The following is a 60,948-nucleotide window of genomic DNA, read 5'->3' as shown; positions in this document are numbered from 1 at the left end:
GGCCAGAAGATGATGTAATATCCCTAAGACCTTTTTTTTCATACATTTATGTGAAGCACCTGATTTTGACAAAGGTCAGGACTGCTGACCCCCACGTGACTCTGTATTCATCCCTATGTGTAACAAAAGGTATATAAGCAAACCTAAAAATAAAGGATCAGATCAGTTTCCGGAAAGACTGATTCCCCCATGTCGCTTCTTTCTTGCTCCCGTTTTTCTGGCTGAATTCCCATCTGGAGCATGGATGCTATTTCACGTAATCCAAGTTATTCAGCCTCCTTTTCTCCACTGATCTTCCTACTACACTATCCATTTCTAATCTCTCTCTATATCTGTGATTAAATATGTATTTTTCCAAAGACGCCGACTCCGTCCCCACCTTCAAATCACCCTGGATCCACCGGGGCTGGACCCCGGCAAGCAGCAATGTAATGTTTCTTTCTGATGTATAAAGAACATACACTGGGGGCTTCCCTGGTGGCTCAGTGGTAAAGAATCTGTCTGCCAATGCAGGAGACACAGGTTCAATCCCTGGTCCAGGAAGATTTCGCATGGCCTTGGAGCAACTAAGCCTGTGTGCCACAACTACTGAGCCTGGATGCCTAGAACCTGTGTCTGCAACAAGAGATACCATTGAAATGAGAAGCCCGTGCAGCACAACAAAGAGTAGCCCCTGCTCACTGCAACTAGAGAAAGCATGTGCAAAGCAGCAAAGACCCAGCACAGCCAAAAATATGAGATAAAATAAAATAAAAATTATCTAAAAAAAAAAAACCAACAACATAACAAAGTTTAAATTCAGCCTTGGTCATTTGTTTAACCATCATATTTCTCTTTGTGTTCACAAGATCTCATTAATCATGTTAAAAGCTCTCCAAGTGCTAATTTCAGATGAGCAAAACAAGAAAAACAGAGCTCTTTGCTTAGTGGATATCCAGTATTTATTTTCACTGAAAAATTAATTTGGCCTTAGTATCGTTAAATAGGGTTATGACATGCTCAGAAACAAACACTAACAAAAAACCTCACTTTTCTTCTTTTAGGAAGTTAACAGCTACACAAAGAAGTTTCAGTGAGGTAGAATATAAGCTCACATAAGCAACTGTGGTTCAATTTCTAATTCAGATATCTATTCCTAAAGAAGACAGAAATATGAGGAAACAGTATGTGTTATTCCCGGGCAAGAAAGGAGTGTTGCTGTTGTTCAGTCACTATCAGTCATATCTGACTCTTTGTGACCCCATGGACTGTAGCATGCCAGGTTCCTCTGTCCTCCACTATATTCTGGAGTTTGCTCAAAGTCATATCCATTGAGCCGGTAGAAGGAACGAGGAGATATAAATATAACAACTGTTATCTACCCAACCAATTTTTAAAAGGGTTAGCAAAGATAACTAAATCCATTGTTCATTTTGAATTCTCATTTTGAACAAGTTTTCTTCTTAATCAAAAAACAGCGTAAACTGATATGAATTTCAAACACTTCTCCTCTGCAGACTAATCAGACAGGAAACAAAATAAAACCCCAGGTAGTTACTAGATTGGATAATCAAGTTTAAAATCATTAAGGATTAACCATCAATAGACTTTGTTGCTAGAAAGTACACACCTGGGTTTGTTACAGAGGAGGCTGAGCCGCCAGTTAAACATTCCAGAGAAAGAAAAAAGTAAAGAGGTTGTGTAGAGAAAGTTAAAGTGAGATCTTTGGGTCCTCCCTAAAACTTTTATCACTGAAAAGTGACTGCTTGAAAATGCAACTGGAAAATGAAAGTAAGTAGCTGCTGGGCTCACTGCAGAAGGGACTCTGGTTTTCACTTCCAATAATTCAGTGCACTGTTGGGGCACACTTTCTCCCCAGTGAGGAAAGGAGGAAGTTGCAGTGCCCAGAGCAGAGAGATCTTTGGTTCTGCAAAACTCTGAGCTTTGAGAAGTTCTCTACGGACAGAGGAGCCTGGTAGGCTACAGTCTATGGGGTTGCAAAGAGTCGGACACAACTGAGCGACTTCACTTTCACTTTCTACAGCAGCAAGTAGAGACATGAATTCATCTTTGCGTAAGGCCTCTCCTTTGTTATGTGAAAAACACCCAAAGAGCCCTTTAGTTATAGTAACTGAAGCAAGTCTTCACCTAACCCAAAGTTTTTGGGGAAAATCGTGACACTGTAATTAATTCTGAAAGCAGATATACTGAATTAGACTGAGCAGCCAAGTGAAGTGATATGTTAATAGTTGTGCATAGTTGAGTTACATTGTATTAATCTGGCATTACAATTAGAATATCTGCCTAAATGCAATCACTCAGAGTTGTCCTAGATTACAAGTGAATATTTATTAAAATGAAAGTATATTGTAGTGGTTTAAAATTAGAAAACTTTAAAATAGAATTAAGAACCAGGAATTAAGATAATGGGAGCTCCTGAAGGCAAATGGAATTAATCAAGTACATTTTTCCTCTTGATTTAATCTCATTCATATATGCAAAAATTTCTCTACAAAAATTTTGTGAAATATTGAATGATTTAGGGCTATGACTCCTTTTGAAGTTTTTGCACTTTCACAAATTAAAACTTTTAAAAGATCATAGTAGGTATTTAAATACTTGTTGACTGCTGTAGGATTTCATTTGCTAGGAAGGTTGAGTTTAAGCTCATCTAAAAAGTCTTTGAGAAATAAATGCTGTATTCAAGGTGCATTATATTTCAATGTACACACCCTCACTTGATAGACACTAACTGCAAGCGTCCATATTTCCATCCTTTAAATCAGTACAAGAAAGGAAATCTAGGCTTTTCAGTTTAGCTTCTGCATTATCAGTGAACTCCCTGGAGGCTTTCTGTAGTGGAAGACGGGGTGGGCCCATTGGAATCCCGGAGACAAGAGTCATGATGGCTTTGGTCTGCGACACTCCAAAACCTAGGAAAAATAAACAGGAAACATGGCTGGGACGGTCCACTTTGCCACAAACATTCCAGAGAAGAAATCATATTCTTACAGTGATTCCTAGGACAGGATAAAATGGAACTAAAAGATGGGGCATTTTTGTCAATATGGCAGATTGAGCAGATGCAGGAAATCCCTGTGTGCATGCTCAGTGGCCTCAGTTGTGTCCATGTCTGTGCGACCCTGTGGACTACAGCCCGCTAGGCTCCTCTGTCCATGGGATTGATTCTCCAGGCAAGAATACTGGAGTGGGGTGCCCCAGCGCCACCTGGGAAGCCCCTTAGGAAGTCCCTAGGCCTGCTCTGAACCCATACAAATGCTGAAAGCTTTTTTAACAAATTGATAAATTATAAAATAAAACAAAGTGAGACTCAAAGTCAACCTCAAAAGCAAGGAGGGACAAGAGGTATCAGGAATAAAGAGGCCAAAGTGGTACGGAGATGCTGAAGCCAATGGTCCATGAGGATAATCTGATTCAGGGATGTACCGCTGTGGATTGAAAGATAGAGGAATTCATCACTGAGACAGAATTTAGTTCCAGCACATCTAAGAAGTCCCTGAGAAACGCACTAATTAAGGTAATAGTTTATGACTCAGTACTAGTGTTTTAGATTAGGGTTGCAATGCCAGATAAAGCCTTCAGTCTGTATACAGCAAGGAGGTGGAACTAAAACTCCCAGTGTAAAGTTGGTAGTCAGTCTTACATGAAAAGCAATAGAAAAAACAAAACCAAACTAAACAAACAAACAAAGAAAAACTCTCCTAAGAGGCAAGGGAGCCTGACTTCTGCCAGGGCTGTGGCTGGAAAGGAAAGTGAAAGTAAAGTCACTCAGTAGTGTCTGACTCTTTGCAACCCCATGGACTGTAGCCCTACCAGGCTCCTCCGTTCATGGGATTTTGCGTTCATGGGATTTTCCAGGCAAGAATACTGGAGTGGGTTGCCATTTCCTTCTCCAGGAGATCATCCCGACCCAGGGATTGAACCTGGGTCTCCCGCATTGTAGGCAGATGCTTTACCATCTGAGCCACCAGGAAGTCCATGGCTGGAAAAGGAAGTAAAAGAAATCCCAAGCCTGTGCCACATATAAATGCTGGATCTATATTATGTGCTTAGTACAGAAATCATACTAAAAAATAGACCTAAAGACTTGGTCAGAACTGATGAAACTAAAGTGTTTGAAGAGGCAGACATAAAATCACTTGATGAGACACCTCACAACCTGGAGTACAACGAATTCCCCAGGAAACAACTGTCTTTGAAGATGAATTCAGAGGTAAAAGTTACAAAGCACACAAGGAAAAAGAAGCTGCATGGGAACCAGCAAATACACAACTCACAAATTTCACATCCCGAGAAAAGACGACACAAAGTTCTGAAAGAGATTTCAGAAAATATTTAAGAATAGAAGCCATAGGCCAAGAGAAGGACATATAAAGAATGGGATCATCTGGAAGAAATAACCAAAAAGAAATAATGGAAATGAAAAATATATAACCAGTGAAATGAAATTGTAGAAAATAGCTAAAGATAATATTAGTGATTTTGAAGGTAGGTCTAAGGAAATAATCCAGAATATAGCACAGGAAGATATTTGTTTTCTTAACTGGCTATTGTTCTTAGATTAAAGGTATGAGTAGTAACTTTCTTTTCCTAAAGTAACTTAGTTACAGTCAGTAACAACTGAGCATTGGGAAGGAAAATATTAGCTTGGCTAAATATATAGAATATACTTTGCTAAATGCAAATGGCTCTCCTATTCTTATCATGAATGGTGGGAGAGGGAGAACTACCTTCACGATAAGGCTATCACACTTATTAAGTCTCTCTTATATACAATGGAATGAGAGTCCCTTGGACTGCAAGGATATCCAACCAGTCCATCCTAAAGGAAATCAGTCCTGAATATTCCTTGGAAGGACTGACACTGAAGCTGAAACTCCAATACTTTGGCCACCTGATGCAAAGAGCTGACTCATTTTAAAAAACCCTGATGCTGGGAAAGATTGAGGGCAGGAGGAGAAAGGGACGACAGAGGATGAGATGGTTGGATGGCATCACCGACTCGATGGACCTGGGTTTGGGTGGACTCTGGGAATTGGTGATGGACAGGGAGGCCTGGCGTGCTGCAGTTTATGGGGTCGCAAAGAGTCGGACACGACTGAGCAACTGAACTGAAACTGAAACTGAAAAAAGAACAAAAGCTTGAAGCTTATAACAGATGGACCCAGAGGGTGTTGAACTAAATGATATTGAAATAAGTCAGACAGAAAAAGGCACTATATTATTTCACTTATCTGTGGAATCTAAAATACAAAAAATAAACAAAGACAGAAACAGAGTTATACATGCTGCATGTCAAATTTATCTCAATAAAATTGGAAGAAAAATCCTTCTTTGCATTATCACTGCTGGTATGCAAAGTGATCTTAGACATACAGCTAAATGTTTAGTTCTTTAAAAACTGGAAAAACTAGTAGTAGTTCAATATCTACTTTTATGCACCTTAGGAACATATATCAACCCATGATTTTGTGAAAAGTATTGTTTAGGACAAGGGAATAATAATAGCTAACAATATTGGGTGGGCCAAACAGTTCCTTCTAGTTATGGAAAACCCAGAACGAACTTTGTGGCCAATCCATTAATACCGGTGGCATACAAATATGACCAAAAATCATCGAAGTGGAAAAGCAAATGGGAAGCATTGTCTTTGAAGGATAAAGAGAGCTGGCTGAAAACCCGTGAGAATGAGGGACATAATACATAATAGGTGCTTAGGGCTTGGGAGGACTTGCCAGGAAGAGGCAGAAAGGCTCTGAAAGGAAGGGTCTGCCAAGAAAAAACCTAAAACTTTTCCTGGACTTGACCCAGGTTCTCAGGAAGGGCCAAGCTCTTGCAGAAGTGGAGTGAATGGTGGCATTTGTCATTTGTGATGGGATAAGACTTCGGAGACTGTGGAGAGGTTTCTCTACTCAGATTCACTGTATTTCCCTCAAACTTTACATTGTCATGTTCTTCAAACCTCTATCCATTCCAGCTTACTTGTGTTAATAAACTTTTAAATTGCAGATACTCTTGGGAGAGCTGTCAGTCATTCACAGTTTAGTATGATCTATATTCAAGCTGATTTCTTCCAAATACTTAGGCTGAAATCAGCTATAGTGTGGTAGTAGAATTTCAAGGAGCAGAGGCAAGGGAAGGGAGGGAGTGTTGATGGTTTAGAAGAAAAGGGGTAAAAAATGGTGTGTGCGCAGGGTAGGAAGGTGAGTAAAGTGCTAATATGGAGACGAGAGGTTTGCAGAAGGGTGCCAAGACCTTCCAACTGGGTTTACTTCACCGTTTTATAGGACTGGCTCTGAAAGTTAGCATTAGGGATAAAACCTTGCTTACAACTGATTAAAGGTGTTCTTGTTGAACCCTTGGAGAAAGTGATGACAGTCTCTCATCACTTTCTCTGAAACGCTCCCAGTGTTGCGTGTTCAGTTGCCCAGTCGTGTTCAACTCTTTGCGACCCCATGGAATGTAGCCTGCCAGGCTCCTCTGTCCAGGGGATTTTTTTCCAGGCAAGAATACTGGAGCGGGATTGCCATTTCCTACTCCAGGGGATCTTCCCAACCCAGGATCGAACCCAAGTCTTTTGCATCTCCTGCATTGGCAGGTGGATTCTTTATCACTGTGTCACCTGGGAAGCCCCCAAACCCTCCCGAGTAGCAGACAAAGAAGGAAACTTACCTAGTTTGACCACAAAGTTGATAAATCTCTGAATACAAAACTAGAAAGAAACAAATAAATCTACAGTCAGTATTACTGAACCGCGGTAACAATTTAAAGAATTTGGAGGTCAAATTACAGAAACCTCAAACCAAAGGTCCACACATCTTAGTTTTGTGTAGGTCTGACAGAATGGAGAAAAACAGCCAAGTGAGGATGGTTGAGATCCATCTAGGATAAGGTAGAATCTTTCCATATATATAAGCTTTATGAATCGAGCCCATGAAGAAAAGAAGCTCCAATGAAGGAACGGTTCAATACAGAGTTACGGTGGGGAAGATAACCTCTACCCATCCAGGCTACATAGACAAGCTTACCAGCTAGTGTAGTTGTTTCCAAATTGGGGTGCTCTAACTTCTGGATTACTTTCCAAGACACCTTGGGGACACTTGGCCAAGGTTGATTTATGGAAATCAATTTCTAGATACTCAAATTCCATAAGTGCTATTTCTAAAATTGATCAGAGAGAGGATTCACACATAATGGAGGTGTAGATCATCCTTTTCTATTTCCCCTTCCACAATCCTTCTCCTACTTTTGAAAAAATAAAGACATACCTCCTATATCACTGCCTTGGGACACTTCTTGGAATCAAATAAAGCAGATCGAATGTTGGTATTGGCATCCACAAAGAGAGCTGACAGAGTGATTCCTCTAATTAATGAATAACAAGTCCTCTTAAAAATCATAGGGTTTTCAATTTTTTCCTTTCAACATTGCTTTTAATGTTGTGATTCACACTGTCAGCTGAAAATCATTAAATGATCAAGCATTCTGTGATTTGTGGCATATGACTCAAAAACTGCTCAAAGGACTGAGGGACACTGCTTATACTAAAGTTTCTTCCATTCTTATCTACTAATATATATGATCATGCCTTCACAGAACTTATTTCTAAAAAAACAAAAACCAGAAGTAGTATTGATGCCGAACTGTAACTCATTCTAGCATTAAAGGATATTCATCCACAAATTCATGAAACAATCCTTAAAAAGAAGAGATCCCCATCCATCTCACTATTTTCAATAGAGATGCATTTTCAATAACATTTGCTTTTTATGTTGTTTTACTCAATTGTATGTGTGTGCATGCATGCTTAGTCATTCAGTCCTGTCTGACTCTGTGATCCCATGGACTGTAGGTTGGCAGGTGCCTCTGTCCATGGGAATTTTTCCAGGCAAGAATACTAAAGTGGGTTTCCATTTCCTACTAAATGGGATTTTCCCCACCCAGGGATTGAACCAGTCTCTCTTGCATCTCCTGCATTGCAAGGTGGATTCTTTACCACTGTGGCACCTGGGAAGCCCTTAATCAACTGTATACAAGCAATAAAAAATTCAATGCAGAATAAAATTTGAATACCAAGAACATATATGCATATGTTCTTTTTTTCCTGGCACACAAACTACGGCACATTACATTCAAAAGTCTCTACTTTGCTTCTCTTCTAAGCTTTTATTTCCTATTCAGTATCACACTATCCAACCTTGTCTTAGCTTGGTGCTCAGTGGAAATAATTTAATCAAACCATTCATTAATAATGTTGCTGCTGCTAAGTCGCTTCAGTCGTGTCCGACTCCGTGCGACCCCATAGATGGCAGCCCACTGGGCTCCGCCATCCCTGGGATTCCCCAGGCAAGAACACTGGAGTGGGTTGCCATTTCCTTCTCCAATGCATGAAAGTGAAAAGTGAAAGTGAAGTCACTTAGTCATGTCCGACTCTTAGCGACCCCATGGACTGTAGCCTACCAGGCTCCTTGTCCATGAGATTTTCCAGGCAAGAGTACTGGAGTGGGATGCCACTGCCTTAGCTACTCATAATAACATTAAATATATATAAAAATAAAAAACCCCAAAAGTCTCTACTTTGTTGCTTTTTTTTACACTTAATATATCATAGAGATCTCTTAATGGATCTATTTACAGCCCTTTAAAAGTTATAAAGGGCTGTAAATAGATCCATTAAATAATTCAAACATAGCGGTGGGACCTTTCCCTTTAGGCTGTGCCCAGCTGTCTTTTGGGCTTCCCAGGTGGCTCAGTGGTAAAGAAGCCACCTGCCCATGCAGGAGACATGGGTTTGATCCCTGGGTCGGAAAGATCCCCTGGAGAAAGAAACGGCAACCTACTCCAGTATTCTTACCTGGAAAACCCTATGGACAGAGAAGTCCATGGGGTCATAAAAGAGCTGGACACAACCTAGTGACTAAACAACAACAACGTCTTTAGCCACCTCCTTGGGTGGATATTTGAGCTGTTTTCATCTTTCTATTATAAACAATGTTATAAGGAACATCTTTGTATATGCATCATTTCACTTTGTAAATATAATGGATGGCATTTAAATCTACGAGAACGAGTAAGTTTAGCCCTAACTTTTTACTTGTTTGTTTCTTCACTTGACTACAAACTCCTTTAGGGCAGAGACCAGCTTTACTGAAATCATCAGTTCAGCCCTTGGTATATTAACAAATAAGTAAACGAGACCCACTCACACTGGCTTTCTGTAAGAAAAAATAGAATGTGATGAACTAAACTCCTTCCCAATAATGTTTTACGAGAGGTGATTTATTTGAGTAGGGCTAAAAGAAAAAATGGGATGGAGATGGAAGCTGAGTCAACCCATAAAAGAAACCGCTAAAAGGAAGGGTCCATCTCGCATCCATTTCACGGTTTACACAATTCTATGATCTTCCCACCATTCAGCTCAGAACAGGTTGGAATTTTCAGAAACACTTTTTTTCTGGGAAACTTAGGAAGAAGAAAATTATAAATAAAAAGAGAGGGCATGAGTCTGCACAATTCAGACTTCATGTCTTAGTTTAAAACCAACATCCTTCCAATGCTTAATCTAGGTGACATAGCCTCCTAAGTCCTTACGGTGTTCCTGCTTTCAGCCTCACCTGGTCTGAGGCTGAACAAAGATGAATATTAAATAAGCTGTTTTAAACTTTAAGTAGGAAGTAGATTTAGGCTGGCTCAATGTTCAGGGCTAAAGGCTAAGGATGTATTAAAAAAATTTTTTTAAATTTAAATTTGGCAGCGTTGGGTCTGAGTTGCAGCATGCAGGTTTTCTTTCCATCTTTGGACCTTCCCCCGTGGCATGGGCTCAGCAGTTGCAGCACAAAAGGTTTAGCTGCTCCGTGGCATGTGGGATCTTAGTTCCCCAACTAGGGATCTAACCCATGCCCCCTGTGTTGTGAGGTAGATTCCTAAGGAATGGACCACCAGGGAAGTCCCAGGAGGGCTGTATTTAATCACTCTTGGCAACTGCTTCCTCCTGTTCTCTTCTTGGTTAGAGCTGAGGTCACCCCCTCTAACCTTCAGGATGCTTTGTGGCTTCTGCTTTGTAATTCCTGATTTGCCCTGATGGTGGCCAGTTCAATTCAGTCACTCAGTCATGTCCAACTCTTTGCAACCCCATGGACTGCAGCAGGCCAGGCTTCCCTGTCCATCACCAACTCTCGGAGCTCGCTTACACTCATGTCCATCAGGTCAGTGATGCCATCCAACCATCTCATCTTCTGGCCTTCCCTTCTCCTCCTGCCTTTAATTTTGCCCAGCATCAGGGTCTTTCCCAATGAGTCCATTATTAGGACAGGATGGTGGCCTGTCCTATTCAAAAGATCCCTTATCTGAGCTTACTGGAACCAACCACCTGCTCTGATCTTGCTTATGCCTTTCACTCCCACTCTTTTTTTTTGGCTACTCCTCTTGGTCACTTTTATGATCCTGAAAGTTCCTGGACCTCTTAGGGCTTCCAGAAGTCACTCTATTGTGCTGACTCTTTCTTTCCACTTTATTCTGTTTACCTAAAGTATACACACTACCAGCTGTTGCGACTGGTTCTAGCTTTTGGCGAAGCTCTTCCTTCTCTAGACCATGAGGCTGTCCTCCCTGCAACATTGACAGCCCCCACCATTTCCCCCAGGGGTCTTCCCTGAGACACACCAGTTCCTGATGCTTTCCTCTTCCTGTTTCAAAGTTGGTGTCTTCCTTTTGGATCACCTACTCAGCTCTTGTTTCCTTCCTGGTGGATAAAGTTCTCAGCAACATTTCCAGGGCAAAGGAGACTGACCTGCTCTGATTTTGGATAAAGTCTCCTGTTTTGGGGTCACCAGCTTCATAGCTTCTTTATATACTCTGGTGACTCAAGTGTGGAATTCTCAAGAGGATGGCATGTGGTCACTTACCCAGAAACCCATCACTATTATTTCACAGTCATAAAAACACTTTGAATGTAGATTAAAAATAAGATCACTTCTAGGAGGAACAGAAAGGAGTCATTCCTGTATGGGGCCTGTCCTGATTAGACATGTAGGGAGCGTGGACAATGGGGGCAGATTTGGTTTTAAACAAAAATAAAGACAGAAAATACAGAAAGAAGCAGCTGGGCAATTTTAAAGAGGGAAGGCATGGTAGGAATGCTGATGAGAGAAAATAAGAATTCTCAAGTGGGAAAGAAAAAAGGCTGTGACTTCTAAGGAGGGAAAAAGAAAGCTAACCTGATGGTTCAGAGCTGAAGAGAAGTCTTTTCGTTCAAAAGCCTCCAACATCTGCTTTGTCTTTTTTCCCAGGTAGTTATAGGTACTAGAAAGAGAAAACAGCACACACTGTAGGATCAGTAACTCAGCAGGAAGACCCAGCTCTACAAACCCCTCTGAAGCTTAAAAGGGAAAAATATACCAAGCCTTCCAGAAATCTATTTTTGGGCCCTAATCTATTAAAGGATCAGGTGTCTTTAGTTCTGAATTTTCCAGCAATACTAAGCAGTGCAGAGAAGGCAGTGAACACTAAAGGGAACGAAGAAAAGGGAGGAAAAATACAAAAAAGGTAGAGTTGGAAAAAAGTGAAAGACAGAGGTATATTTGGCAAAGAGTGAATGAGGGCAACACCTGACCCAGGGCACACACAGAGGTGCAATGCTAGATACGAACTGTGGATAAAATGCAATGTCTAAAGTACATTCTAGAAACCTTAAGCTGAGGAACAGGGTGAATGGAGCACCACAGTAAAAGCGGAAAATCCTAGCAGATTACCTCAATTCTTTGTCAAGTTACATGCTACCTAGAGACTTGTTTCTAATTATAATATTAATACTGATTATAATAATAATATGAGAGACCTCTCATTGACTAGTATATTTCACTGCCTGACATAAACCATGTCTGATCCTCTCAAAACCCTGTGAGGGAGATGTGGTCTCCATTTTGCCGTGAAGATGCTATGCCTCAAAGAAAGGCTACAGAGTTGTCAAGAAGGTTTTCCATCCCTTTGTACCGCCTTCTATTGCATTTCAACAAAAACAGAGGTGAGAGTTATCTGATCTGATAAGATGTTCTTGCCATCTTAAAAAAGAAACTCTAACTCTACCAATAGTATCTTAGACTAATCACTAGATTCTTAGAGAAACCAGCAAGGCAGGAGTTTCTTGAAATTCAGAACAAGGATGTTTTCCCAGTTTCTTGTACAGTAACTCAGGATCAGAGAAGGGTTTTATCTTGTACCGGGAACAGCATATTGTCGGTACTTCAAATATGTAGTCCCTGGAGTCCATACAAGGGATTCCAAGAATGTGAAATTCATATTTTCTCCCAGTAATAAAATAGGGAAGAATAAAATATAATTGCTGAGGTAAGTTACTTGCAGATGTGAAACACCGGAGTTCACAATATGTTACATGAATGTCTCAGGGGTCTTGGAATGTTGATCATGATTAAGAAGAAATGAAGTATAACCAAATGTACTTTGCCTTCAGATTATGTTGACAGAATAAAAATGCCTAGTATGAAGGTCAGAAAAAAAAAAAAAGTCTAAAAAGAACTTCCATGGTCAGCAGATCCAGGCATTCAGGTTTCCTAAATAGAAATGGCCTGTGTGACAATGGTTGTTTCAGGCATCCTGGCTCGATGAAAGAGCCATTAAGATTATCCAACTCAACTACTCTTTATCAAAGCCATGCTCACCAAGATATGCTATGAGCTATCACTTTTCTTCCCCTGTACTTTTCCCACCGGGGGGAAAAATACACTTTCAGTATAATATAGATAGTTCAACCTGCTTGCAGGCACATTTCTAATGAATTAGGTTAACATGTGCAGTGGACATGCTCAATCGAACGTCCCAGAGCCTTTTGCTGAATAGACATCAGGCCATATGATTCTCCCCTCCCAGTTGCAACTGATTGGGCTTTACATGGACATCTGGCTTGGCAGTGCTATCTAGTGACAGCCTGAAATCCCCCAATCAGGCACCATCACTGGCCACGTGCATGCGGAAGCAGAGAAAGCCTGTCTGGAGAGAAGGGAGGTAGAGAGATGACCAAAGACCAAAGATGGAGAACAGTCTGCAGTTGAGAGCTTTGCAGTTTGGGGTTCTCATCTTCTCTGACACCTCACTGCATTCCCTCCCCTTGGGGTGTATGAAATTTCCCAGCATTTTACAACTTATCTTCTTTCACATAAGCTAGTTGGAATAGTTTTCTGTTATTTGTAACCAAGTAATTTCTGACAAAGAAGTTCTATGCACGCTTTCAGCTTGTGTGCCTCACCTCTAACGGCAACAGCTGCTTCTTAAAACAATGGCTGAGCCACTAACAAAGTGTTAAGTGAAAGTTAGTCCTTCAGTCATGTCCGCCTCTTTAGACCCCATGGACTGTAGCCCACCAGGTTCCTCTTTCCAAGGAATTCTTCAGGCAAGAATACTGGAGTGGGTTGCCATTCCCTTCTCCAGGGGATCTTCCCAACCCAGGAATCAAATCCAGGTCGCCTGCATTAGAGGAGGAGGAGGTAAGAACTTGCTGTTCCCGGTACGAGATAAAAACTTCTCTGATCCTGAGTTACTGTATGAGAAACTGGGAAAACACCCTTGTTCTGAATTTCAAGAACCTCCTGCCTTGCTGGTTACTCTTAAGAATCCAGTGATTAGTCTAAGATACTGTTGGTAGAGTTAGAGCTTCTTTACCAGCTGAGCTACCAGGGAAGCCCACCAAAGTGCTAAGCCCTACTTAATTCATTTTCACTGAGAATGTGGCAAAGGAGGGCAACTTCTCTTAGAAAAGGTTTACATGCAAGAAATACAACTACTCAGGTGACGAATGGCTCTGGGGGGGATTTTACAGTTATGATCATTGGGGAAAACGAGTCCTGCTTACCTGCCCACTGCTCCAGTTGCTCCCATCACCAGAGCACTTAACAGTTGCTGATCAGAAGCAAAGATTTTCTTCCATTATGTTTTGACAGATAAAAACATATACTTTGTAAAATATAAACATCATTGAACATACTCTACATAATTACATTCAACTTCTGCTTAATGACAGGTTTTTTTTACTATATATTCTTATAACTTTTATCAATAAATTTGCGCAGTGCAGTGTGTGCAAGGAATAGTCACATAAAGCAGTTTTCTCCCCATTACCCTAGTTCCCCATGCTAGAGAGTGACATCCATATTGCTGTTAGCCAATAGTACAAATACTGTTCAGTAACCTATTGAGTTATTTCATTATAACGGACAGAATTCTAAGATGGCCTACCTGATCTCTGTTTGTTACTGTTACCCTCTGAATATGTCCCTTTCCTTGAGCGTGGGTGGGACCAATAACTTGCTTCTAACAAATTATGGCAAAAGCCTCATCATGAGGCTATGATAGACTTTTTTCAGTTTTATTGAGGTATAAATAGCAAATAAAAATTTAAAATTATAAAAAAAAAAACAGAAACAAAAAACATAATTACTATGATGAAAAAGGAGAAGAGTTGCTACTATATAAGCAGCTACATCAATTGTTTGGGAGGAAAACTAACCAGCTGGGACATGCCAGGAGGTGACTTACCTCATCCACCCCAAAAAGGAAAGCAAACTGTCGCTGGCGATTCTGATCCACACACTGCCCGAAGTCTAAGAGATCTGTGTCACTGAATTTCAGCCCTTGGAAGCTGGGGATCTTATCCTGAATCCCATCCAACAACTCCTCAGCACGAACTGCTCAAGACAGTAAACATCTTTTCACCTGCACATCCTGGGAAGTATCAGATGACATCCCATCTAGCCCCATACATCTGTACAGAGCTGCCAGGAGCTGCTCTCAGCTGCAACTGGCTGCAGACTGAACATAGTCACTTGCTCTTGCCTCCTCGTCTGTCTGTACTTGTCAAATTATAGATCTAAATCTTCTGTTCCTTGAACAATAGATGGATATTTATAAAGTGCAACTTAAGTGTTTTCTTTTAAGGAAGTTAAGAGAAGCAGGATTTTAAAAATAGCTTCCTAAGAAATTTCATCTAACTGTAACAGTCTTCACGCTGGAGAAGTAAGATAATGACGACAGAAAAGCTAGAAGAAAAATGAGAAGAGATCAGAGTATCTTCCTGTGTGCCAGGCACTGAGTATGTGGCAGGGTACAAAGCCAACTGTCCTAGCGGTGTTTGCAGGCTGTATCTTCCCATATAAGAAGGAGGGATGTGTGACACAGACCCAAGGTGTCTGCTAGAAGTGCCTAGGGGTCAACTTGTCTTTCATACTTAAAATATTCCATTATAAGGTAGTGTCGAAGACTGATAAGGACGGACATTTTTCTTCCCCCCAGCTATGCTGGGTATTGCGGCATCCAGACTCTAGTTGCGGATGGGCTTAGTTGCCTAGTAGCATGTTGGATCTTAATTCCCTAAACAGGGACCGAACCCACGTCCCCTGCTTTAGAGGGCAGATTCTCAACCACTGGACCACCAGGGCAATCCCAGGCTGACTTATTTTTGATGAGTGATTTACTTTGGAGCAGTTGGAACTATCTTAGTCAATAGTCTTATGATTTTGTGACATGGGGTGGGGTGGGATGGGATGGAGTGTGGGAGTGTGTTAGTGAAGTAGGGTACAATGTGAGGGGTAAAGGGAAAGAAACGTGGAAAGAAGTGGTACTTACTCTTCACCCCGGTCAAGGCAGGAATGTGATAGTAGTAAAATGGCAATGCAGGGGCGGCAGCAGCCACCTCTTTCAGGAAATTAATTAGGACATCTGAAAGAACAGCAGGAAAAGTCATGGTGTGAACAGGTGTAAAACACTGCCTTTCCCCAGGGAAAAATGAGCCACCGAGTGACAAGCAACCATCTGTTTTGGAGGCTGAAAATTCTTGACCACACTTACTATCTCTGAGATTGCTACTGCAATTCACTTCATGCAAAGTTTTGTTTCCCTCTCTCAGAAGGGCCAAAATAAGAGGCTCACCTTCCTACTGTACTAAAATTCTAACAAAAAACTGGTGCAAATCTTCCCACGTACTAAGTCATGAAATACTCTTATAAAAACCAGGAGCCCATCAAACAGGATCCTCTTCCTCTTACCCAGCAGGGTAAGTGTGGTCAGTGAATAGCAAAGACTTTGCATTAAGATCAGAATAAAGTTGTAGTTGAGAAAATCCTACAAGGAAAAGATAAAACAACATCTGCTCAAAATGGGAAGACATGAAAGTAATGACACATTTTAACCAGAGTTTGGTACTTTTCCCCTTTGGAGAGAAATTTATATTTTTCCGAAGAGAGTTCAGTTTGGTTTACTGAAGACCTGGGGTTTCTTACATCATCCAATTTAAACCTTAACAGGAACTTCACTGCTGTTTATATAGGTATTTATGATAAACAAATCCAGCAAGACTGCTTACATTTGGATGCCAGTGAATAGTGGGAGAAGAAATCCAATGTACTTCATCTGAATGCTGTGGTGATGTTTTCTATCTATGATAAATATTTCTGACAAAATTATGTATTTTTTTTGTCTTTTGTATACAGTATTTATGCAAGAAAAATGAAAAACCATGTTAAAAAACTTTTAAAATATTCATACTAAGTTTTCAAATTGTAGTATTTAAATTATTTGTCTATATTAACAACTATTTTCTCGCTACCAATAAATATTTATTTAACTGCATGCAAATAACATCTTGTGCTTTTAATCCTTTTTAATTTGTATTGTATTTTTGCTAATCAAAAGAATTAAAAGGACTCAGTACACTTGGAAACCACAAATAGTTTCCATAGAGAAAATAAGAACTTGATATTTTGAAAGCAATGGATATTTCTGTGAAATCTTTTTTCCAGTTCATCACTTACTCACGTGAATAGTAGTACATGTAGTCTCAAAATGCCCATCACTTATATTCCTCTTTTTTTTTTTTTTTTTTGGAGAAAAATGGTCTCATGCTTTGCCATGTAATCTGACACTCTACACAACTGATTGGACAAGAAGTGGACATCTGACCCATACACAGGCACCTGTACGTTGACCCCGGGCTTGGTGAATGATCTAATCAGATTACTTGGCAAAAGAGCCAAAGTCCTTTAATGGAGTCTTTTCTCCTATGGATCCAGGAAGTCTGAAAATTCTGGAGAATTGCTACGCCATGGCAGTCTCATGCTGTGAGACTCTTCACAGCAGTTCATAGGATTTTACTTCCATGAGTTAAATACAAGCATTTGGAATGACGGCATAAAGAAATGGAACATGTGTGGCATTGTGTGTTTAGACCTATCTACCTACCTTTGTTCCATGGCTTGAGAAAGAAAGGCGCAATGACAGCGATGCCATCAGCTCCTATTTCTGCTGCATGTTGGGCCTTTAAAAGAAGAAAGACCATTGGTCACAGTTCCAATGTGGGTGAGTGTGGGGGTTGCTCCACACCAACAAGCAATTCTCAAGCACCAGCTGGGTTTCCTACAATTCAAGTCAACTCTGACACTATCTATCTGGAGATGGAATCAGCTTCCACGAGTTAAGGGCTCAGTCCCAAAAGACCAGCCTCCTGTGCTGAGTTGCTCATTCAGGACCAACTCTTTGTGACCCCATGAATTGTAGCTCGCCAGCCACCTCTGTCCATGGGGATTCTCCAGGCAAGAATACTACCCTCACATCAAATGCCATGTTATCCTGTGCTCCTGACCTACGGGCTGTAGATTGGAGGTGTCAATGACCCCCTCCAAGGATCAAATAATTTGCTAAGGTGGCTCACAGAAATCAGAGAAATGACTGGCTGAGGAGACCACTGTCTACTTTATCTATATCTAAAGTAGGATGTGGCTCAGGAACAGCCAGATCAAGGAGATGCACAGGGCAAGGGGCGGGTAGGGCATAAAACTTCCGCATCGTCTCCCAGTGCACGTCTCCCACATCCTCCCCAAATCTCTACATGTTCACCAAACTAGACAGTCTTTGAAATCCATCCTTTGGTATGTTTAATGAGGTTTTACTACATACGCATTATTGGTTATATCATTGGCCATTGGTGACTGATTCAAATTCCAGCCCCTTTCCCTCTCTGCAGGGACAGAGCTGAGAATGAAAATTCCAACCCCTTAATTCACTTGCTTGGTGTTCTTGGCAACCAGCTCCCAATCTTAAGTGCTTTCCAAAAATCACCTCATTAACATGACAAGAGACACTTTTATTGTTCTCATCTCTGCGAATTCCAAGGGTTTTAAGGAGCTCAGTGCCAGAAATAGGACAAAAACCAAATATATACGATCTTATGGAAAAAAACAAATGATTTTTCGGCCAATTCAATATATTTCTTGTTATAAATCACAATATCACAACTATCCTGAGTAAGAGATTTATTATATTCACCTCTAACTTAGATACTAGAGGTTAACAATAGACTTTGTTTAATAATGTCATTACCAGGAAAATCCCAGGTTGCTAAGTAGAGACCTTTGGAGGAGGTGAGCTGTGTATTTAACTTGAACCTTCCGAGGCATTGTCACTACAAAAAAAACTTGCTATGGAGACATGAGCAGCTTGTTTTGATAAACTGTAACTGTTAATGATAGCAAAACTTGCAAAAGTCATTGCTCTTCCAGTGTTCAGCCCGTTGGATAATACCGACTTTCCTCTCCAAAGATACAATAGTCACAGTTCAAAATTTATATTACAGACTGGAAATGTTAGGGACAGAGTAAAGGGACAAAGCAGGTGATTAAATAGTTAATGCCACTAGTGGATTATAAGTAGACAAAATGGGAGACCTCTGTAAGTTAATGATTACTCCGGAAAGCAGGTTTGCTTACCCACAAAGGCAAGCATGCTGGCTTTGCAGCAGAAGCGTGAGACACGACCAAAACAATAAAACAACTGCAACAGTAGGAAAGAGCTGGACACGACTGAGCGACTGAATAACAACAATCGGAAGACCTACGCTGTGCCCAGTGAGCTCCGTTGTTAGGACACACTCTTTGCACCCATGAAAAACACTAATTTGTGTACCTAGCTTGACCATGAAAGGATAAGAAAACTCCCCTGCCCAACCTGAAGGAGGAACTGATGTTGGAAGCATGATGTCTATTCAAGAAAGACAAAGAAGGTCTTCTCCCCCTCCCCACTTCTCCTCTGATTATAAAACTATAGGCCGGTAATCTCTCGCCCACTCTCTTGTGTAAGCCTCACAAGCATCCTATTTGAATAAATCACTTCTTAGCTATCATTTTGCCTCTTGCTGAAATCTTTCTGCACTGAGACATAAAGGACTGGAGCTCTTCGGAATACCCTTCACGCCGTCCTGAAATGCCACAATGGTTTCAGCAATGCAGTTGAGAAAGTTTGAGTAGAAAGATTATACACATCACAGAAGATATGGTGCTACTCTTCTGACATTTTCTCACATTATCTCAGAAAAAATGAACATTTCTTCCCACTGAGCCCTCATAACTTTTTTTGTATGTATTTCAAGTAGGGTACCTAAGCCTACCACATTGTAAGATAGTTGCATATGGTTACTGGTCTCCAGCTAGAGTTAATTCCCTGAGGGTAGGATGTCAGATCTTATTGACTCTTGTGTTCAGATCAGTCATGGTGCTGAACACATTGCAAATACCCAGTGGATGTGTGAAACACGCCCCATTACCTAAAAGGGGCATCACATTAACTATGGATATCTGTATCTAATAGATGTGATTAACTTTCTGCAGAAGTAAAGCAGAAGAGTCAAAAAGAGACTGGAATATAGTCTAAAGACCAGTCAAGGACACTGGACAGAATTTTATTAATACAGGATTGAAACAGGACATATTTGAATCATTCAGTACACTGTTTAGGACAAGAGTAGTAGGGTAACCTTAGGTAAAAGGAAAGACAAAAACCACTTCATCGATAGCTGATGGCAGTGCCCATTCAGGCATCATCCAATGGAGATTTATGTCTAAGCAGATGCCAATATTACTGTCTCTTTCGCAAGATTATCCCATGGCAGGGGATTAATCTTTATGCTAAGATTATCTTTATACTATTCTAATATTGAGCCCACTCCAGTGTTCTTGCCTGGAGAATCCCAGGGACGGGGGAGCCTGGTGGGCTGCTGTTGCACAGAGTCAGACATGACTGAAGCGACTTAGCAGCAGCAGCAGCAGTATTGAGCCCAATGAACAACATTGGCTCTCATGTCATGATATGACAATATTTTAAAATTTATGAGACCCAGGTTTGGTCCCTGGGTTGGGAAGATCCCCTGGAAAAGAGAACGGCTACTCACTCCAGTGTTCTTGCCTGGAGAATCTCATGGACAGAGGAGCCTGGTGGGCTACAGTCCATGGGGTCGCAAAGAGTTAGACATGACTGAGCAACTAACACCTCTTCCATCGGAGAAAATGGCAATTGAAAGGAGAAGGGGGAGAAAAAAGATTTCCTCCACTATACTACCTTACTTGAAAGACCAACTGTAGGAACAACAAATCAAAAAGAATAAATCAAGTTTTCAAGTTCTGATTCTAGGCTTACTAAGCAATCATTTAGTCATGGCTTCACTTGTGGCTTGCCTAAGAGTGTTGAATTGCAGTTTTGCAAGTATATAGTATGCATCCCATTTCTAAATTCAATTAATAGGGTTTTCTCCAACAGTGCAATGGTTAAGACTCTGGGCTTCCACTGCGAGGGGCATGGGTTCAATCTGTAGTAAGGGAACTAAGATCCCAAATACTACATCAGGGCCAAAATAAATAAATAAATAGACAAATAAAACCTAACTAATTAATTCAAATAACAGGAAATAGAATCAAACAAGGGCTTCCCAGGTGGTGCTGGTGGTAAAGAATCTGCCTGTCAATGCAGGAGATGCAGGAGATATGGGTTGGATTCCTGGGCCAGGAAGATCCCCTGAAGGAGGGCCCAGCAACCCACTCAGGTATTTTTGCCTGGACAATCCCATGGACAGGAGAGTCTGGCAGGCTACAGCTCACGGGGTCGCAAAGAGTTGGACACAACTGAAGCGATTTTGCATTCATGCTTCTGCTGCTGCTGCTGCTAAGTCGCTTCAGTCGTGTCCGACTCTGTGCGACCCCATAGATGGCAGCCCACCAGGCTCCCCTGTCCCTGGGATTCTCCAGGCAAGAACACTGGAGTGGGCTGCCATTGCCTTCTTAATCAAACAAAACCCACAAGAAGATGCTGGAGTTAGATCAGGTCATTGTGCTTCTTGGAATTAGAGCTTCAAAGTTATGTGGACAAAGAACGTCTCTGCCATTTCAGTAAACAGTGTTTCGACCAAACTGCCATCAGCTGCTGCAGCCACCAGGTCAGGGTGCCCTGAGGAGAACTCAGGATGGAGAAAAACAGGCATATCAAAGGATTGGTTTCAGTAAGCCTGCACGCACTTTCCCATACAAAGAAAAGCACGAAAATAATTAACTTGAAATGTACTTTTGTGATAAGCTATAATCTTTTGATGTTCAACTACATGGTTTATTTTTGTTTTTTTTTTCAGCCAGAAACTCCTACACATCCAGGTTCTTCCCTTGCCTCTTTGGAACAGTCCCTCAGAGCTAGCTGAGTGGCTGCACCTCAGGCCTGAGTCCTCAGTTAAGGACGCTGATTAAAAGATAATTCTTGCCTTTTAGGCTGCACATTTTTTTCAGTCAACAGTTGACTGACAGCAGTCCAGTCTACAGTATATCTGGGTTTTCTTTACTTACTCCACTCACAAAGGCTGCAAAATCACCACACCATTTACTTTTCTGCTAGCAACTTTTAACTCCTTCCTCCCTTGCCACAGTTTTACTCCACCTAACCTGCTCACCTCTAAACCCAGAGCAATGTAACTCTTTGCATTCTTGTTCCTATGTTCTAATTGAAGAGTGTGCCTAGAAGAAAATTCCCACAGCTGTGTTGAGTGGTGATGGGACAAACTGAAGACGTACAACATTAGTTGGTTTTTAGCACCGCTGGGGCAATCCTTTTAAAAAAATTTAATTACTTTAAAATTTATTTTTCAAAATTGTGACTTAGAAGAATGCACCACTGGGAATTCACTGGTGGCCTGATGATTAGGATTCCAGGATTTCGTTGCTATGGCCTGCATTCAATCTCTGGTTGGGGAACTAAGATCATACAAGCTGCACAGTGAGGTTAACTATTTTTAAGTGTACAGTTCAGTTCTGCTAAATATATTCACATTGTTGAGAAACAGATCTATAGAACTTATTCATCCTGCAAATCTGAAACTTGTGGAAGGAGTTGTCAATAGGAACTTGAGGGCGCCATCCTGTTAAACTGTGAACTGTGCTGACCCTGCTGACAACAACAAAAAAAAGCAGCAGCAGCAGCTATCTGTTGAGAAAGGCATCTTGGGATAATGTGCAGAAATGTGCCTTTACTGATAATAAGTGAGACACACTTGTTTAATCGCTTAGTCGTGTCCATCTCTTTATGACCTCATGGACTGCAGCACAACAGGCTTCCCTGTCCTTCACTATCTCCTGGAGTTTGCTTAGACTTATCTCCATTTGGGTCGATGATGGCATTCAACCATCTCATCCTGTGTCATCCCTTTCTCCTCCTGTCTTCAATTTTCCCCAGCATCAGGGTCATTTCCAATGAATTGGCTTTTTGCATCAGTGGCTAAAGAGTTGGAGCTTCAGCTTTAGCAACAGTCCTTCTAATGAACATTCAGGGTTGATTTCCTTTAGGATTGACTGGTTTGATCTCCATGCTGTCCAAGGGATTCTCAAGAGTCTTCTCTAGCACCACAGTTCGAAAGCATCAATTCTTCAGTGCTCAGCCTTCTTTATGGTCCAACTCTCTCATCCATACATGACTACTGGAAAAACCACAGCTTTGACTAGATGGACCTTTGTCTGCAAAGTGATGTCTCTGCTTTTTAATATGTTGTCTAGGTGTGTAACAGCTTTTCTTCCAAGGAGCAAGCATCTTTTAATTTCCTGGTTGCAAGTCACTGTCTGCAGTGATTTTAGAGCCCAAGAAAATACAGTCTATCACTGTCTCTATTTTTCCCCATTTATTTGCCATGAAGTAAAGGAGATCAGTCCTGGGTGTTCTTTGGAAGGACTGATCTAAAGCTGAAACTCCAATATTTTGGCTACCTCATGCGAAGAGTTGACTCATTGGAAAAGACTCTGATGCTGGGAGGGATTGGAGGCAGGAGGAGAAGGGGACGACAGAGGATGAGATGGCTGGATGGCATCACCGACTTGATGGACTTGAGTTTGAGTGAACTCCGGGAGTTGGTGATGGACAGGGAGGCCTGGCGTGCTGCAATTCATGGGGTCGCAAAGAGTCGGACACGACTGAGTGACTGAACTGATGGGACTGGATGCCATGATCCTAGTGTTTTGAATATTGAGTTTTAAGTCAGCTTTTTCACTCTCCTCTTTCACCTTCATCAAGAGGCTCTTTAGTTTCTCTTTGTTTTCTGCCCTTAGGGTGATATCATCTGCATATCTGAGACACACTTGACCAGTCAATAAGTTGTAACCGGGGAAAAAAAAGGAAGAAGATATGGACCTCCCAATCAGAGCTCTTGGCAAATAACTTATGGAAATTAAGTGTACTTCTCTGTTTTCCTTTAAAGACTCCTGACTTTTGGTTCCCAGAGGGGCACTATTCTGGTGGCTGCTGGAATCTGTACTCCCTGAATTGTAACTCTAAGACCCCAAGTAACCATGAATTTTTTTTCTATTGTCTGTGAGTTTGTTTCTGTTTTGTAAATAAGTTCATTTGGGTATCATTTTTTTAGATTCCACCTATAAATTTGACTTACTTCACTTAGTATGATATTCTCTAGGTCCATCCATGCTGGATTAACAGATACATACTGCTTCACACAAAACAGATAAACAACAAGGAAGTGTATAGCACAGGGAACTTGTAATAATCAATCTTGTAATAATCTATAATGAAAAAGAATCTGAATATATATTCTTTATATATACATCTGATCCAATTTGCAAAAGAGAAAACACAGTTGCATCACTTGAAGTTCACAGTGACACAGACAGGCTACACTGCTGTCGTTTGCGCTTGTTTGACAGTTAGCTAATACCTAAGTAACCTCAATCTCAAGACGACTAAATTCTACCAAGGTCTATTTGAAATTAATCCAATCAGGGGTTTAAGTAAATGTCCAGGGAATAAAATTTAAGGTTCAACCAAACAATAGATTTCTGAAGGTAATAACTGCTTAATCTAGGTGTGTGTGTGTGTGTGTGTGTGTGTGTGTGTATAAAACTGAATTACTTTGCTGTATACCAGAAACTACCACAACACTGTAAATCAATGATACTTCTATTTAAAACAAGATCCCAAATAAATGCATTTCTTTTATAGCCTGCTGCTTTTTCTCAGACAACAAACTCTATTCCCATTAAACGACTCTTCTTTCCCCCTCCCACTAGTCCCCAGTAACCACCATTCTAATTTCTGTTTATGTGGATTTGACCACTTTGGATACCTCATAACATAAGAGGAATAATATAGTATTTGTCCTTTAGTGACTGGCATATTTCACTTAGCACAATGTCCTCAAGGAGGTTCATCCATACTGCAGCATGTGACAAGATGGATTTGCTTCCTTTCAATATTGAATAATATTCCATTGTATGTATACTATATTCCACCTTTTCTTTATCCATTCATCTATCCATGGGCATCTAGGTTGCTTTGACCTCATGAACAGTGCTGCTATAAACATGGGTGGGGGCAAGCTTCTTCTGTCTAAACTTTCTCTTCCATTCTCCAGGCATTAATTCTCAGTTTTTACCACTTCTCATGTCTGAACACTCACTCCATCTCCTTTAGGCCCAGCAGATGGTCTTGCCTTTTACCTCCCAGAGAAAACTGAGGTTGGCTCAAGTTAAGTTCCTTACCTGCAAGCCAGATAGCTCCATACCCATCCTTACTTTGCCCAATAGAAGAGGTGCCTCTGTGTTCTATTTGACTCTCTGCTACAGCAGTTATCATCTTGGGCTGCTCTCTTCATAGCTTCATGCTGGCTTCCCTGAGGTTCTAGACCTTATATGCACCAGCATAGCATCCAATATTTAGCAAAAATGATACTGACTTTAACTCCAGCATAAAGATGGAGGTCCCTCAAGTGGTCTCTCCCAGATGGACCCACATACATACCAGTTCTTGTGACTCCTTCAAGCTCAAGGCTCCCACATGAATTACTATCTGATCCAATCTGCAAAAGAGAAACCTCTGTTGCATCACTTGAAGTTTACAAAGGGCTGTGCTATTCTGGTTTGTGCTGGTTTTACCGGTTAGCTAATATCTGGCTAATCTCACTCTTAAGACTAGTGAATTCTACTGTGGTCTACTTTAAATTAATCTGATCAGGGATTTTTTTTAAAAAGTCCAGGGAATACAATTTAAGATTCAACCAAGCAATAGACTGATGCTGAAGCTGAACCTCCAATACTTTGGCCACCTGATGCGAAGAACTGACTCATCTGAAAAGACCCTGATGCTGGGAAAGATTCAAGGTGGGAGGAGAAGGAGACAACAGAGGATGAGATTGGATGGCATCACTGACTCAATGGACATGAGTTTAAGTAAACTCCGGGAGTTGGTGATGGACAGGGAGGCCTGGCGTGCTGCAGTCCATGGGGCCGCAAAGAGTCAGACGCGACCGAGTGACTGAACTGAACTGAAGCAATAGAATTTTGAAAGCAATAATGGATTAATCAATACTCGAGGGCTTGTTTTGACTACTCTTTGTTAGAGATTCTGCATTTGATGGTGACTGTATACATGAAGATAGGTGTAAAACTGAGATATTTTGGGTTGGAGATAAAAATACAGAGGTTCCTTAAGGAGTACATCCAGGAATCAGTCCTATATGAAACAAACTCACTGTGAAAAGTTTTTTCCTATCTTGAAAGTCCTCAGGATTTGGCCATGAAAGAGGTTTTCTCTGAGACGCCAATGTTCATCTTTGGATGTGTGCCACAAGGCACCCTGGTCCTCTGTAGGTAGGATCAATACGACTCAGCTGTAATTCAGTCATGCTGGTGAGTCTTCCAGGGACTCTGAATGACACACGTGCCGCTCTCACGGGATGGAGACGTGTCATCATTGAGGCCTGAGCACTGAGTCCTCCCATCATCCTTGACTTGTGCTATCTTAGGTAAAATGGGATCTCACTGGGAAGTCCTGTGATCAGGTCTGCATTTGTAAAGGATAACAGAAGATTTCTGAAAGGAGAAAAGGTGGCTGGCTTTTTACCCTCACCAGCAGCTTTACTGCATGGCTCCCTTAACCCTTTTACTACCCCATCTCCTGGCGTAGGTTAAAACAATCATGCATTGCTTCTCCTCTCCACCAGGCTGCTGACTCTGTGGCTTTGGTACAAACTTGCAGTTTCTCAATTCAGGAGGAAAAGACTCCCCAGAGTGTTCTAGCCGCCATGACTTACTTTGTTTTCCAAGTCCCTGAAGAGGCTGCTCCAAGTCTTGACTTTTCACCTCAAGCTCTAAATTCTACCCCACAACCCCTTTTTCTTGGCAGATGTCCTTGCTCCTTGCTTCCAAGACACCAAAGGTAAAGGCACTCTGCACACAGACTCCCTTTTTCCCCTCCTCATCTCTGTGCTTAGCTGTATCCCCTTTTGTGTGTTCGTCCCAGCTTCTTATCTATCTCCTAGAGCTACTCTACCTACATTTGGTTTTATTTCAAGCCCCGCCGAGATCTTCCATCAAAGGCATCGGTTCTCCACTCTCTTTATCTCTTCTCCAATGGCACTGTCCCTTCAGCATGGAAATGTGTTTAAGACTTTCCTTCTGTGAGAGAAATAAACTACCCTTCTTTTAATCTTGGTTCCTCCTCTCTAATCCATTGTTCCCTTTCTCCTTCCTTTCATCCCAGCACATTTTAAAAAATAAGTATTTTTAAAATTTATTTCTCTGTGCTGGGTCTTAGTTGCAGTCTGTGCAATCTAGTTTCCAGACTGGGGATCGAACCTGGCCCCCTGCGTTGGGAGTTCAGAATCTTAGCCACTGGACCACCAGGGAAGTCCCCACCTGCAAAGGTTTTTCTGAGTGTGAGAATAAACTACCCTTACTGGTCCCCCTTCCAGGTGTCTACTGCATTCAACCCCTTCTGCAGCTGCTTCTGTGACAGTGTGCTCTCTCTGAGGCCACTGGTCATTTCCTGCCTTCTCAATCCTCCATTCTGCAGACTCTCACAGCATCTAACAATTATTAAATGTTATAATGGACACGGCATCTACTGCAAAAATTACAGTGAATTCTTATATAATCCTTAGTACTATGTGCCAGGCACTGCTTGGACCCTTACCACCACCTTATAGGATGGGTACTATTAACATTCCGGCTTGATAGACAGAGCATAGGGTGTTTAAGACCAGCCTGAGCTCACAGAGCTATGGAGAAGCAGAGGCAGCAGCCGACTCAGGCAGTCTGGCCTTCAAGCCCTGCTCTTAATTCCCATGTTCTCTGGATGCTCTACAAGACCTTCCTTCCTGCAGTGACAGGACTCTCTCCTAATCTCCCTCCTGAGTGTGTTCTGTCTGTGCCCACTTCACTATCCCCCCGTTTCTGGTGCTTTTCTTTTCTGGCCACGCTGGGAGGCATATGGGATCTTAGTTCCCCGACCAGGGATGGAAGCTGCACCCCCGGCAATAGAAGCACAGCTTCCTAAACTGCTGGAACACTAGGGAATTCCTTCTGGTGCTTTTCTTAATGTTTACACTTAGCCATCCTCTTTTCTCACTCTGCCCATGGTCTTTAATTGTTTGGGGCCCAGGATCAGACTGAAAATTGGCTGAAAACAGACAGAAATTGCCTATGTGGACATTCAAGTTTGGCGTACAATTTCAGAGTGCCCAAAGTGCTCCAAGGGTTTCCCAAGTGGCGCTAGTGTTAAAGAACCCACCTGCCAATGCAGGAGATATAAGGGACTCAGGTTTGACCCCTGGGTCAGGAATATCCCCTGGAGGAGGGCACAGCAACCCACTCCAGTATTCTTGCCTGGAGAATCCCATGGACAGAGGAGCCTGGCGGGCCATGGTCCCCAGAGCTGCAGAGTTGGACACAACTGAAGCAACTTAGCACACATGCCAGGTGCTCTAAAGCCATTTAAAGATCGGAGACTCAACCTCCAGTCTAAGGCACCGTCAATCACTCCCTTCTCTGACCCCTGTTTACACTATTTATCAGAAGGATCAGTGTTAGTTTTCATGGTCTGACATCTCCACTGGATGGTAAGCAACCTGAGGGCAGAGATCCTGTTTTACATCCCCAGCGCCAGCACAGTGCATAACACACAAAGTAGCAGACAACGAATCAAACTTGGTTCATTGCGCCTATTGAATCGACGCAGTTCTACTGGTTTTCCCAGGCATGAATTGAGTATTACGACAAAAATCCATCATTGCACTGAAGTTTAGAGGATGCAGAAAGCTCCCTAAGACTATGAGAGGAAGCACCACAGAGAGCACGTGGAGTCATGTGCAGAGACAAGACGTGATGGAAGCAACAGACCCACCCTGAGATGGGAAGGATGCTGAGCGGCTCAGCAGAAGGGCCAGCAGCCAACCACCAGGACCCTCTGCCCCTCATCCAAGGACAGGGTACCCACCCCTAGCAAGGGACTGGCCTGGTAAACAGACCAGAGGCTGTTTCCGGTTACACGATGGGATCTCTGAGAGCCGGGAGTGTTTTGCTGCCCTTTCACATGGAAAGGAAGGGCGCTCCTCTCCCTACAAGCTGACCTTGGGTCAGACTTGTGGCCGGAAGGCAGGGAGGCTGTGTCATCTGGGATAGAGCTGTGGTCTCTGCTGCCCTGGCAGATAAGGGAGTTTATCTCGATGGAGCCACTCACTTGTTCCTCCCCTTTGTTACCCACTCCTCCGCGACCTGGCAGCGCTCCGAGATGCTCAGGGACAGGCCTTCTCCCGTCGTGCCGTTCACTGTTCCAAACAGAGAGTCAGTCAGGGGGACCAGCTGATACCTGTCATTCCTCCAGCACCAATGCTGGCAGTGCAGGGGCAGAAACCCCTGCTCAAGAGGAAGGGACACGGAGACACACCGAGGAGAGTCTGGAGCCAGTGGTGTGATGCCATGTTTCCATTCTTCACTTCAGACCCAGTCTTTTGTTCATCTTCATCTTATCAAAAGGACCGGGAAGGTTAGGCATGACTTGTAATTACAAATTTGTCCTTGTTTTCAGGGATAGAGAGTAAGTATTTTAAATGGAGACAGAGATGACTGCCCAGGTTTCAGGCAAGTCTCCGAACATACCAGGCAAGTTCTCTATTTGGGTTTAATGGCAGGAAAACCAATACCACCCAGTACTGGGATGTCCCAGCGGTCCTAAGTGGCGTTTAGTTACGAAGACAATGGTGGGTACTGCAGATCTAAAATGACCTCTGTCTAGAGACCTGGGTCCTTGGACTCTTTAATCAATAGAAATTGGTAAGACGCCAGATGAGAATTTCAGGCAAGGCTTTATGGCGGCTTGTGATGCAGCCGGGGGGAGGGAGAACCAGAAACAAGCACCTTTGCTCGCTTCCCAAAGTGGCACGCCAGTCCTTAAAGGGGGTCACAAGAGGGCAGGTCCGTGGGTTGGGCAGGAGGCATAGGTGGTCTGCCCACTTGCTCATTGTGCAGTCTGGAGGGATCGTGTGCAGCACCCTGCTTTTGCTCCCAGCACCTCAGAAGTGGCCGCTGGCTCGTGGCCTTTTTGTATCTTATTGCTCATAATTTGCCCCAGTTGCACGTGTGCATAGAGATTTTTAGCCCCTTATAGCCTCTTTATAGTCTGTTGCTCTAGGTGCAAGTGCTCTGGTAAAGGGTCTCAGTTCCTGGCCGATTTCAAGCACACTACCAAATTAGATAATCTCTTGATCATCTTTTAGGTCTAAAATTGATGAACCTAAAAATTCACAAATTTTACACTGCTTAGCCAGGCTCAACCATAACCTTTAACACAATAACACTGTGACCTCCAGGCTAGTAATCTGCTCTCCAAGGACTGAGCTCGAGATATGTAGAGCAATCCCTAAAGATGACTTACCAAAGACATTCTTCACTCCCTGTTCCTCTACAAGATAGTCCACATACCGACCAATGACTGAAAAGTTGATTTCTCTGAAAAACACAAAAAATCAGAAAAGAATGTGCATTTATTCTTTTCTAGATTATTCAACCCATGTTATTGGTTAGTCACTAAGTGGTGCTCGACTCTTGCAACCCCATGGACTGTAGCCCATCAGGCTCCTCTGTCCATGGAATTTCCCAGGAATACTGCCGTGGGTTGCCATTTCCTCCTCCGGGGATCTTCCTGACACAAGGATCCAACCTGCATCTCTTGCATTGGCAGGCAGATTCTTAACAGCTGAACCAATGCTCTTTCTTGTTAATTGTTATTCAAATCCATCCAATCAGACTGTGAAATTCTTAGCCTGCTCTGAATAATGCCTGGATTTTTTTCTTCTCTACTCAGCCACATGTGCTTCAATTATGTGAGCAAAATCTTACTAGCTATCCACAAAGGTTTTACATTTAAACTTCATTACAAGTAATAATTAAAAAATAATTACTTAATTATCTTTTGCCCTTTTGGGGAAGAGTGATAGGCTGGGGTGTGGTTAAATGAGAACTTAACATTTTCTGTGTGGCCAGAAGCAATCACTTCTTAGGAAGTAAGAAAATCCAATCTTAGTAACTGAAGAATTTTAGCACTTAATATTTATGACAATAGAGGAAGGTGTAAAGCCATTTATATGTGTTAGCGTTAAACTAAAGGGGATTAACCATTGGAAAGGAACTTTGCCATCAGTTTGTCTTTTAAAGTGTCATTTGTGGGACAGCGGTATCAGTGTCTGGGGATATTAGCTGGAAATGATGAGTCCCAGGCCGCACACAGTTCTCTTGGTCAGAATCTGCACTGTAACAAGACCTCCAGATGATCTGGATGTGCTTTCCAGTTTGAAAAGTACTGACCTTGTAAAGATCTGATACTTCAGGCAATAAGGGCTCTTTTCCTTAAAATCATATTGAGTTTAAAAATCTAGAAACTGACAGATCAGATAAAGTGCCCTGTTCTCAATCAAAATATAGGTGGGGAGGATAGAGAATGAAAACACAAAGGAAAACAGTGGGGCAAGAATGTTGCAGAATGCATGGTTGACAAGAAAACTAAGTATTGATATGAGTTGGCTAGTACTTTTGCATTTTTGTCAGTGGGGCCAGAGAATACTAATTTAATTTTAACCTTATTAACATTCTTTTCATCTTATTAGTCCCTAAAAAAACAAAAAGAAACCAAAATATCTGAGGCATATAGAAAACATATACATCAAAGGGTATTTGTCAAAGGAAACAGAACAATAGAGATGAAAACAAAGGATGCCTAGGCAACCACTGCCCACAATGTCCAAGAGACAACCAGTCCAAGCTGCCACTTGGGCAAAGGCACGCTTTAATGTAGTTGAAAGGCCTGCAAGGGGAGCAGGCGCTTTCCATAATGGCTCATGTCCCAGCATCATTAACACTGCCCCTCCCTGCCCTACTTGCTCAAATGTCAAATCCTGGCCTCTCAGTCTCACTGAGCAAGACTCTAAGATGGGTGAGTGGGCTGCCTAGACAATTCTTCTCAGGACCCTCGTTTGGGTCAGCTGGACCTGCTCAAATTCTTGAAGTCTCTCTGCTTCAGACATTTGTGACCACTAGGAACCACACCTTTCCAACACACTTGCCACTTGCTGCTTCCGTCGGCTCTTCACCTGGAACAAGCCCTGAGAGGCAGGAATGATCAGCAGGGGCTTTGTCTGTGTGACAGTAGCTCTAGTTTTGACCACTGATGTCCACCTACTCATGCAAGCAGCCAGGAGACACCTCTGTCAGGCCCCAGGGACTTTCCAATCATGGACCGGAAACCGGAAATAAAGTCACTGGGCAATAGCTTATGCTAGAGTCACGGATTCAGACACAGTGGCTCCTGCAGACTTTCACTGAAGTCTCAACACCTCCCCAGTTCTACCCTGGCCACATACTCACACACCGAGAGCAGGCCTGACCTTTTCACCAAGGAGGAGCCTTTAGAGCTCCAGGTGACCGAGACCTAGTAGGCACTATACTCACTTTAATATGCATTCTTTTGGTTTAATCTAATGTTTTCCTGGGCTTCCCTGGTGGCTCAGATGGTAAAGAATCTGTCTTCAATGCAGGATACCCAGGTTTGATCCCTGGGTCCGGAAGATCCCTTGGAGAAGAGAATGGCAACCCACTCCACTATTCTTGCCTGAAGAATCCCATGAACACAGCAGCCTGTGGGCTACAGTCCATGGGGTCATGAAGAGTCAGAGTAACTAACACTTTCACTCTAACACTATTCCATGTATACTTCAGCTTTCAAAATCAGATGGAAGCTGCTCATCCTTTTTGGCAAAGTAACTACTCGGTTACTTAAAAACTCCTTTGGGAGAGGAGCAGGAGCTATAACGACCCCACCCTGCCAGAGGCGGAAAGCGTCCTAGTCTGGAAATCTGGGTCGCTCGGTTTCCTGCAACAGTTGGAAAGATGACAGTCTACACAAATCCATCTCCAGCGGGCTGGGCCCTTTGACTGGCTGGGTAACAGGTGTGTTGTTACCACAGTGTGTTGTGAAAATTCTCATGAGGAAGTTCAGGGCCTTCGAGGGAGAAAACACAACTTTTTTCCAGACATTTTGGCCAATCTGAAATGGACTCTCTGTTCCAATGACTGTGAACTTGCCCATTGGAAAAAGTGACTTCTTGGAACAACTAAGGAAAACAAAAGTCCTTCACTCTGATGTAGAAAAAGAAATGAATAGGGCTGGGTAGAGATTGACCTTCCTTTCCAATTAGGCATTAGTCTATAGGATCTTGGTTTCATCAACTGCACTAGCAGAAGTAACAGCTCTGCATTGCTACGAAGATTTAAGTGGAATATGTCCCTTGAAATGCCCCACATGAAGACTAACACGTAGTGTTCAGCCAATCAATGTTAGCTTCCTCTCCCCATGAAATTACAGCTAACAAAATTTACCATATGCTGTGTGAAATGCTGAAGATTCAAAGATAAATAAGATATATGCTCAGTCCCTATGCAGTGTCTGGTAACCAATAAATAACTATACATAAGGGTAGGCAGCTCAAAGCGTGTTGGGTGACTTCCCTTGTCAGTCTAGTGGCTAAGACTCCAGGCTCCAAATGAAGGGGGTCCAGGTTTGATCCCTGGTCAGGGAACTAGATCAACACATGCTGCAACCAAGCGTTCCTATGCCACGACTAAAAACCCCACATGTTGAAACAAAGACAGAAGATCCCACATGCTACAACTAAGACCTGGCTCAGCCAGATTGAAGAAAAAAAATATCTTGGCAGAAACACACATGTAACAAAGTTATTATAGTAATCATCATAAACAAATAATTGTGATATAATATGAAAAGGTAGGCACAGGGTGCTATGAGACCACAGAGGAAGGACTCTATAACTATTTTTAGGGAAACTGGGGAAGAATAACCAGAGGATGGTTTTGATGGATGAATCAGTTCAGTTCAGTCGCTCAGTCATGTCCAACTCTTTGTGACCCCATGAATTGCAGCACACCAGGCCTCCCTGTCCATCACCAATTCCCAGAGTTCACTCAGACTCACATCCATCGAGTCAGTGATGCCATCCATCCATCTCATCCTCTGTTGTCCCCTTCTCCTCCTGCCCCCAACCCCTCCCAGCATCAGAGTCTTTTCCAATGAGTCAACTGTTCGCATGTGGTGGCCAAAGTACTGGAGTTTTGGCTTCAGCATCATTCCTTCCAAAGAAATCCCAGGGCTGATCTCCTTCAGAATGGACTGGTTGGATCTCCTTGCAGTCCAAGGGACTCTCAAGAGTCTTCTCCAACACCACACTTCAAAAGCATCAATTCTTCGGTGCTCAGCTTTCTTCACAGTCCAACTCTCACATCCATACATGACCACTGGGAAAACCACAGCCTTGACTAGACGGACCTTTGTTGGCAAAGTAATGTCTCTGCTTTTCAATATGCTATCTAGGTTGGTCATAACTTTCCTTCCAAGGGGTAAGCGTCTTTTAATTTCATGGCTGCAGTCACCATCTGCAGTGATTTTGGAGCCCCCCAAAAATAAAGTCTGACACTGTTTCCACTGTTTCCCCATCTATTTCCCATGAAGTGATGGGACCAGATGCCATGATCTTCGTTTTCTGAATGTTGAGCTTTAAGCCAACTTTTTCACTCTCTTCTTTCACTTTCATCAAGAGGCTTTTTAGTTCCTCTTCACTTTCTGCCATAAGGGTGGTGTCATCTGCATATCTGAGGTGATTGATACTTCTCCCAGCAATCTTGATTCCAGCTTGTGTTTCTTCCAGCCCAGCATTTCTTATGATGTACTCTGCATATAAGTTAAATAAGCAGGGTGACAATATACGGCCTTGACGTACTCCTTTTCCTATTTGGAACCAGTCTGTTGTTCCATGTTCAGTTCTAACTGTTGCTTCCTGACCTGTATATAGGTTTCTCAAGAGGCAAGTCGGGTGGTCTGGTATTCCCATCTCTTTCAGAATTTTCCCCAGTTTATTGTGATCCACACAGTCAAAGGCTTTGGCATAGTCAATAAAGCAGAAATAGATGTTTTTCTGGAACTCTCTTGCTTTTTCCATGATCCAGCGGATGTTGGCAATTTGATCTCTGGTTCCTCTGCCTTTTCTAAAACCAGCTTGAACATCTGGAAGTTCACAGTTCACGTATTGCTGAAGCCTGGCTTGGAGAATTTTGAGCATTACTTTACTAGCATGTGAGATGAGTGCAATTGTGCGGTAGTTTGAGCATTCTTTGTCATTGCCTTTCTTTGGGACTGGAATGAAAACTGACCTTTTCCAGTCCTGTGGCCACTGCTGAGTTTTCCAAATTTGCTGGCATATTGAGTGCAGCACTTTCACAGCATCATCTTTCAGGATTTCAAACAGCTCAACTGGAATTCCATCATCTCCACTAGCTTTGTTTGTAGTGATGCTTCCTAAGGGCCACTTGACTTCACATTCCAGGATGTCTGGCTCTAGGTAAGTGATCACACCATGGTGATTATCTTGGTCATGAAGATCTTTTTTGTACAGTTCTTCTGTGTATTCTTGCCACCTCTTAATATTTTCTGCTTCTGTTAGGTCCATACCATTTCTGTCCTTTATCGAGCCCATCTTTGCATGAAATGTTCCCTTGGTATCTCTAATTTTCCTGAAGAGATCTCTAGTCTTTCCCATTCTATTATTTTCCTCTATTTCTTTGCATTGATCTCTGAGGAAGGCTTTCTTATCTCTTCTTGCTATTCTTTGGAACTCTGCATTCAGATGCTTGTATCTTTCCTTTTCTCCTTTGCTTTTCGCTTCTCTTCTTTTCACAGCTATTTGTGAGGCCTCTTCAGACAGCCATTTTGCTTTTTTGCATTTCTTTCCATGGGGATGGTCTTGATCTCTGTCTCCTGTACTATGTCACGAACCTCATTCAATAGTTCATCAGGCATTCTGTCTATCAGATCTAGTCCCTTAAATCTATTTCTCACTTCCACTGTATAATCATAAGGGATTTGATTTAGGTCATACCTGAATGGTCTAGTGGTTTTCCCTACTTTCTTCAATTTGAGTCTGAATTTGGCAATAAGGAGTTCATGATCTGAGCCATAGTCAGCTCCTGGTCTTGTTTTTGTTGACTGTATAGAGCTTCTCCATCTTTGGCTGCAAAGAATATAATCAATATGATTTCGGTGTTGACCATCTGGTGATGTCCATGTGTAGAGTCTTCTCTTGTGTTGTTGGAAGCGGGTGTTTGCTATGACCAGTGCATTTTCTTGGCAAAACTCTATTAGTCTTTGCCCTGCTTCATTCCATATTCCAAGGCCAGATTTGCCTGTTACGCCAAGTGTTTCTTGACTTCCTACTTTTGCATTCCAGTCCCCTATAATGAAAAGGACATCTTTTTTGGGTGTTAGTTCTAAAAGGTCTTGTAGGTCTTCATAGAACTGTTCAACTTCAGCTTCTTCAGTGTTACTGGTTGGCACATAGACTTGGATTAACGTGATATTGAATGATTTGCCTTGGAAATGAACAGAGATCATTCTGTCATTTTTGAGATTTCATCCAAGTACTGCATTTCGGACTCTTTTGCTGACCATGATGGCTACTCCATTTCTTCTAAGGGATTCCTGCCCACAGTAGTAGATATAATGGTCATCTGAGTTAAATTCACCCATTCCAGTCCATTTTAGTTCGCTGATTCCTAGAATGTTGACGTTCACTCTTGCCATCTCCTGTTTGACCACTTCCAATTTGCCTTGATTCATGGACCTGACATTCCAGGTTCCTATGCAATATTGCTCTTTACAGCATCGGACCTTGCTTCCATCACCAGTCACATCCACAACTGGGTATTGTTTTTGCTTTGACTCCATCCCTTCATTCTTTCTGGAGTTATTTCTCCACTGATCTCCAGCAGCATATTGGGCACCTACTGACCTGGGGAGTTCCTCTTTCAGTATCCTATCATTTTGTCTTTTCATACTGCTCATGGGGTTCTCAAGGCAAGAATACTGAAGTGGTTTGCCATTCCCTTCTCCAGTGGACCACATTGTGTCAGACCTCTCCACCATGCCCGCCCATCTTGGGTGGCCCCACAGAGCATGATTTAGTTTCATTAGCTACCCCACGTCCGAGGTCAGGGGAGGCAGCCTAGAGGAGCTACCCCACGTCCGAGGTCAGGGGCGGCGGCCGAGAGCACCAGGCTGCGACAGTGCAGGAGCAGCCGAGAAGAGCTACCCCCGCTGGAGACCAGGGGCGGTGGCCGGGAGGAGCTGCCCCACGCCCAAGGCCAGGGGTGGTGGCCAGGAGGAGAGACCCCAAGTCCAAGGAGCGGTGGCTGCGTGGGTGCCAGAGGGCCTAGAGGAGCTATTCCACGTTCAAGGTCGGGAGGGGCAGTGGGGAGGAGATATCCCTCGTCCAAGGTAAAGGGCAGCAGCTGCGCTTTGCTGGAGCAGCCATGAAGAGATACCCTAAGCCCAAGGTAAGAGAAACCCAAGTAAGATGGTAAGTGTTGCAAGAGGGCAGACACACTGAAACCATATTCACAGAAAACTAGTCAATCTAATCACACTAGGACCACAGCCTTGTCTAACTCAATGACGGATGAATAGACAAGTTCAAATGGAGCAGGGAAAGGAGAGGATGGTGGTAGAAAAAGGCAGAGGATACAAAATGTGTAAAGGCACACAGAGAAGAAAGGGGATGAGGTGTTTTGGGGAAAAGAAATGTAGTAGGAAAGGTAGACTGTAAAGGACTTCCTATGTCATCCCAGGTTCTGGGCTTCAACCAGTTGATGCCGGGCTTCAATGTGCTAAAGAATCATTCAGGGACACTGCTAAAATACAGGTTCTAGTTCAGTGGTGCGTAGCAGCACCCGAGATACTGCATTTCTACCAAGTTCCTATGTGATGTTGGAGCTAACGGTCCATGGACCTTGTGAGTAGCAAGGTTTAGACAAAACTGACTTCGGAGAGAGTCTTAAGAGAGTAAATCTAATTTGTTGTTGTTCAGTTGCCAAGTCATGTCCGACCCTGTGACCTCATGGACTGCAGCAAACCAGGCCTCCCTGTCCCCCACCATCTCCTGGAATTTGCCCAAGTTCATGTTCATCAAATGATTATATTCATTTATTAGGAAACTCATTGGACTACAGTGCGGAGGATGGACTGGAGTTGCAGGTACTCAGAAATTCTTACTTAATGGAGACCACCACACTATCCCTAATAACCTAACACTAGAGAACTCTGGACTCTCAGCATTTGAACGGCCTTAGAGATTATGTGGTTGAATTCTGTCTCCTTACAAAATATGAGAGAACTTTCACAAGGTGAATAGAGCTCCCCAGGGTCAGATAGCTAGTGGTGTCAGTGCTGGGGGTTAGGAACCCAGATATTCTAACTAAAATCTATTTAACCATGTTTTTTTCCTGCCACCTTCCTCACTTTAGGACATCAACTTATGTTCAGAGTTGAATCACTGGAATTCAGCCATTCTGAATTATGGAGGCCATGCTTTAAGAGCCAGGTTAGGAAGCCTCCTATGTTGGTAGGTCACTGGGCAGAATTTCTAGGTGTTAGATTCCATGTGGCTCTTCTTTCTGTCCTGTCTCTTAGAAAACATGTCAGAAAAACAGATTCTCTTGTGGGCAAGTAGGTTAATATCTACCTGCTCTTGGTGGGTGCTCCAAACCTGCTTCATAGCTATAGGAATATTTAGATGGAGCAGAAAGATGGAGAGAAAAGGGAACTGACAAAACTTACATGCCTACTATGTACCATGTACTTACACACATTTTGATTTAATTTAAATTCTTACAAGGCCCTTATAAAAACACATTTTTATTTCACACTTCAGGAAAGAGAGGGTCCTAGAAGAGAAAAGAATTCATGAAAAAAAAAAGGGGAAATAGTGAGTGGAGGCAACAGGGCTAGAAGTATTTGGGAAACACAGAAGGATCCAGAAAAGCAGAGTCATTTTAGTTATCTCTAATATGTGTGGGTCCTGGTATCCCAGGGAAACAGCAGGATAGAGTGAAAACACAGACGCTGCGAGGGTTCCAGATGAACAAGCAGGACTTTGAAGAAAGCCACTTCTAGGCTAAGAGGGATCTGATTAAAAAGGTTAAAGTAGCACCAACCAGATGCAGTGTTCTGAGCTTGCAAACAGGATCTTACTCCATAACAGGAAGTAAATCCTGTCTGCTCATGCAATCACATGACTGCTGTTTTATCGGCCCAACAAGTAGCTGACACATCGAGAAAGAGCTGACTTCAGTCTTTCTTAGAGCTTGTGGAAATGGAGAGGCAACAGAAAAAAAAAAAATGCTATTAACCATGCCATCTCAGCAAGAATTTTACTTAGACCTAGTAAAGATGTGATTTTTTGAGAATCTTAGAAGTGAAAATGTTTGAACTCCAATGGCCTAAGGGAAAACTGATACAGCCAACTCTGAATTAAGAACAGTAAAAGTCATAAGAAATGTCATCCACTTTAAAGGGATAGGGTTAAGGTTTGTAAAAATTCAGTAACAGAAGACCAAAAACAAGTCTCATTTAAAGGCTTATAGAATACGTCATCTTTCATTTATCCCTTATGCCACAGTAGCAATTCAAACTAATTAACCTAAGCACATGCTGACCCTGTGCTAAACACTATTAATGGATTATCTCATTTTAATACTCATAACTCCATAATGTAGGTATGGCTGCAATTAAATGGAGGAAGAAAGGAGAAGCTTTTCTTCTAACATGTCAAAAACAGATCCAGAAGGTGGACAAATCCCCACTGTGTTAATGGTAACATTCAGGGAGGATTTATATACTGCTCATGGATGCCCGGGGCACATGACCACTCTCTGCTAGTACCACCATACTATTCATCTGGAAAACGCTTGCTTGGGTAACAATTTCTCAGCAATCATCTGTTATTACCTCCCTTTTGCAAGCTCCCCATCATTTAACCAATGTTGAAATGAGTCTGTAAAACATGCCTTAAGGGGGCCATCTGGCAGAAACCTTCCCCACTTTCTTCAGGGTAGGACATTTCATCACATCCATGAACAGTCTAGACACAGCTTCTAGAGGCCAGAGCTTGATATCAAATCCTGCTAAAATGAGATTTTCCTCACCCAACTCCACTGGTCTTATTTGGAATGGGCAGGGCTCTGATAAAATGCAAGCAGAATTTTGCTTTGTGGGGCTACGGATACTGGGAGGAAGGGGAGCTGCCATATATTATCTTATCTCCCTCGGCACTGCCTGGGATATAGAGACCTCTTCTCTGACCTGGGCTCAGAGACACTGTAGGGGTGGAAGATGCAGAAGCCAAGCCACCGCTACTATGGAGACCTTTGGATCATTATGGTGGAGAGAGATCCCTTTAGTCCCAAATCATAGTTACCCATGCTCAGTCATCGGCGTGATGGTCGCAGCAACAAGACCTTGCAGCTTCTTCTTTGGGGAGGCCATCAAGTTGCTGAAATGTCTGGAAAACATATAATGTCCTTCCTGTCTTCGAGAAATGTCAATTAATGATAAACTCTGGGGCAAAGTCCATTCCTACACAGTTTAGAACTGTGAAAAATGCTTACAAGTTTACAAACACAGAGCAAACGAGAGGAATGTAAAATGTGAGAGCTTTACACTATAAAGGAGGAAACTATATTTTAAAGACAGCAGAGATGGAGACAAGAGGGTAATGTTTTAGGAAAATACCACTGGAAAGGACTCCCAGCTTATCTATACAGATGACCAAGGCAGTTTGAAACCTCAGAGAGCAGGGATGAAAACCAGCAGAAGAAAGAATATGAACCAAATTCAGCAAGGTCAAATACATCACTCAGGTTGAAATCTGGTCAGGAGAAAAGGGACAGTCTTATGTCTTTTCATAACTTCATATGGTTGAGTAAGAATCTCCCCTAAGACCAGTATTTAAGCCTTAAAAGCCTTCAGTGTGAGCTACATGATTATCATTAGATTTACCTAACTATCCTTTCATATTCTAGTTTTAATCAGTTTTTCCCTGTTTCCCTGGCTTTAGTAAATCACATCACAAATATGACATTCACCTCTTCCCCACTAGACCAAGCTCCCCCATGACGGGAAATAGATTTCATTTGTCTTTGCTTTCCCTGAACTGAGTGCTCTGTTGGACACCTTGTGTTCAATTAAAAAGTGATGGATATGTGAGTGATTGGGCTTCCCTGGTGGCTCAGATGGTAAAGAGTCTGCCTGCAGTGCGGGAGACCCAGGTTCAATCCCTGGGTCAGGAAGATCCCCTGGAGAAGGAAATGGCAACCCACTCCAGTACTCTTGCCTGGAAAATCCCATGGATGGAGGAGCCTGGCAGGCTACAGTCCATGGGGTCGCAAAGAGTTGGACACAACTGAGTGACTTCACTTTCTTCTTTCTATGTGAGTGATTGAATGAGGTGTCCAGATTGTAGCTGGATGATTACTTCCACAGAGATCTCTGCTGAGACAATGAACCTCACAAACACTCATTTGGGGTAAAAGGATCCCTCACCACCCGGCTGAGAATGTACCTGCTCATAACCAGCATAAAAAAAGCCAAGAAGTTGCCCAAAACAGGCAAAGAGAGGCATCAAGCATCCTGGTTAATAGCCTAGATGCCACAGGAGGCTACCTGGTTCATCTCCCACCTCTGCCATTTAACTACTTCCAGAAGCACTATTAATTTTTGAGCTGGAGGACATGAAAATTTGAAGGCACACATGCAAAGTCTAACAATTGAAGAAGAAAATAAAACATAATCAGACAGTATTTGGTGACAATTATACAAAAGATGTTTGGCTTCGTGAAAAGTTAGTGATGTCTACAATTAACAAGAGAGAGTATATTATAGTTCTGAAGTGAAAGTGAAGTCGCTCAGTCGTGTCCGACTCTTTGCGACCCCGTGGACTGTAGCCTACCAGGCTTCTCTGTCCATGGGATTCTCCAGGCTAGAATACTGGAGGGGGTTACCATTTCCTTCTCCAGGGGATCTTCCCGACTCAGGGATCGAACCCGGGTCTCACGCATTGGTGGCAGACGCTTTAACCTCTGAGCCACAGGGATGCCCCATTATAGTTCTGAGGTCACTTTTAAAAACCAAATGCCAGACTCCCTGGTGGTGCAACAGGTAAGAATCCACCTGCCAACACAGAGGACATAGGTTCGATCCCTGGTCCGCGAAGATTCCATGTGCTTTAAAACTAAGCCTGTGCACATCCACTGAGCCTGAGCTCTAGAGTCCCAAAGCTACAACTCGAGCCTGTGCTTCGCAACAAGAGAAGCCACTGCAATGAGAAGCCGGCACGCCCGCAAGGAAGAGGAGCCTCCCCATGCTCGCCACAACTAGAGAAAGTCCACGCATAGCAACAAAGACCTAGAGCACCAAAAAAAAGAAAACAAAAAAACACCAATGCCCACTATGCTTACATTTGACCCACATAATGTAATATTATGGACTATCCTATTGTGTTCATTTTTTATAACTGTTAATCTCATCTCCCCAGATAGGAGCATAAACTTCCAGAGTACAGAGATCACTTCTACTTTTTCTGTATCCCCTAAGATCCTGGCTCAAGTGAGCTCTTGAAGCTAGAAACAGGGCAGAACAAGGACAAAAACATGAAAGGGTACAGGTGGCAAAACATATTGTTTTTGTGGCTGGCCAATGGTGATACCTCCCCTTACAAAGAGATACATCCCTGGTGAGCTCTGCTCCTGAAATTAAGCCCAAAGCCTTCGAGTAGTTTTGCTCTGAAAGGGGTTTTGCTACTGAAGGGCAACAAAGGGAACCTTACCAGATATAAAGGCTACTAGGATTTCTCTGACTTCTCCTAGTTTGAAGATGCCACTAAATCCTGTTGGAAGTTTTGAAAGAGAAATGTAATCACCTGGCCCATGGGGAAAATGCAAGGTCAAGAACACAAGACCCTGTCTACCCCAGAGGAAGGTCTGAGCACCAAACGAGGCTGACGCTGCGTCCACTGCACGCCGTCAACTGCATGCATCCTCCTCCTGCACGCATCTCAACTCAGGACAGCCTAAAGCAAACCTGCCATCTGACCATCTAAACACTGTCTTCGTTTGCTCCTTACAGTAGCAGGGTTAGAGCTCTAGGTCTGGAGTCAGACTTCCTGTGTCCACATCCTGGCTCCACCACTTACCAGCTGGGTGACCTCAGGACTACTATTTAACCTCTCTGTGCTTCAGGTTCCCCTTCAGTAAACGGGGATAATAGTAATCACTTTTCATAGGGGTGCTGAGAGAATTACATGAATAGTCTTGCCTGGTGACTATAGGAGAGAATAGGCAGCTTTCCTTTATCAGCACCGTTTCCTGTCATCTCAGCTCCGTCCGCACCACCTCCCCAACCCTGGCTACTCTTTTCTATTCAGGGACTAAGTCATTTCCTTTCCATCTGTTATCTTCTTTCCCTGCAACCCTTCCCGCTCCCCTTACTGTCCCTCTCATAACTTACACATCGTTAATCACCTCTTATCTAGACCAATGGGCACAACTCCATATTAAAGGGGCTCAAGAAGGTTCAAGAGATAAAAGTTCAGAGAGCTAGGTTCCATATCAAGTCTCCTAGAGGCCGTACACTCTAGATTTCCATATTCTTGTGCTTTCAGCTGCATTTATTTCGTATTTAGGGCAGTTACAAGGATATTCTTAGGATGGTCAAAAGCCTGGACTGGCAAGATAGAAAGACTTATCTATCTATCAATGTCTCAGATTAAGCACACTTAAATACAGCTTGCTTTGTTAAAAGATATGAGGCTTGGGATAAGAGTTGGGAATCACTGTCCTAACCCCAACTCTCTTCTCCAACATAGGCAGGCCACCAGATTAACCTAGTAGCTCAGACATTTCTGATCTTGATTTGGCCCTGCTCAGAAAACACTAACTTCTTCCTGGCTTCCACGGGACAAATACCCAATTTCCTGGTCTATTGTCTCTGCAGAGATCTCCCCACACCTGAAGTGCCCCAGTCCAACTGGTCCCTGGTGCTCTGTTGCAACCGACCTTGTCCTGGCTCGCCTGTTCTCCCACCCAGAATGGCAGTATCTCCCATTTCAGCCCCTTCAGTATAACCAACTTTTGGAACTCACCTTAAATATGAGAGGACATTCTCTGATCCCCTAAATGAAAATAATTTCTTACCCTTTAGAATTCCCTCAAACATTTGCTTTTCATTAAAAACTACATCAGAGATAGGTAGTTCTGGCTCTTCTTTTCCAGTGTAAGCCGTCAGGGGGCAAGAAGGGTTCAAAAATCTATCTTTGTGCGGAGCAATACACTAAATAAATGAACAGTTTGCTGGCTTTAGAAACCGTGAAAATGCTTCAGGAAGTGAAGTGAAGTAAAAATTGCTCAGTCTCATCTGACTCTTTGCGACCCCATGGTCCATGGGGTTCTCCAGGCCAGAATACTGGAGTGGGTAGCCTTTCCCTCCTCCAGGGGACCTTCCCAACCCAGCGATCGAACCCAGGTCTCCTGCATTGCAGGCGGATTCTTTACCAGCTGAGTCACAAGGGAAAATAAATGAGCAAAGTTTACTGGCTTTGCAAACTGTGAAACTGCTTCAGGAAGAGATGGAGTTAAAAAAAAAAAAATCACAACCCTGGTAACTGAGAATGATCCGTATTTTGTAAATAGGAGTATTTAGAATATCATTACTTAAACACTTATTATTCTGGAAATCTTAACACCTCTTTCCACAGACAAGAATCCTTAGTGCAAAGAATTCAAGCTGCCTAAGTCAAGCTCTCTTAAAGGAACAAAGTTAAAAAAATCGCTGGGGGAGGAAGAGGAAGATGCAGTTCTAGGCGTGGAGAGTCACTCGAAAGACAGAAATAGAGAAACTAAACACACAAAAATGCAGAAATACAGCGTCCCATCAAATGAAGGGACTGTATCACACTTAATTCCTAAACTCTCTTCTCCCCAGTGGCTGACTCTGATCATTTTAAAAAAAGGATCCTTGAGGCCCGGCTCTGCGGTCTGGACAGAACCTAGCGGAGTGGGTCCCCCTTTCCGTCTGTTCGTCCGTCCGGACTACCCCCGGGCCGGGAGGGTGTCGCGTTCACGCTCCCCCAGACTCCATTTCCCAGCTCCCCAGCCTTGACCTTTGCGTCCGGCCGTCACGGTCTCACGCACCCCCGAGTCCGCTCCCCGCCGCCCCTCTGCGCTCATTCCCTGTCTGTTGGTCTCCATGCGTCCGTCCGTCGGTGCGTCCGTCCACGCCGCCCGGCCGCGCTCACCCAGCCGCCGCGAGGCCGCCTGCGCCGCTGCGCTCCGGCTCCCAGGGGCGTTCTTTATCGCGGCAGCCGCGCACCACGTGCCCGCCCCGCCCGGCCCGGGAGCTGCAGTTCCTCCCGCGCCGCCCGCGGCGCAAGGCCGGGCGCACAGGTGGAGTTCCCTCTTCCCGGGGTGCCCCCGCCAACGCCGGGGTCTGGCTGCGCAGAGGGGCGCAGCTCCGGCTCCCCAACAGTTGTGAGCAGCTGGGTTCTCCGAGCGCGCGCTCATCCGGTCCATCCTGCACCTCCCCTCAGGTGCAGCCACACCTATCTTTTCTTTTTCATCTGCTGGGCTGGTTCTTCCCCTTCTGGGCTCCTTTCTGTGTTAACCTGCCTTCTGCCCGAGGCCCTGCAACAAAGGATTTGGAAATTCGGGCTGCTGTTCTAGAAGCCTGCTGAGAACACTGCCTGCCCCTTGGGGATTCCCTGATCTTCCAGCTCCAGCTGCTGCCCCAACCCCGCAGGTTCTCCTGTTAGAAAGAGATACACCTAGAGATTGTTGTCATACTGAGTGAAGTGAGTCAGAAAGACAAATATCACATGATGTTGCGTATAAGTGGAATCTAAAAAAATGGTAAAATGAACTAATTTGTGAAACAGAGATAGAGTCAGTTAGAGAACACAAACTTGCGGGTTACAAGGAGGGAAAGGGAGGAGTGATAAATGGGGAGATTGGGACTAACACATACACATACACACTACTATATATAAAATAAATAACTAATAAGGACCTACTGTATAACACAGGGAACTCTATTCAGTACTCTGTAATGACCTAAATGGGAAAGGAATCTTAAAAAAAAAAAAAAGATATATGTATAGGTATAAATGATTCACTGAAACTAACGCAACATTATGAATCAGTATATTCCAGTTTTTAAAAAGAGATGAACGGATATTAAAAGCAGATTTGTTACTAATGCGACAGCTTTTCTGGCTTATTCTGGAGAACAATTGAAAGAATTTGGAAAGAAAAAGTATTTTTAACCAAAATACCTCTACTTATAGAAATGTCAAAGAGTTTATTTTCTAATATTAAGTGCTGTGTTAATAAATCAGAAACACAACCATAAGCAAGTCCCTCAGCTTTCTCTTGCTGATGTGAATTAACCTCAGTTTTCCATAAAAGGCAATGGGCAATGCTAAATACGCATTTAGAAAAAATGAATTTCCTGAAGTGCTTTCTAGTTTGCAAAGTGCTTTTAAATCCATTAGGATAGGTCTTTTGTTGCACGTTGCACCAGAAATTAATTCGTTCAGTTCAGTCGCTCAATCTTGTCCGACTCTTTGTAACCCCATGAACTGCAGCACGCCAGGCCTCCCTGTCCATCACCAACTCCCAGAGTTCACTCAAACTCACGTCTATCGAGTCAGTGATGCCATCCAGCCATCTCATCCTCCGTTGTCCCCTTCTCCTCCTGCCCCCAATCCCTCCCAGCATCAGAGTCTTTTCCCATGAGTCAACTCTTCGCATGTGGTGGCCAAAGTACTGGAGCTTCAGCTTTAGCATCATTCCTTCCAAAGAAATCCCAGGGTTGATCTCCTTCAGAATGGACTGGTTGGATCTCCTTGCAGTCCAAGGGACTCTCAAGAGTCTTCTCCAACACCACACTTCAAAAGCATCAGTTCTTCGGCGCTCAGCTTTCTTCCCAGTCCAACTCTCACATCCATACATGACCATTGGAAAAACCATAGCCTTGACTAGACAGACCTTTGTTGGCAAAGTAATGTCTCTGCGTTTGAATATGCTGTCCAGGTTGGTCATAACTTTCATTCCAAGGAGCAAGCCTCTTTTAATTTCATGGCTGCAGTCACCATCTGCAATGATTTTGGAGCCCAGAAAAATAAAGTCAGCCACTGTTTCCCCATCTATTTGCCATGAAGTGATGGGACCAGATGCCATGATCTTTGTTTTCTGAATGCTGAGCTTTAAGCCAACTTTTTTCACTCTCCTCTTTCACTTTCATCAAGAGGCTTTTTAGCTCCTCTTCACTTTCTGCCATAAGGGTGGTGTCATCTGCATATCTGAGGTTATTGATATTTCTCCTGGCAATCTTGATTCCAGCTTGTGCTTCTTCCAGCCCAGCTTTTCTCATGATGTGCTCTGCATAGAAATTAAATAAGCAGGGTGACAATATACAGCCTTGATGTACTCCTTTTCCCATTTGGAACCAGTCTGTTGTTCCATGTCCAGTTCTAACTGTTGCTTCCTGACCTGCATATAGGTTTCTCAAGAGGCAGGTCAGGTGGTCTGGTATTCCCATCTCTTGGAGAATTTTCCATAGTTTATTGTGATCCACACAGTCAAAGGCTTTGGCATAGTCAATAAAGCAGAAATAGATGTTTCTCTGGAACTCTCTTGCTTTTTCAACGATCCATCGGATGTTGGCAATTTGATCTCTGGTTTCTCTGCCTTTCCTAAAACCAGCTTGAACATCTGAAAGTTCATGGTTCACATATTCCTGAAGCTTGGCTTAGAGAATTTTGAGCATTACTTTTACAGCATGTGAGGTGAGTGCAATTGTGTGGTAGTTTGAGCATTCTTTGGCATTACCTTTCTTTGGAATTGGAATGAAAACTGACCTTTTCCAGTCCTGTGACCATTGCTGAGTTTTCCAAATTTTCTGGCATATTGAGTGCAGCACTTTCACAGCATCATCTTTCAGGATTTGAAGTAGCTCAACTGGAATTCCATTGCCTCCATTAGCTTTGTTCGCAGTGATGCTTCCTAAGGCCCACTTGACTTCACATTCCAGGATGTCCAGCTCTAGGTGAGTGTGAGTGATCACACCTTTGTGATCATCTGGGTCATGAAGATCTTTTTTGTATAGTTCTTCTGTGTATTCTTGCCACCTCTTATTAATGAATTCATAAAACAATCCTATATGGTGGGTACCATTTTTTTGAAGTCATACATTACAGATGAGGATGCATTCTCCCATTTTACAGATCAGAAACAGGAGTTTAAAAAGCTTAAGTGATTTGCCAAAGGCTATAGAACCAGTGAGCAGTTGAGTTGTGATTTGATTTCTAGTTATCTGGGAGCTGATACTATTAATTGCTACTGTGTTATCCTGCAAAAAAGGAAGGAAGAGTCCTAGTTACATCTGTTTGTTTCATTATGTTAAAAAGAATATTATATCCCAATGGGACAATGTTAGTATTTTTTTTCAAGGTCACGCTTGAAGACATTTTTTTAATTTCATTGCTTTTCATTTTTGGCTGTGCTGGGTCTGTTGCTGCTCGGGGTTTTCTCCAGTGGCACCACTCTAGCGGTGCATGGGCTGCTCATTGCGGTGGCTTCTCTTGTTGCGGAAAGTGGGCTTTAGGTATATGGGCTTCGGTAGTTGTGGCTGCTAGGCTCTAGAGCACAGGCTCAGTAGTTGTGGCTCTCGGGCTTAGTTGTTCCACAGCATGTGGGATCTTCCCAGTGCAGGGATCGAATCCAGTCTCCTGCCTTGGCAGAAAGATTCTTCACCACTACCAAGGAAGCGCTCAAGTCACACTTTAATAGATGAAAAATTAAGTACCCGAAAGATGTTAATCAGTAGGATTGATATTGCCAGCCAATAAGCCAATATTCTGAATGTATTTGATATAAATATTTTATAAATAACTATGTTTATTTATTGGAGAAGGAAATGGCAACTCACTCCAGTATTCTTGCCTGGGGAATCCCATGGACAAAAGAGCCTGGAGGGCTACAGTCCACAGGGTCACGGAGAGTTGGACACGACTGGGGTGACTTAGCATATGTTTATTTATATAAATATATAAATATATAAATGTTTATATAAATTTGGTGCATGCATGCCAAGTCACTTACGTGCTAAGTCGCCCTAGTCATTTCTGACTCTGTGTGACCCTATAGACTGCAGCCTACCAAACTCCTCTGTCCATGGGATTCCCCAGGCAAGAATACTGGAGCAGGTTACTATGCCCTCCTCCAGGGGATCTTCTCAACCCAGGGGTCTGCGGGGGATCGAGACCAGCCACAACGGAAGGAGCATAGGCAGGGGGAAGGGGCGGAGCAGAAGGAGATTTAGCATTGTTACTAGGAAGCTTGATTCCTGAGTTCTGTAAAGCAATAGTGAGGTTTTTTAAACATTCAACCAATTCATCTTTAGATGTTGACGCCCCCTTTTCTTGTGCTAAAAAACCCCAATCTTCTTGATGGTATTTAGCAGCTTCTTCGTCTAATTCCGCCTCATCTGTGGATGAAAGTAAATCATCATTATCCGAAGGACGCAATAAGTTAGAAAATGGAGGATCGCCTTCAACTCCCTCGGGAACAGCATACCTGGGTTCCGAATCAGGAACATGGAGAGGATCTTCTTCCTGTTTTAATAAATTTCCTAAACGTTTTAATTCATCATTATCAAAGTCCAGGCAATCACGAATTAGTGTCCAAAAGGATAAAGTTTCGACAGGGATTTTTTCAGGGCCATGTAAAGTATAATGAGTCCGAATTTGTTCCCCTACCTTCTTCCATGTTTCTAAATTTACTGTACCTTCTCTGGGGAACCAAGGGCAAACTTCCTCGATGAATGAAAGAAAATTGATTAATTTAGGTTTAGAAACAGTAATTCCCCGATGTTTTAACATTACAGATAACATGTGTACAAACAATTGACGACTATGCGTCTGTCCCATATTTATACTCTCAACTATATACCTTACTACTCCTCCTCAATTTAATTCACTTGTATACTCATATACTCACTCTTTTCAATTAATAAGAGTAGTGGCGAGGAAAACTGTCGAAGTCGAGCCCCACGTTGGGCGCCACCTGCCGCGGCCAGCACAAGCAAGAGTCGCACCTGCACAGGGAGAGAACGGAGCGTCCCCGCTAAGAAAATAAGAGAGAGACAAAAGATGGGGTTGAGAGGATCAGCCCAAAATGGCTGATGCCTTGCTTTATTGTGCTGCAGTATATATAGGGTAAAGTACGTGACTTATGACATTCACAAGGTTGTTTTTAATCTCAAGATACAATCACCAGACCCTTACCATTGTATACAGAACACAATCAGATAACCTATCTTCTATGAAGTATACATAATAAGATAATCTATCTTCTAGGAAATGTTGCCGAAACGAAACATCTTGGAGCCTTAAGGGCTATAAAAATTCTTGAGGGTGGCGGGACAGGGAGCTTAGGAACATGCCTAAGGCTCTGCATACCTGCCGAGCAGCTCCCAAGACTTAACCCTTCACGGGTCGTCCCCCGCAGGGTTGAACCCGCATCTCCTGCATTGGCAGGTGGGTTCTTTACCACTAGGGCCGCCAAGCAATTCCTTATTAGAATGTGTTAGGGTTTGCTAAGAAGCAGATGCTAACATGGAATTTGATGTGCAGGAGATTTTCAGAGGGAAGTAGCAAGGGAAGGCAGGAAGAGCCTTTAGGTTGTCATGGAGCTCTGATACCTCTGGAAGGAGAAGGAAAGAAAGAGGGTTGGGTGGGAAAAATCTCGTTAGAATGAGGGAGAGGTGTGCATATCCCAATATCCACCAACTGCTCTGAAGAAACTCACAGCCTCAACTATGAACTGTGGGAAAGGCATATATATATATATATATATATATATACATATACACCTGTGTAAAGATATTAAGAAGCGCTGAGAGGAGACTCCATGTGGATTGGTTGAGTATGTGTGTGTGTTAGTAAGTGTGTGTATGATGAGGCAAGAGAGTCTCAGGGAGGTCTCCCTAGGGGAAGGTGACACCTAAGTTCAGTCTTAGACACTTGAGTAGGCCTTAGAAGAAGGGAGAGGCAAAAAAACCCAAAAAACAAAAAACACCCCACTACGGGCTTCAAGTCCTCTGACACTTTTCTTTTTTAAAAACTTTTTTATTTTGTAAAAATAAATATATAATTTTCACAATTATATAATTGTGGGATATAATTATCACAATTAACAATGTGATAGTTTCAGGTGAACAGCAAAGGGACTCAGCTATACATATGCATGTATCCACTCTCCCCCAAACACCCCTCCCATCCAGGCTGCCACATGACATTGGGCAGAGTTCCCTGTGTTATACAATAGGTCCTTGTTGGTTATCCATTTTAAATATGGCAATGTGTACACATCCATCCCAAACTCCCTAACTATCACTGCCCACCCTGACACTTTTCTGATGAGTGGCAAGGACTCTGTGACATTTCATCTCTTGTTATCCAGTGTTATCTAATTACCTTCATTAACTTTTTGTGCTTTTATTTTCTGCCCTGTACGAACAAAACTAGTGGAGGTGGTGGAATTCCAGTTGAGCTGTTTCAAATCCTGAAAGGTGATGTTGTGAAAATGCTGCACGCAATATGCCAGCAAATTTGGAAAACTCAGCAGTGGCCACAGGACTGGAAAAGGTCAGTTTTCATTCCAATTCCAAAGAAAGGCAGTGCCAAAGAATGCTCAAACTACCGCATAATTACACTCATCTCACATGCTAGTAAAGTAATGCTCAAAATTCTCCAAGCCAGACTTCAGCAATATGTGAACCGTGAACTTCCTGATGTTCAAGCTGGTTTTAGAAAAGGCAGAGAAACCAGAGATCAAATTGCCAACATCCGCTAGATCATCGAAAAAGCAAGAGAGTTCCAGAAACACATCTATTTCTGCTTTATGGACTATGCCAAAGCCTTTGATTGTGTGGATCACAATAAACTGTGGAAAATTCTCCAAGAGATGGGAATACCAGACCACCTGACCTGCCTCTTGAGAAACCTATATACAGGTCAGGAAGCAACAGTTAGAACTGGACATGGAACAACAGATTGGTTCCAAATAGGAAAAGGAGTACATCAAGGCTGTATATTGTCACCCTGCTTATTTAGCTTATATGCAGAGTACATCATGAGAAAAGCTGGGCTGGAAGAAGCACAAGCTGGAATCAAGATTGCCAGGAGAAATATCAATAACCTCAGATATGCAGATGACACCACCCTTATGGCAGAAAGTGAAGAGGAGCTAAAAAGCCTCTTGATGAAAGTGAAAGAGGAGAGTGAAAAAAGTTGGCTTAAAGCTCAACATTCAGAAAACAAAGATCATGGCATCTGGTCCCATCACTTCATGGGGAATAGATGGGGAAACAGTAGAAACAGTGTCAGACTTTATTTTGGGGGGCTCCAAAATCACTGCAGATGGTGATTGCAGCCATGAAATTAAAAGACGCTTACTCCTTGGAAGGAAAGTTATGACCAACCTAGATAGTATATTCAAAAGCAGAGATATTACTTTACTGACTAAGGTCCGTCTAGTCAAGGCTATGGTTTTTCCAATGGTCATGTATGGATGTGAGAGTTGGACTGGGAAGAAGGCTGAGCCCCGAAGAAATGATGCCTTTGAAGTGTGGTGTTGGAGAAGACTCTTGAGAGTCCCTTGGACTGCAAGGAGATCCAACCAGTCCATTCTGAAGGAGATCAGCCCTGGGATTTCTTTGGAAGGAATGATGCTAAAGCTGAAGCTCCAGTACTTTGGCCACCTCATGCAAAGAGTTGACTCATGGGAAAGGACTCTGATGCTGGGAGGGATTGGGGGCAGGAGGAGAAGGGGACGATGGAGGATGAGATGGCTGGATGGCATCACCAACTCGATGGACGTGAGTCTGAGTGAACTCCGGGAGATGGTGATGGACAGGGAGGCCTGGCGTGCTGCAATTCATGGGGTTACAAACAGTCGGACATGACTGAGTGACTGAACTTAACTGACTGAGCACCACTGTGAGGTGCTCGAAGCAGGCATCGGGGCCCATTTCTTTGTTTTCATGCGGTGCAGAGAGCACAGTGTCTGTCCACATGGAGGCCAGACACTTGGTGATTCAGAGAAAAGAGCCCGAGACTCTGGAGCACTGTAATTGATCAGAATGGCCACAGGCTCCATCTTTGGAGCAGGAGGTGGAGTCATATTACAAGCTCCTGAACTGCCGACTGTGGGTAAATGGTAATTTCCCCCAAAGGTGGCCCTTTTCTTCTTGTGAGGTTGTTGAAAGGTGCTAGTGCCAATTTCAACATATTTGTGCCAGTAGGGCTTTGATTACTTTGCTAGAATGGCTCACAGAACTCAGAGAAACATACAACTCAGGCATAGCCAGATGGAAGAGATGTTACGGCAAGGCATGGAAAGAGGGTAAGGAGATTTTTTCCATGCCCTCACCACGCTGACCACTCTCCAAGTAAAACCGAATGGGGCCCTGTGGGGCCCCAGGGCATGGAGGCCTCTGTTTTGTCCCCCATTTCTCAAAAGAAATTGGGCTTCCCTGGTGGCTGAGATGGTAAAGAATCCACCTGCATTGTGGGAGACCTGGGTTAGATCCCTGGGTTAGGAAGAGTCCCCTGGAGGAGGGCATGGAAACCCACTCCAGTATTCTTGCCTGGAGAATCCCATGGACAGAGGAGTCTGGCAGGCTGCAGTCCATGGGGTCGAAAAGAGTCGGACACGACTGAGTGACTAAGCACGTTGCGCAAGACTCCAGCCTCCATGACCTTCCTTGAGTTACAAAGGGCAGATATGAACAGTTGCTAATCAAGGGAGAAGCAGCCAAGGAATCACCTGAGGCAAGATCAATGAGAAGTTTGTGAAGATTAGGAGACCCATCGCCTGAGGCCCTGCACACACCCTCAGCTTGTCAGAGACCTCACCCTTGGGAGTTACAAGACTCCAAGTCAGATCCTCCTGGGTAGGGACATAGTTTTGCAAGGCAGGATCCCACTGTGTCCTCCTTTACCTGGCAAAGTAATAAAGCTCTTCTTTTCTACCCCTTCAGATTCTGTCTTCTCATTTCTATTCAGCACTCGTGAACAGAGACCAGTTCAGTTCAGTTGCTTAGTCATATCTGACTCTTTGTAACCCCAAGGATTGCAGCACCCCAGGCTTCCCTATTCATCACCAACTCCTGGAGCTTGCTCAGACTCATGTCTATCGAGTCGGTGATGCCATCCAACCATCTCATCCTCTGGCATCCCCTTTTCCTCCTGCCTTCAATCTTTCCCAGCATCAGGGTCTTCCAATGAGTCAGTTCTTCACATCAGGTGGCCAAAATATTGGAGTTTCAGCTTCAGGATCAGTCCTTCCAATGAATATTCTGGACTGATTTCCTTTAGGATTGACTGGTTGCAGTCCAAGAGACTCTCAAGAGGCTTCTCTTGCTGGGGTCCAGCCCCGGTGGATCCAGGGTGATTCGAAGGTGGGGGGACGGAGTCGGCGTCTTTGGAAAAATACATATTTAATCACAGATATAGAGAGATTAGAAATGGATAGTGTAGCAGGAAGATTAGTGGAGAAAAGGAGGCTGAATAACTTGGATTACGTGGAATAGCATCCATGCTCCAGATGGGAATTCAGCCAGAAAAACGGGAGCAAGAAAGAAGCGACATGGGGGAATCAGTCTTTCCGGAAACTGATCCGATCCTTTATTTTTGGGTTTGCTTGTATACCTTTTGTTACACATAGGGATGAATACAGAGTCACGTGGGGGTCAGCAGTCCTGACCTTTGTCAAAATCAGGTGCTTCACATAAATGTATAAAAAAAAAAGGTCTTAGGGATATTACATCATCTTCTGGCCATGAGTGAGACCTGCTTACATTTTATGATCCTTTCTTTCTGATAACCAAAAAAACTTATTTCTTCCAAGGGTGTTTTTTCTTAAACCAGGCACCACCCTCCAAATAAAGTTACATTCCTATAGGGTGAGGGTGTAGTGAGTTACAAGCAAGAAAGGAATTTATTTAACCCAAGGTTAACATGATTAGTCTTAAAGGTTAACACTTATTTCTCATATATGCTTAAAGGTTAATACTTATTTCTCCTATATGTTAGTTATATTCATTATAAGAGTAGGGAACATGGAGATTTAGCAGCAAACATCAGCCCAACAAATGAAAATCCTTTCACCAATGCTCCCCTTAAGATCTATTTAGTCTTAAGATATGATAAAGTTACATTCTTACACAGCAAGGACACAGTGATATATAACAAAGTACAGTGATCTATTACAAAAGAGAAAATCCATTAACTCAAAAAGTCTAGTATTGCTAACATCAAAAACTACCATATTTCCTTTGCTATATTCCAAATACATTGATTAATATATTCCCAGGTACCTAAGGATATAGAGGCCTGGCGGCGATCATTGACTCAACAAGAAGAAAAAGTCCTATGCTAATTAAGACTCTCAAAATACTCCAAAACTCTCTGTGCTGTTTATGGTTGAGAGGTAGTAAACAATCATGTGCCTAGTGGCAGCAGTAAGGATAATCCTGTCACACAAGCTAGTCTGTCAGCAGAGAGGTTTGACCTGAGACATCCTTGTCCCACCCAGAGCAGGGAATCAGCAGCAATTATTGACACAACAAATGAAGAGACCCTTCACCAATATAATTCCTAACCAACTATACTAATAATTTCTAACTCCCCAAAATAATTTGCCTTTAGTAAGTCTAAAACATCTCGTGCCTCTCAGGTTGGGAGGCTGTAAGCAATCACATGTGGCCGGACAAACCTATACAAGTGGGCTAGATAACCTTCAGAGGAGTCCGTAAGCTGAAACACTCTTGTCACGCCCAAGAATTTTTATCGCCTTGGAGCTGCACGTTTACTCCTTCTCCAAGAGAAACGGTTATGGGGGAGAGCCCCTGTAAAGTCAGAGGTGTAGGTGAGAGCATAAAACAGACTCTGGTTTTGGGGTTAGATGCTCGGGAACAGGGGGTTTCCTGAGGCTTGATCACGCCTTTGCGTATGCCAAGCCTCCTTCCTCATGACCTTTGCCATGGGCGGAATTCCTCACGCTGGCCCCCGGCATTCTCTAACACCACAGTTCAAAAGCATCAATTCTTCAGTGATCAGCTTTCTTTATAGTCCAGCTCTTACATCCATACATGACCACTGGAAAACCATAGCCTTGACTAGATGGACCTTTGTTGGCAAAGTAATGTCTCTGCTTTAAAAAAAAAATTATTTAATTGGAGTCTAATTACTTTACAGTATTGTATTGGTTTTGCCATACATCAACATGAATCTGCCATGGGTGTACACGTGTTCCCCATCCTGAACCCCCCTCCACCTCCCTCCCCGTACCATCCCTCTGGATCATCCCAGTGCACCAGCCCCAAGCATCCTGTATCCTGCATCAAACCTGGACTGGCAATTTGCTTCTTGTATGATATGTTTCAATGCCATTCTCCCAAATCATCCCACCCTTGCCCTCTCCCACAGAGTCCAAAAGACTTTTCTATACATCGGTGTCTCTTTTGCTGTCTCTCATACAGGGTTATCATTACCATCTTTCTAAATTACATATATATGCGTTAGTATACTGCTTTTAATATGCTGTCTAGGTTGGTCATAGCTTTTCTTCCAAGGAGCAAGTGTCTTTTAATTTCATGGCTGCAGTCACCATCTGCAGTGATTTGCTCTTATCACTTAGGAATTCCAAGGGTGTTAGGCCCTCCATACCAGGAACTGAATGAAGACCAAATATATATTTGTTACTATAGATCAAAATATCACAGTTGCCATATTAGAAAAGAAGAAATGGATTTCAGACAGCTAACATGCTGTCTGAATGTGCTACATTGGAGCGCATCCATGAAGGAAAGAGTGTTAAGTTGGATCTTAAAGTGTTGCCATCCATTGTGGACCAGAAACAGGCATGTCCTTAAGTGAGCCAGAGTTGTTTCCATTCAGGGGAAAGAATGTATAACCAGCTTACAGTTATGAGAATTCTCTTGAAGTTCTCAGGTATGTCAGAGGGTCTGGTTGAAAAGCTGGAGTTCATTTTGGTGGTGGTTGGTGATTTAGTTGCTGAGTTCATTCAGCATCTTGTCAAATGCTTGTTCTTCATTGATTGAGATGGTCATATGGTTTTCATTCTTCATGTTATTTATTTTTTATTAGTTAATTTATTTTTGCCTGTGTTGGGTCTTCATTGCTGCGTGGGGGCTTTCTCTAGTTGCAGTGAGCGGAGGCTACTCACTAGCTGCAGCGAGCGGAGGCTACTCTCTGGCTGCAGCGAGTGGAGGCTACTCTCTAGTTGCAGTGCTCAGGCATCTCACTGCGGTGGCTCTTCTTGTTTTGGAATGTGTGCTCTGGGGTGCATGGGCCTTGGTAGTTGTGGCATATGGGCTAAGTTGCTCCTCAGCTTGTGGAATCCTCCCAGAGTGAGCACTGAACCCACGTCCCCTGCATTGGCAGGCAGATTCTTAACCCTGGATCACCGGGGAGGTCCAGCCTTCGTTTTATTAATGTAGTGTGTCACATTAATCTGTGGACACATCCCATCTTGTGTCCCTGGGATGACTCCCACTTGATCATAATGTATGATCCTTTTGATATTTTGTCGAATTTTGTTGGCTAATATTTTGTTGAGGGAACTTTGTGGTTAAGAGGGATGGTGTCAGCACAGAAGATGTGAAACTAGGGAGCCCGATGGACACAGGAGCCGGACAGAAACATAGTGCCCCTCCAAGAGCAGGGAGGGGATTATTCCTGGTGTGGATTAAACGTTGCCTTGTTGCTGACTTGGACATTCTCTGTTCTGTCTTTAGACTGATGATCCAACCAGTCCATTCTGATGGAGATCAGTCCTGGGTGTTCTTTGGAAGGACTGATGCTGAAGCTGAAACTCCAGTACTTTGGCCACCTCATGCGAAGAGTTGACTCATTGGAAAAGACTCTGATGCTGGGAGGGACTGGGGGCAGGAGGAGAAGGGGACGACCCAGGATGAGATGGCTGGATGGCATCACGGACTCGATAGACGTGAGTTTGAGTGAACTCCAGGAGTTGGTGATGGACAGGGAGGCCTGGCATGCTGCAGTTCATGGGGTCACAAAGAGTTGGACACGACTGAGCGACTGAACTGAACTGAACCAATGGGTTGCACACATGTTTTGTCACCACCTAATCAGAGGAAAACCCTTTGAAAAAATTTGGGCTTTGTTTGACTGCTAGCAAGGGTGACTTATGAGCATGCCATAGGTTGAAAATAGGAGAGAAATGTAATAATATTAATTTTGCTTGGCTGGGCTTCTTTGGTAATCTTCAAATAATTACAAAGGCCAGGCCCCCTTTTGAAAGATGTTCAGCCTGCATTGCTGCTGTCTACCTGGTGACTGCATTTGTCTGTGCTCAGTCGTGTCCAACTCTTCGGGACCTCATGGGCTGTAGCCCGCCAGGCTTCTCTGTCCATGGGATTCTCCAGGCAAGCATACTGGAGCGGGCTGCCATTTCCTACTCCAGCGAATCTTCCTGACCCAGGGATCCAACCCTGGGGTCTCATGTGTCTCTTATGTCTCTTACAGTGACAAGCGGATTCTTTACCACTGTGCCACCTGATCGTTAGGTCTTTGGGAAGCATACAAGTGAGTCCATTTTCCTTGTGGCAATAGTCTATAACATTCCCCAGGGATCTCAAAGAGAAATAAGCGTGTCTTCCAAAACATCCCCAAACTCAGTAACTGCTTATATTGTGTTGGCCAAAAAGTTCTTTCGAGATTTTAAAACTCGAAAGAACTTTTTGGCCAACCCAATATTATGAGTAAAGTAAAAACTCACCACCAGGTGGCAGTCTATCAGCGGAAATTACTCTCTTTTGATGAATCTTTTCTGGACTGAAAGTTTCTGGGAATATCAGTAAACAACAACAATATTAGCTAATCCTTTCCTTCTCCCATTTCCTCATCCTCCTTTCCCCTTAATCTATGCAGATGAAATCTTTAATTTTAAATCTTGTTTAATCCTTGCCTCTTAATATTAAAAAAAGGATGTATAGAAACACAAAAGCTAGACATGAAAAATTATGTTCCCCACTCCCCCCCGGCAAATTGTAGTCTTTTGTGCTTTAATGATAAAGACGACTATAAGAAGATGCATATTCAGTGGGCTTGACTTTCTGATACGTAGAGGATACTTAAAAATGTGGTTCAAATTTAGTTTGGAAGTATTTTCTCCCTCATGAATAAAAAAGTTCTATGCTTCTTTTCACATTTGAGATGAAGATGGAGCAGTTAGGAGAAATATATTTTGACTCTTTTATGAGGAAAATTTATTATGTGTCCCTTTTGAAAGAAAGGAAATTCATTGAGGTAAGGGCAATTTAATATATTTTTACCCAAGACTGGTTTGATTCTGGGTAAGGCCTGAATTTAGATGCTAATCTCTCACCCTCTAAAGCTTAGGTCCCCTCTGTCAGCTGGTAGCAGGGGTAGGAGCCCAGATGGTCTCTGGAGGGAGACTCAGGGAGGTTTCGCTGGCCCTGTCCCTCCTCCTTTTCTGCACCCAAGCCGTCGGGGCATCATTAGCCTAGGCCAGCACTCTCGGATTCCAGCTTTCAGTGGTATTTCCACCGAATCCATCGGCCAAGTTCTTCTGGGTCTACTGGAAAGCTCCCATAAGTTATTCCAGAATCTCACTCTATTCCTGTGCCCATTTCTCAGGTCAGTTTAGGTTGTTATAACTAGATTATGTTAGCTCTAAAAGAAATACACACAGTCTACATTTGTAAAGGTGGGCCAAGCAGGTAAAAAACCACACAAAACACAGAGCAGTGTTCAGTTCTTCCATCTGTATTAAAAGAAGTAAAGATGTGTGCAGGGATATGCCTATATACGCGAATAGGTTATCTGGAAGGATAACAGTGATGTTCAGAATATTTATGTGGCTCGGCATTGACAAACAGGATGGCTGCTGGCCTTCAAGCTGGAAGGATGCTGGAGACCCCCTGGAATCTAAGCTTTAACCCATTAATGATTGATTGAAATTCTGGGCAGGCCGCACTTTATGGGCTTGAAGCAGTAGCTACTTATCAACCTGAAAGGAAATATTTAAGAAATTTAACAACTCACTAGTTGCTTTATACTAGTGTATGACAGTGGCTATCAGTCATTTCTCCTGGCAATAGGGATTGAGGAAGGGAGGGACTTATTTTTCAACATGCCTTTTAGGGCTGTTTGAAGTTTTTGTTTCTGTTTTCCACTGAACCACGCACTTGTGGATAGAATTTCATTTTGTTTAGTTCAGGAGAGAAGTCCTATTTTAAATCTGGTTGAGTATTCCTGTCTGGTCGTCTGACTTCCAGGCTGTGCGCAGCCTCGGGGCCATCTTCTTTGGCAGCATCTTCCCAGAAGCTCCTGCATCCAGAGCTTTGCAGCAGCCCGCTCCGTGTCTGGCTGAACTCCCGCTCACCACCACCCAGTCTCCACCCCCACCCCCAAAGTTGTGCCTGAATCTCCTCTTGTTACTTATCTTGGACTTCCTATAGCTCTGCCTATCAGACCCATTACTAACTAGTGCACATACCACTCTGCTTAATCTTGTGGCCAGAAAATAAGGGCTTTTTTTTGGTGTTCACATAACTTTTGTGCATGCAGAAGGGGGCGAGAGAGGATGAGATGGTTGGATGGCATCACCGACGCGATGGACATGAGTCTGAGTAGGCTCCCAGAGTTGGTGGTGGACAGGGAAGCCTGGCGCGTTGCAGCCCATGGGGTCGCAAAGAGTCGGACACGACTGAGCGACTGAACTGAACTGAACCTCTGTTTCCTGCAGTTTTACCTACGCACCAGCGCTGCTGGTAACGGTTATTGTCTTAGTGGTGAGAACTCCCGTTGCACTGGCTGTGCGGCCACTCGCCTGCAGAGTGGGCGGCTCTCCCTCCACGTCTCCCCCAGTGTTCCTGGGAGGCAGGTGGTACCGCTGGTGTTTCCTCCCGTCTTTTCCTGTTAGTCTTCCAGCTCCTTGTTGGAGTCCCCTGCCATGAGGCCACTGGGGGGCAGTGTCTCCCCTCAGCCACTGTCACAGCGCTCTCAGCCAAAGTTGCTCTCTCGGTGCCTAAAGACACAGAAAAGCCCCTTCTTCTTGGCCAGTTTTTCACCCTTGTCTCAATGTGACATGACTTGTATCCAGCGCCTCACCGACACTACCCTCTCTGCCTGCAGGCTCTCCGTCCACAGGCTCAGAAATGAGTCTATAGAGCTTAGGCAGGGAGCCAAGGTCAGAGAGAAGACGTTTTTTTCTTTCCCATGCCCCATTCTGCACCCCAGGACTGTTCCTTCCTATCATTCCTTTGTCGCAAGCACCTTCAAGC

The 60,948-nt window shown here is 43.3% G+C and overlaps 1 protein-coding gene across 19 annotated transcripts; it reads right to left on the bottom strand.

Annotated features, from left to right (window-relative positions):
- Positions 1-923: 923 nt before the first annotated feature.
- On the bottom strand, positions 924-44,856 carry NPL (N-acetylneuraminate pyruvate lyase). 19 transcript variants are annotated; one of them, XM_042229175.2, is made up of 12 exons: positions 43,676-44,856; positions 39,956-40,039; positions 30,019-30,092; positions 28,825-28,912; positions 25,108-25,165; positions 17,245-17,320; positions 15,634-15,726; positions 14,548-14,696; positions 13,865-13,932; positions 11,217-11,301; positions 6,673-6,712; positions 924-2,912 (listed from the first exon to the last, which is right to left on the bottom strand). In XM_042229175.2, exons 1-12 carry the CDS (start codon positions 43,747-43,749, stop codon positions 2,728-2,730), a joined length of 1,074 nt encoding a protein of 357 aa, XP_042085109.1. In that variant the 5' UTR covers positions 43,750-44,856; the 3' UTR covers positions 924-2,727. The 19 variants fall into 19 exon arrangements, with proteins under 19 accessions (XP_042085109.1, XP_060252173.1, XP_042085112.1 ...); XM_060396190.1 differs by having other exon boundaries at positions 13,865-13,911; XM_042229178.2 differs by having other exon boundaries at positions 39,956-40,062; positions 44,693-44,856.
- Positions 44,857-60,948: the final 16,092 nt, after the last annotated feature.

Source organism: Ovis aries, chromosome 12 (assembly GCF_016772045.2).
Source record: "Ovis aries strain OAR_USU_Benz2616 breed Rambouillet chromosome 12, ARS-UI_Ramb_v3.0, whole genome shotgun sequence".
NCBI classification, from domain to species: domain Eukaryota; kingdom Metazoa; phylum Chordata; class Mammalia; order Artiodactyla; family Bovidae; genus Ovis; species Ovis aries.
The sequence above is the reverse complement of the archived record's forward strand: the minus strand, read 5'-3'. Positions and strand labels throughout refer to the sequence as shown.

Bases quoted from the DNA above. Each gene is read 5' to 3' on its own strand.
- NPL (XM_042229174.2), bottom strand. From the start codon at position 44,780: ATGGAGACCAACAGACAGGGAATGAGCGCAGAGGGGCGGCGGGGAGCG. The intron at 17,321-25,107 runs GTATGTATGTGG...CTTCTTTTAAAG, and splicing joins TGAAGGAGTCACAAGAACTG to GCCCAACATGCAGCAGAAAT. The intron at 2,913-6,672 runs GTAAGTTTCCTT...TATTTTTCCTAG, and splicing joins CAACTTTGTGGTCAAACTAG to GTTTTGGAGTGTCGCAGACC.